Genomic DNA, 72,089 nt, shown 5'->3' on the forward strand with positions numbered 1-72,089 from the left:
AGGGGGTGAGGGAAAGATAGGTAAAATAATGAAATGTTGGTGGAGTAGTGAATTGGTCTAACAGTTATATAAGAATAATTTAGGACCATGTAAAAAGTACTATAGAACTATGTATATACCCTTTGACCCAGAAACACCACCACTAAGTCTGTATTCCAAAGAGATCAAAGAAAAAAAAAAGAGAACAGACATGTACAAAAATATTTGTAGCAACTCTTTGTGGTAGCAAAGAATTAGAAACTGAGGGGATGCTCATTAATCATGGAATGGTTAGACAAGTTGAAGCATGTGATAGAATACTATTGTGCTATGGAAAATGATGGGGGAGAAAAATATGGCAAACATATGTGAACTGCTATGAAGAGAAGAACCAGGAGATCATTGTGCATAGTGACAGCAATGCTATAATGATGATTAACTGTAAAGGACTTAAGTGGTAACTCTGATCAATACAGTGATTCAAAATAATCGCAAAGGACTCATGATGAAAAAAATACTATCCTACTCCATAGAAAGAACTGATGAATTCTAAGTACCAGTTGAAGTATAATTTTCTCACTTTATTTTTTTTGCTTTTAAAAAATATGATTAATATGTAACATGTATTGCATGATTTCACATGAATAATTGATATCATATTGCTTACCTTCTCAGTCAATTTGAGAAGAATGTGGGAGGGAGGAAGAGAATTTGGTACCAAAAATTTAAAAAGAAAAGAATGTTATAAATAAATACTATTTTTCAAAATACATATTAGAACCATTGTCATAATTTCTTAGATTTTTGTCTCCTAAATATTCCTATGCTTTCTGAATTCTATGCTTTCATTATACTTGCTCTGGCAAGTAATTTTAGTGGATATACTATTTTCTCCATTCCCCATTTTTTCAGTGTAATGCACCTTGGATTAGATTTTTCAAGACTGCAAAAAGCCATTCTTATCTGACTTTGCAGCAGTTATAACTAACAATCTGCTGAACATAAAAATACACTCCTGAGAGAAGTTGTAGGACACAAAATAGCATTCCCTAATACCTTCTGCTTCTACCTTACATCCTGCCTACTTTACCTTATTCCCTATAGACATCCCTTTCAGCTATTCACCTATTATACCAAATTTGGTTTACCAACTTTCACTTTAGCCCTTTATATAGAATGTGCCTGTAAATTTCCTTATGGCTTACGGCCTTGACCTAGAATTGTGTTTATATAGCACTAGTCGGATTACAGACTTTTCTCCCTAGGCATGTTTTCTCACTTAAGAAATTTTAATTGTTTTTAATCAGCATACCCATCCTCAGAGATTTAAGATTCTTTTTAAGTTCATTAGATTTGGATATTAGAAAATCTTCAATAAATTTGCAAAGAATTCTTTCATTGGAAGGTCTATGGGTAGAAACCAGAAAATAAGCTGTTGGTCATGACTAGACAATGAAGAAATTAAGGCAGTTAGGAAGTAGACTAGAAGGTCAAAAACCTGGCCCATAGTACTCTTATTGTGGCTTGAACCAGAATAAAATGTGATTGGAAAATATTTAACAAAATAAATTTTAAAAAGCCCCACTATTGTTGATATGTGGTTTTCTATGTCAATAAATGCGGCAAGGATGCTTGTATGCTTAGTGGCCCTGTTTCAGAGTTTGACATCACTGATATAGGTCACTTTAACAGGGTTCTTAAACATTTTAAAGTCATAGACCATTTTGCTAATCTAGTTGAAGCCTATGGACCCTTTCTTAGAATAATGTGTGTGTGTGTGTGTGTGTGTGTGTGTGAGAGAGAGAGAGAGAGAGAGAGAGAGAGAGAGACAGTGTGTGTGTTTGTGTGTGCATATACACACATATACACACAGGGCTATAAAAACAACCAATTATATTGAATTTTTTTAAAAGTTCAAACTCTTAGTTAAGAAACCCTGTTGTATAAATTTTACAATGAATAGGAGATAGGGCAATTGATGGGGGAGGGGGAAGCAGAGAAATGGGAGGAGTATCTTAACCTCTGAAACTGGATGGGTGAGAATACAGACTGGGAGAGAAAGATTAAGTGGTTGCATTAGGGTGTTGATCTAGTCAGTAAAGGAGGAGGTGAGATCATCTCCTTCATAATCTCTAACCTCATTAGTCTAGCTGAATCAGATGGAAAGGAAGATACTAACCTTTCTAAGAAAGTGAGAGATTAAATCCCCTTGGAAATACACAACAGTCTCCTGAAAGAGAAATTTTATTAAAGTTGGAGAGTATCAAGAGATACAATGAATGGAAAATTATGTAAAGGATTCCATATGAGTACTTCATCAAAAATAAATAAATCATAAATTTAAGAATGTAATGGGAGGAACTAGGGTCTTTTAAAAATGTCTTTTGAAAAATGTGCATGCCTCAAAAAATGACTAGCAATAGACATGTCATTTAATTATTTCATTTTCTTCAAAATCATCTTGCATTATCAAAGTTCATCAACATTTTCAAATCTTTTAGATACAGAAAAAATTAAAACTCCTGCCATAATCATGCCAATGTAAAATAATAATAGTTTTACTTCAAGGAATGTGGAAGGTAGTCAGCTCCTAAGAATGTTTTCTGAGCAGTGCTAATCCAATACTCTAAGAGCTGTGGTGATTAGCCATCATTAAATCAATGAAAAAATTGATAATATATTATTCTCTCCATTTAAGAGAAACTGGCAGAATTTTTGTACCTAGGAATGAGAGAAATTGACTTATGTACTGTGCTTGAAGAGATGCTTGAGAAAAACTGGCTTTTTTTTTTTGTAAATTACATTGATAATCCATTAAGGAATATGCTGAGAGCAGTAATGTCTCCTAACATGAAAAACAATGTATCATTAAATAGGCTTGCATTGTATAGTATTTAAAATAATCTTTTGTTGGATCTAGAGAACCTGTTACATAAATCACTTCTCTTGGAGAGGAAAAAAAAATGTAATACTTCAAAAAATCATGTTAAAAGATATCCAATGTGTAAATATTCTATTAGTAATACACTTTTGACACTGATTACAATAATAAGTGAGGTTAGGTAAATGTAATCATTCAACTGCTATTTTTTCACCTTTTGATAAAACCTCAACAGTATTCTTGAAATTAAGCTGAGAGTAGGGAATATCATTAATTAAAAACTTATACAGAACTTCAGAGTTATAAAGCAGCTCCATATTCACTACTTCATTTGATCCTATCAAGAATTTAATACTGTAAGAATAAGTAATACAATTTTCAGGGTGTTTTTTTTTTGATAGATGGGTCCCTGATCTTCCACAAGATTGTGACTTTCCCAAAATCATTTAAGTAGTGAACGGTGGGTCAAGAACTCAAATTTATAGCAAAAAGGAGAAAAAAAAAGTTAATCAAAATAGTTCATTTAGCTATTCATTCAGCCAATATTTAAAGCTCTTTGATAGATTCTGTGGTGTCCATAAAAACGAATAAGTGTAAAAATTTCCCTTGAATGAACTAAGGGGAACAGATCAAAAAAGATATTGAGCCATAAGGAAAGTTCTCAACATGAAACTCCAGCTATGTAGGCCCAAAACCTGAGGGGAGGCAGAATGATCTTTGATCAAGAAAACTGGAAACAAGGTAGAACCAAAGCAAGTCCCAAGCTGAGCACTTACATCCCAGTGAATCTCTCCTCCTCCCTCAGGATTCAATACAGTGCCTTCTAGACTCATAAGGCAATACTGTAGGTAGTTTTGTTTTGCTTTTTAATTATGTTTTCTTGATAATGAGGTGCTAAGTTCTGATGTTTCTATAGTCTTGAAAGACTGCAAATTCTGTCATCCCTAAGGTCACCCCATTCTAGTTTTATGTAAGTTCGTTTTGTTCATATATCTCCTATCTGATATTATGTACCATTGATAGCAGTAGTGGGTACATTGTAGAAATTAATTGTTATAAAATTTCTATTAAATTTAAGTTATATTTGCTTATGCAGATAATGTTATATCTGATCTTATGCCCAAAAAAATCTATCAAAATAGCTAGCATATAAACATGGTGTTTAGATTTTAAAATTCCAATCATGTAGATTGGTGCTTGCTTGAAAAATGACCTGTGAGTCTGTGAAGATGAAATGAAGTTGAAACAGTCTGTGCTACTCATAAACCTAATTCTTACAATTAGGTAGCTGGACACAGAATAATTTTGATAGATGGCCCTCATGGGAAACTTGGTTTCTTTAAAACTTTGATTATGGTCACACAATTCTTTGCCCAGTTAAATTAGATATGACAATAGGTGACTAATTTAAGAGTCTTGTCTCTCTTCCCTTCTCCTCTTCCTTCACTTCTTTCTCTTCTTCCTCCTGTCTCTCCTTTTCTTCTTCCTCCTCCTCTTTTTCCGGAAAGAATGTACACAAAGATTATGTGAACAGAGAACATGCATGGAAGTGCTACACACATAGGAAATAAGTGTGACAAGGGAATATGTTTACAATGAGACTCCCATCTAATCTTGAGTATTTCAGAACCACCAATATTCTCTGATGATATCTTTAGCCTATTATCTTCTGGATGTTTTCACGGAGTTGCTTCTCTCTGCTGCCACCTGCTGGCCAGCAGCCTATGACGGTGTTTCCCGCTACCATCTGGTCTTTCCTTCATGGAAAGGCCTTTTATGATGCAAATTCCAGCCAGCCACACCCAACCAAATAGATAAGTCTTTAGGAATTTTTAATTTATATATTGGACTGCTTTTTATTATGTTGTCACTCAGGCTTTTTCAATAAAACATAGTCCCAGTTAGGGTATGGACTTCCTTTTTAAATACTTAGATACCCCTAAATCACTATTCTGATTGCCCTTGAAGTAATCCCCTGTGGACACTACTTGGCCAGGTTTCAAAGCATCTGACTAGAGATAAAGATACTCACTTTTTACCTTCCATTATCTGCTTAATTATTATGTAAATAAACTTCAGTGCAAGAATGAAAAACTATGGGTAGAAATGCTGAAGCTAGAAACTTTGTCCTAATTTCACCAGGAAAATAAAATGATTGTATCCCTATCACAGGGAAAGATATTTTCATAAAAGCCAACTGAGAGTAGGAAAAAGAAACATACAAGACAAGATAAACTTCTAATTACATCTTTAGTTTGAACAGGAGAGGCAAAGACCAGTCCTTGTTTCATCATTTGCTCAATGAAAATCACCCCTATCAATGAATGTAAATCCCAATTATTGGAATAATATTGCTGTGAAACTGCCGAAGCAATAATAATAATACACACCAGGGGCAGCTAGGTGGCACAGTGGATAGAGCACCGGCCCTGAAGTCAGGACTACCTGAGTTCAAATCCGGCCTCAGACCAAACACTTGATACTTACTAGCTGTGTGACCCTGGGCAAGTCACTTAACCCCAACTGCCTGAAAAAAAATAATAATAATACACACCAGTCAATGTGAGTGGCACCTAATGCTGGAGCCAGTTTCCATAGACCAAATCTGAAGTCACTACTACCTCTACAAATGTTGCTTCACCTAGAGTCTCATAAAGTCTGTTGCTAATAATGTGTGATAGTTTAAGCAAAAAAGGGTAACTTTTAAAGTGTAACAAACAGGTGACAGATGAGGAATTTCCCCATAATGGGAAATCCTCACCCACTTATCAGGCCTTGGAAGGGAAAGTATCTCTAGGGGAACAACAACAGGTATAGTGGTAAAATAATGTAAAATATAATAGAAATATATAGTATAAAATAAAAAAGGGAGAATGTAATATAAAATTGTGTATAAAAGGGATGATAATTTAAAAGGGGATATAAAAGGGAGAAACAAAAGCTAAAAAATGTAAATCATTGCTTATATGAATAAGAGAAGCAGAGAAGAGAAGACAACAGAGAAAAAAGGAGAGAAAATAAATAGCTTTTTCAGGTTTCACAATGAGTAGGATTTTTCTCCTTTATCTTGCTCATTAAGTGATTATCTTATAATTTTGAGATTGCCTCCAAAATTTGTTTCAGCCCTTTAATAAACAGTATAGCCTTAAGTTGTGATAGAGATTCTACCAGCTAAGGATATATTGCTGTCGATATTCTTGGGAAAGGTGTTACTTAGACTTCCATCTGCTTTGTGGAGATTTCTGTGCAACACGCCAGAAAAGGAGAAGTTGGAAAGATTGGTGTTTGTCTCCTTCCTTTATGCCATGTGGAATCTCCAGAATGTAGCTCTTGGGACTCACTCAGAGTTTTAATTCCTCTGATCTCTGCAAAGACTTTGAACATTGATGTTGCTTATGTTGCTGTGATAGAAATAGACTGCTATGATGATTAGACCAGGTTTGGCAAGGTGACCCCAGTTTCCACTCAGAAAGTGTTCTCCCCCGCCCACTACAAGTTGGAGTAGGAAACAACAATCATTAATTGTCCCACTCAACTGGAGTCTTGTTTCAACATTTCTCCCTATAGAAGGAATAAGTGGTGGGAAAATTGATTCCTGCTACATGTAGGTGCACCTAGCACTAATTAATTTTAATCCACACACTGCCCCCTTCAACCACGACAGCTTGGTGCTTCTTTGCTACCATTTATTCACATCATTAAATACAGAAAATAGCAGCCTGTAAAGCTTTTATCAGTATTTAATTCTAGCCTCATTGCTATAGATTTGGGAGAGTAGGTAAGACTGGGTAGGAAAAGCTGAAGAAAGAGTGATTCCCCGTGGGAGAGACACAGAGGGAATCACAAACCTTTGGTGTCATTCTTCAATAGTACTCATTAGTCGTCTGGAATTTGATTTACAGGAGAAAGAATAAGCACAGAAAGATTAATAACCTAAAGTGAATGAAAAACCCCTAAACATAGGTGGCACAGTGGAACACTGGACCTGCAGTCAAGAAGATCTGAGTTCAAATCTAGCCTCAGACACTTACTAGCTTCATGACCCTGGACAAGTCACTTAACCCTGTTTGCCTCAGTTACTTCATTTGTAAAATGAGCTGGAGGAGCAAATGGCAGACCAACCTCAAATAACAACAACAAAAACAGAGAGAAGATAAACTCGGGCAAATCACAAGGGTAAGCCAGCCGAGGGCAGGAGAAAGAGGCCTGCCCTTTATCTGTACTGCTTATGTTCTCTCTCTTTTATATTCCCTTTTTAAATTACTATTCTCCCTTTTATACATAATTTTATATTATATTCTCCCTTTTCTTACTTTATATTATATATTTATATTATATGTTATATTATTTTACTACTATACCTGTTGTTGCTCCCCTAGAGATACTTTCCCTTCCAGGACCTGATAAATGGGTGAGGATTTCCCATTATAGGGAAATGCCTCATCTACCACCTGTTTGTTACCCTTTAAAATACTCAATATGCTATCTCCCGTGGAGTTTTATTATTCTGCTTAAGTGGAGGTATTATCCTATTACAATAACAAAATAATCTATTTCTTCCCAGCAGAAAAGGGCCCTTTACTGTTAATATACATGAAGAGTTTATCTTAGACTAGAGACCACCAGAAGTGTTTAAAAATCTCTAAGGGCAATTTCTTATCCTAGTTATTTGCTGAAGATAAGAAATAAAGATTTCTTTTCTGGTTGGCAAAAGCGGGTTAAGTTCTTCGTATAGGCATACCTCAGAGATAGTGTTGGTTTGGTTCCAGACCACAACAGTAAAGTGAATATCACAATAAAGGGAGTTACACGAATTTTTTGTTTCCCAAGTGCATTTAGATGTTATGTTTACACAATACTTAGCCTATTAAGTGAACAATGGTATTATGTCCAAAAAAATTGCACTTATTTTAATTTTTAAAAAAACTTTATTGCTGGAAAAAAAAATGACAACCATTATGGCAGCCTTCAGCAAACCATACAAAATCTTTTTTTTTTTTGGTGGAGGGTCTTGTCTCAATGTTAATGGATGCCAATTAATCAAGGTTGTGGTTGCTGAAGCAGGAGTGGTTGTAGCAACTTCTTAAAATAAGATAACAATTAATTTTGCCGCAAAGATTTATTCTTCCTTTCATGAAAGTTTTCTCTGTAGCATGCAGAGCTGTTTGATAGCATTTTACCCACAGTAGAATCTCTTTCCAAATTGGAGTCAGTCCTCTCAAACCTTGCTACTAATTTTATGTAATATTCTTCAATATTGTTGTATCTAAGGGAATAGGGAGGACCAAGGAAAAGGAGAGAGACAAGCAAATTACTGGTTGGTGGAACAGTCAAAACACAAACAACATTTATCAATTGTTGCTAATTTATATACGTTTGGTTACTGGTGCCACAAAATAATTACAATAGTAACATCAAAGATCATCAATCACAGATCACCATAACATATGTAATAATAATGAACATTTTGAAATGTTCCAAGAAGGGTTACCAAAATGTGACATGGAAGTACAATGTGAGCACATGCTAATGGACAAATTACATCAGAAACACAATAAAGCAAAGTACAATAAAACAATATCCCTTTATCAATCAAACAAACAATTCAAAAAAACACTTACATGAATAACCTAAAGGGATCTCTAAAGCTCTTATCTAATATTTGTTCATTTAGTGAAATCGTAGCCTTTGAGAATTTTTGAAAAAATGTAGTTAGACCTAGATCTCAGTGGAAATTGCCTCTATATAATATCACTGAAAATTAGTAAAAAAGAACTAAGACTTTAAAAAATTATAACATTTTTATTTAAAGTTTTGAGTTCCAAATTCTATCCCTTCCTTACTACCCCCTAACCCCCTTAGATGATAAGGAATCAGATAAAGGTTACGCATGTGCAATTGTGTAAAACATTTACATATTAGTAATTTTGTACCAGAAAATTAGAATAAAAGAAAAAAATTAAAAAAGTGGAAAATAGCATGCTTCAGTCTGTAATAAGTTCATTTCAGCTCTTTCTCTGGAGGTGGATAGTATGATTCATGATTAGCCCTTTGGGATTTTCTTGAATCATTGTACTGCTAAGAATAGCTAAGCCATTCATACTTCTTCATCGAAAAACGTTGCTGTAACTGTGTACAACGGTCTCCTGATTCTGTTCACTTCACTATGCATTAGTTCATATAAGTCCTTCTAGGTTTTTCTGAAATCATCCTGCTTGTCATTTCTTTCTTTTTTTTAACTTTTTAAAATTTTAACATGTGTTTTTAAAACTTTGGGTTTCAAATTTTCTCCCTTCCTCCCTCCCAACCCACCCTCACTGAAAAGGCAAGCATCTCAATACTGGCCATAGATGTGTAGTGACGCAAACACTTCTGTAGGAGTCATGTTGTGAAAAACTAAGCATATTTTCTTTCATCCTATCCTATCCTCCATTTATTCTATTCTTTCTTTGGACCCTGTCCCTCCTCGGAAGTGTTTGCTTCTGTTTATCCCTTCCCCAATCTGCCCTCCCTTCTATCAACCCCCTGCTCTCTTGTCCCCCTTTACCCCTTATTTTCCTGTAGAGTAAGATATATTTCCATACTCCATTGTGTATGTTATTCCCTCCTTAAGCCAAATCACATGAGAATAAGATTCACTCATTCCCTCTCACCTTCCCCCATTTCCCTTCCACTGTAAAAGCCTTTTCTTGTCTGTTTCATGTGAGATAATTTACCCCATTCTACTTCCCCCTTTCTCCTTCTCCAAGTATAATTCTCTCTCATCCCCTAATTTTATTTTCCAGATATCACCCCTTCATCTTCAACTCACCCTGTGCCCTCTATCTATCTATCTATCTATCTATCTACAAAAAAAATTATATGTATGTATACCTATCTATCTATAAAATATATGTATGTAGATAGAGGGCACAGGGTGAATTGAAGATGAAGGGATGATATCTGGAGAACAAAATTAAATGGTGAGAGAGGATTATACTGGGAGAAGGAGAAAGGGAGAGGTAGAGTGGGGTAAATTATCTCACAAAAAAACAGAAAAGAAAAGGCTCTTACAGTGGAAGGGAAATGGGGGAAGGTGAGAGGGAATGAGTGAATCTTATTCTTATCAGATTTGGCTTAAGGAGGGAATAATATACACACTCAATTGGGTATGGAAATCTACCTTACTCTACAGTAAAATAGGGGAAGAAAGGGACAAGAGAGCGGGGAGATGATAGAGGGGGAGGGCAGATTGGGAGAGGGAGTAATCAAAAGCAAACACTTCTAAGGAGGAACAGGATCAAAACAAAGAATAAAATAAATGGAGGGGCAGAATAGAATTAAGGGTAATAGCATTAGTTTTTCAAATCATGAGTACTATGGAAGTGTTTTGCATAAGTGCACACATATAACCTGTACTGAGTCTCTTGCCTTTTCAATAAGGGTGGGTGGAGAGGGAGGAAAGGAGAAAATTTGGAACTCAAAGTTTTAAAAACACACGTTTTAAAAAAATGTTTTCACATGCAACTGGGAAATAATATAGGAAATGGGGTACAGAAATCTATCCTGCCCTACAGGAAAATAGAAGGGGAAGAGGATAAGAGAAGTGGGGGGAAAGATAGAAGGGAGGGCAGACTAGGGGAAGGGGTATTCAGAATTCATGCCATCTAGGGGTGGGGGAGGGGTGAGATGGACTGAAAATTTGGAAATCTTGTAGAAGTGAATGTTGAAAGCTAAAAATTAAAAATTTTTAAAAATAAGGTAAAATACAACTTTAAAAAAAGAAAAGAAAACATTAGCGAATGAAAATTTGAAAAAAGAAACTTTGACACAATTCACTTGCAAATCAATGTGGTCTTGTGGATTTTTTTTCTGAGGAAGTTCACTGATGGCTTGTTCAATTTTCTTTTATAAAATTGGCTCAAGTATTTTTTTTCTTCTTCTGTTAATCTGGGTAATTTATATTTTCAGTATTTATTCATACATTTCATTTAGATTGTCAAATTTATTGGCATATAATTGGGCTAAATAGCTCCTAACAATTGTCTTAATTTCCACTTCATTGGTGATGAATTCTCCCCCTTTCATTTTTTACACAAGTAATTTGATTCTCTTCTTTCCTTTTTTAAATCAAATTAGCCAATGTTTTATCTATTATAGTTTTTTCATAAAACCAGCTTCTAACTTTATTTATTAGTTCAATGGTTTTCTTACTTTCAATTTTATTAATCTCTCCTTTGATTTTCAGGATTTCCAGTTTGTTGTTTAATTATGAATTTTTAATTTGTTCTTTCTCTAGCTTTTTTTTAGTTGCATGCCCAATTCATCGATCTGCTTTTTTTTCTCTATTTTATTGACACATGCAATTAGAGATATAATTTTTTCCTCAAGTACTACTTTTGCTGCATCCTATAAATTTTGGTATGTTGTCTCATTGTTGTCATTTTCTTTAGTGAAATTATCAATAGTTTCAATAATTTGTTCATTGACCTACTTATTTTTTCAGGATTGTATTATATTATTTCCAATTAATTTTTAATCTTTTTCTATTGTCCATTATTGAATGTAATTTTTATTGCATTATGACCTGAAAAGGATTCATTTACTCTTTCTACTTTTCTGCATTTGGTTATGAGGTTTTTATGTCCCAATAAATGGTCAAATTTTATGTAGGTGCCATCAACTGCTGAGGAAAAGGTATATCCCCTCTACTCCCATTCATTTTTCTCCAGAAATCTATCATATCTAACTTTTCCAGAATTTTATTCACCTCCACATCTTCTTTCTCATTTACTTTTTGGTTAGATTTATCTAGTTCTGAGAGGGCAAAGTTGATGTTCCACACTAGCATAGTTTTATTATCTATTTCCTCCTGTAATTCATTCAACTTCTTAAAAAATGTAGAAGCTATACAGCTTGGTACATGCATTCAGTATTGATATGACTTTATTGTCTGTTACCTTTCAGCAAGATATAGTTTCCTTCTTTATCTCTTTCAATTTGTTCTATTTTTGCTTTTGCTTTGTCTGAAATCATGATTGTTACCCTTGCTTTCTTTGCTTCAGCTGAAGCTCTAGTCCCTTACCTTTACCCTGTGTGTATCTCTCTGTTTCAAATGTGTTTCTAATAAACAGCACATTGTAGGATTCTGGTTTTTAATCCATTTTGCTATCAGGTTACATTTTTTTCAGTGAGTTCATCCTGTTCACACTGATTAATAGTTACGAAAACTAACTGTGTATTTCCCTCAATACTATTTTTCATTTATTTAGCCCCCTCACTCTCTTATCCCCCACCCCTTCCCTCCTCACAAGTGTTTTATTTCTGATCATCGACTTCCCCAATATGCCTTCCCTTTTATCATTTCACCTTCTACCTTCTATTATTTCCTTTCCTTTTTATTTCTTTATAGGGTGAGATAGATTTCTACATTCAATTGAGTGTGCATGTTATTCCGTCCCAGAGCTAATTTTAAGAGGGTAAGTTTTAAGCTTTGCCAGCCATACACCCTCATCTTCCCCTCCCTTATAATATCTTTTTCATGCTTCTTTTATGTGAGATAATTTACTCCATTCAATCCTCCCCCTCCTTCTTTCAGTGCAATTTTCTTTTTCAACCCTTTATTGTCTTGTTTTTAGTGTGTCATCCAATCAAAGTCACCTTATATCCACACCTTCTGTCTACATGTACTCCTCCTAATTGCTCTAATAGTAGTAAAGTTGTTGAAGTTATAAATATTATCTTGCCATGTAGAAATATTAATAATTTAGTAGTGAATTTCTTTTGTTTTCTCTTTCTTGTTTAATTTTTTTTTATGCTTCCCTTGAGTCTTGTATTTAGAGGTCATTTTTTTTTAAATTCAGTTCTGGTTTTTTAATTAAAAATACTTGAAAGTCCTCTCTTTTGTTGAAGTCTATTTTTCCCCTGAAAGACTACATTCAATTTTGCTAGGTCGGTAATTCTTGGTTGTAATCCTAACTCCTTTGCCTTTTGATATGTCTTATTCCAAGCCCTCTGATTCTTTAATATGAAAGCTTTCAAATCCTGTGTAATCCTCTCTGCAGCTCCATGATATTTGAATTGTTTCTTTTGGGCTGCTTGCAATACTTTTTCTTTGATCTCTGAGCTCTGGAATGTGACTACATTGTTTCTAAGAGTGTCCATTTTGGGATGTCTTTCAGATGGTGATCAGTGGATTCTTTCAACTTCTATTTTGCCTTCTGGTTCTAATGTATCAGGAAAGTTTGATAATTTCTTGATTTCTTCAAAGAACTTGTCCAGCCTTTTTTTTTTTAATCATGGCTTTCAGGTAGTGCAATAATTCTTATATTTGATCTCCTGAATCTATTTTCTAGGTCAATTGTTTTACCAATGACAAATTTCACATTTTCTTCTATATTTTTACTTTTTTAAAAAATTTTGTTTCATCGTATCTTGATGTCTCATAGAGTCATTCGTTTCTACTTGTTCAATTCTAATTTTCAAGGAATTATTATTTTAGTGAGCTCTTGTACTTCCTTATCCATTTGGCTAATTCTTTTTTTTTTAGAGAGCTATTTTCCTTGGTAAATTTGTGTATATCTTTTTCCATGCTATTGACTTTTTTCCCATGATTCTTCTCTTCCAAATTTTTCTTCTACTTCTCTAATTTGCATTTAAAATCCTTATTAAGCTCTTCCAGTAAATCTCTTTGGGCCTAAGACCAAATTACATTTTTCTTTGAGGTTTCACATGTACCTATTTTGACACTAATTTTGACTCTTCTAAGTTTATGCCTTCATCTTCCCTATCACCATAGTAACTTCATAGTGTCAGGCTTTTTTTTTTAATTGCTTACTTTTTTTTCTGCTTTTTTTATGACAGTACTTTTATGTGACAGTTGTGCTCTGGTCCTGCACTGTCCCAGGCTTTTTGTCCTGGGGCTCTGGGTCCTACTGATGGCTTTAACTAAGCTTCAGGGCTTAGCTGTTTGCTTTCTCTGGTGGGTAGATTTCCCTTCTGGCTTGTACTAGGGGGTGGGGCTTCCCTGTTGGCCTCCTCTGGGTGTGTGGTTTAGCTGCTGGCCTGCTCCAGAGTTGGGGTCTTGTTTTTGGGTCGCTATGGTAAGGGAGTCTTTCTGGTAGCTGGCCCTGAAGGAGGAATCTTATAGTTCATCTGCCCCAGGGGTAGGGTTCTGCTGCTGTATTGCTCTGAAAACAGGGCATCTCTGGTGGTAGACTCCAGAGTTGGGTCCCCCTGTCATTGAGACCCAGGGTGGGTCTTCACTACTGTTCAGAAACTAGGTCAATGCCTCTCTGGTAGCTTGTGCTGGGGGTGGGGTCCCTGGGGTAAGGGCTTGAAGCACAGACTGCTCATTTACCTAGGGGGCTGCTGGTTTACAGAAAATTGAGGGCTTAATGATGGATTGCCCCAAGTTTGGAGCCTTTCTGTAGGCCCTCTGCTGTGAGATTGGATGCTGCTGCTGCTGCTGCTGCTGTTAGACCTAGCTTCCCTCCCACCCCAGTGAGACAGACCTTTTTTGCTGTGCTGGTAAGCTGTTTCTGCACTCCTCAGTCAATTCTGAAGTGGTGTTTTAGTTGTTTGGAGGGGAATTTCAGAGGCCTTTAGAGGGTTGCTTCTTTACTATGCCATCTTGGCACCAGAATTCTGGAACAATGAGGTTAAGGCAGCCAATTATGTTCTGACTTTCTGCAAACATTAATTTTTTTTTTCAAACAGGTCTGCCTTAACTTTCAATCATTGCTCATAGTTCTGTTCTCTCAGACTAAGCAGAAGAGCCTCATTCTTCCACATGAAAGCCCTTCAAAGATGATTTTCATTCTTTTCTAACAAACTAAACATCCACATTTCCTTCAACTATCTCTCATAGGACAGTAAAGGATTTTATTTACTAACCTAGCCACCATTCCCTGGATACCCTTTGCCTTGTTAATGTTCTTCCTAATATCTGTAATTCAGAGCTGAGCACAATATTTCAGATGTAATCTAATGAAGGCAGTGAATAATCATATTATGACACAATTTTTGTTTATAAAAAACTTCATCTGTGGCTTTCCTACAGACCCATTTTATAGATATAAGATTTGGTACATGATGTAAATAACAAAAGGCTCTAACTAAATAGTATCAATTTACCATACCCCTAGTATGCTTTCGACCAGGAGTGGGGAACCTGTAGGCCTTGAGGCCACATGTGGCTTTTTAGATCCTTGATTGTAGCTTTTTTTACTGAGTCCAAGTTTTACAGAACAAATCCTTTCATTAAGGGGATTTGTTCTGTGAAGTTTGAATTCAAAGGGCCACACTTGAGGACCTAGAGGGCCACATGTTCCCCACCCTTTCTTTAGACTATGAAGAATGGCTCAAAATATTTGAGTTAAGTAAAAAATTCAGCCATAGAAAAATTAATTGTACTTTATTCTTTGTTTGCCATGATCAATCAATATATACATACATATTTATTAAGCACCAACTATGTGTCAGGCACTGTGCTAAGTTCTAAGGTGTCAACCAGATGGAATGGGCCTCTAACTTTTGGTGGCCAGAGCCACACAAAGCAGGCTAGAAATAAGAGTCAGGAATCAAACAGAAGTTTAATTTCAAAGTGAGAGGAATAGCTTGCAAGTAAGGACACATGTACCAGAGCCCTGCCCTTAGTGGAGGGGTACCACCGTAGCATGGGAAGAACTCAATACTATTACCAAAGGCTGTGTAGTGAGCTGTAGCCCTGGCACTGAAAGGTAATAGCAATAATATGACAACTTTGATTCATAGCAAGGTTTCATGACCAGAAACAATTCTGGGATTTTGCTTGACTGAGATTATCCGGAGGGTGAGCACAAAGGATTGTCATTATGCCAAGCTTAAGGCACAGCTTGTTTGCTGGGCTTTAGCTCTTAAAAACAAGATATCACCTAATACCTTGACAAGGGTTACAAAGAGTCAAAACACAGTACCTGACCTCAAGGAGCTTATGATCTAATTGGGAAGACAGCAAGCAAACAAATGTATAGAAAACAACTTATATGCAGGATAAATTAGAAATAAGTAGCAGAGGGAAGGCACTAGAATTAAGAAGGAATTGAGACTGAAATTGAGAGAAGCTATCTGTAAATTTTTTTTAAAAAAGGATTTAAGTTAAAATTTAAAGGAAGCCAGGGAAGTCAACAGGTGAAATGGGGTTAGGAGAACATTCCAGATTTGAGGTACAACCTGTGGAACAGCCAGAAAGCCAGTTATAATGGATTAAGAATACATGGTGGGGAGTAAGGCATAAGAAAACTGGAAAGGTAGGAGGTGGCTAGGTTATGAAGGAATTTGAATGCCAAACAAAGCATTTCGTATTTAATCCTGGAGGTGAAAGGAAGCCACTGGAATTTTTTGAGTAGGAGGGTGACATGACTGGATTTGTCCTTTGGGAAAATCATTTTTATGGCTTAACGGAGGATGAATCAAAATGGAGAGAGATTTGAGGGAGGCAAACTCACCAGCAGGCTATTGAAATAATAAAGGCATAAGGCCATGAGGGCCTGCACTAGGTTGTTAACAGTGTCAGAGGAAATAAGGGGACATATTGAAGAGATGTTGCAAATGTGAAATTGACAGACCTTGGTAACAGACAGGATGTGGGGAGGATGGGTGAGAAATCGTGAAGAGTCTGGTATGACTCCAAAGTTATAAGCCTGATGGTCTAAAAGGATGGTGGCTGATCAGCCCAATAATCCATGTGAACATTTGGGATGAATTATCTAAATATGTACATCTTACTTTTCTTTTAATCTACATCAATTCTGCCTTGCTTGTAGAGAACAGCACCTTTTCTAATGAGAGCACACCATGCTGGGGGTCCTGTGCCAGTGTCTCCCATGTCGTGCAATCAATACCAAAGTCCTTAAGAGAGACCTTGAAAGTATCTTTGTATGGCTTCTTCTGACCACTGTGTAAGTACTTGCCCTGTGTGAGTTCCCTACAAAATAGGCTAGCCATGTTGTTTGAAGGTCAAACATAAACTTGCCTAAAAGAAAATAGGGAAGGCAGGAGAGGATGAAAGAAGATAAGGATTTCTGCTTTGAAGATGCCAGAAAGGGAGTTGGAGATATTGGGGTAGGATAACTAGTATGGAGATGGAGATTTCAGTATAGAAATGTTAATTAAATCATGGGAACTGAATCACAAAGCGAAGTAGTATATGGGGAGAAGTGAAGAGAAGAGATAAGACCACTTTCCGCTCCTATAAACTAATGACTCTCCACGTAAAGTTGTGGGAACCGGGCTCTGGGAAACTTAAAAAAAAAATAATGTTCACAATGCCCAAAGTAAGTACTGGGGTGAGACACATGCACTTCTGTCTTTCCTTTTCTTTCTCCTTCATCTTTTGAAGTAATTGTTATTGTGAAAATTCCCAAAGTATATATCCAATAACCAGAAGCTACAGATAACACCTTACTTCCCTCCACTTATTACTGCCTTAGAACACTTGAGAACAAGAGAACCTGATGAAACACCACTGACATGCTTTAAAGGAAGAATCTTTCCAGTGCAAAAAGAGAAGGCTTCTTTATTCTCAAACTTCTAAACACTTATATCATCTCATACCTACTGATCTATTCAGATCTCACTTCTACAAAAAATATACTTCAAATAATCACACTTGGATATGTAGGATTTCTGTGTCTCTCTTTTCCCTTTCCTAGAATGGATGAGGATTTATCACAAACATAACTCATTTAGAAAGGAATTTTACATTGAATATAGGAATTAAGTTTGATGGAAGAACTTGATTAATTCTTTTTTTCCGATTTATGAAAAATCTTATAAACCTAGAGAGCAACACTAATTTGTACTTTAAAATCATGCCTATTAACTAATAAATGACAAGCTGTAGGCCCCTAAATCCTTCAAGTCTTTTATCAACTGAGTAAAAGTAATTCTTAGACATTCCTTTTTCATCCTATAATTATTCAGTTGAATTTGAAAAAATTAAATTGTAGGTCTTTAAATTGTTCTTTACTAATCATTTTTATCTTATTAAATTAGGTCTATCTCTACTCTACTGAATTGGGAGGGGGAAGGATCTCAATTCTGTTATGTAAAATATTAACTTGTAATATTTGATCTATCGATATTTGATCTATAAACTGATTAAATTATTCTAGTCTCTCTATTAAATGTTAGGAATGCCAAAAAAAAAAGGCAAAAAGATGGTTTCTGCCCTCAAGGAGCTCATATTCTAATGAAGACAACAAACAACTATCTATGTATCTATCTATCTATCTATCTATGTATCTATTTATTTACCTATCTATCCACACACAAGTTATATTCAATAAATATGGAAGGTACTTTCATAGGGAAGGTACTAACAAGAAAGACTAGGAAGCATCTTTATGACAGTGGTATTTGAACTAAGTTTTAAAGGAAGCCAGGTATAAGATGAGGAAGAAACATCTTATAGGTATGAAGGTGCACCAATGAAAAGGCAAGAAGTCTGGAGATGCAGTGTCATGAGAAAGAACATCAAGAAAGCCAGGTTTGTTGGATTATAGAGTACACAGAGAGGAGTGAAATGTGGGAGATTGGAAATATAAGAAGAAGCTAGTATATAAATGGGCTTTAATTGAATCCATAGGAGCTTATGAGATCATATTAGATTTCCCATTAGATTATGAGCTCCTTGAGGGCAAGGACTGTGTTTCTTTTTATTAATTGTATCCTCAGCAGTTAGCACAGTGCCTAAAACATGTTTAATAAATGTTTATTGGGTTGTATTGAATCACCAAATGAGATAGTAAAGATCTGCAGAGGTTCCCAAAGTGAGCAACACAGTCCCCTGGGGAACACTGGAATGATGCATAGGGGAGGTAGTAGCCTCAGGCGCAATTGGTGGGTGTCATACAAAAATAAGTGGGTGGTGGAAAGATAAAGGAAAGAAGAGAAGATAAGGAAATTAGGAAAAAAATGTTCGTATGTGTTTCATCTGCTGTGTAAGAGTTAAAGTCTTACTGATTACATTGTTTTTCCAAATAAACTCACAAAATGCAAGTTATAACCAATCAGTAGTCAAATCCACTGGCAAGTCTTAACAAACAAGTGTTGGCAGGCAGTCATGCCTTGAATTATTGGGAAGTCCAGCATGCATCTGAAGGAATATGTGCATGTAATGACTGACTTACAGTACTATACTATACAGTTGTATCATGCTATACTACACCATAAAGTCATACTACACAATATTGTGTCATCAAAATTTCAATGCAGGAAAATATCCACAAATTTACAATAAATTTTTAAACTTAAGATGTGTCATTTTTTAAATAAATATTTTATATTTTTTGAAATGAGACAAATTTCAAAAAAGCAGTGGTAAGTGGTTAAAGAAAGTAGATTTCCAAGGGAGTGCTAAGTAATTTTTTTTAAAGGGGACGAAAGGACAAATGAGTTTGGGAATCTCTGATATAGAGGAAGAAAAGGACACATACTCTTGGACATGTGGGGACAAGAGGCAGGAGCTGGCAATTCCAGGTACATCTAGTAGAAATGGTGCTAGATGGTCTAGAACTGTGTCTAGCAAAGGGTTCAGACTGCGAGCGATATCTCAGAGTGAAAAGGACAGAGGGATGGTGATGTCATGGCCCTGGGGCTGAGAGGCCTAGAAGCAGGAGACTGGATTCAGGATTAACAATCCTTCAGGACTCCCTTGGAAGGCTTTGGAGCAAAGAGACCAGGCAGAAGCATGTCGCATCTTGGGCTAACATGAGACTCCCTGAAAAGACTCTGGGGTCATGAGATCAGAAAAGAATCAGGACTTACACACTGGCTCTGAGACTTACACAGAAACTGGAACATTTCTAGTTGTAAACATGACTTTTATGCCTTTATCCAAGTCATTGATTAAAATGTAGGCCCCAGGACAGAGCCTTATGGTACTCAACTGGAGACCACTTTCCAGGTTGATGATCCAAAAATCAAAACTCTTCAGGTTTCCAAGTTCCAAATTCACTTAATGCTGCTATAATTTATTAGCCTTTAAGCATTTCAAGAACAGGAATTATGATTTATTTATCATTTTATCATCTCTAGTACTGGGCTTCTAGTATACAAATAGTACTTACAAGTTGTAAGCTAGCCATGCCTTAACATTCTGTGTGGTTTTGTTTTGTTTTCTCATATTCTCCCATTAATTCTCATAAATTCTTAATATAGGATCTACCTAATATTTAGGGAAAGAAGCCATAATGTTTTTAAGAACTATATTTCTGTTATGCTCTCTATTGTATCATTTCATTTAATTTTGAAAGTAGTTTGCAATAAATATAGATAGAATAGTGTCAAGCAAGAAAACTATGGATTTACCCTTGCTTATCCCATATTTCTCTCTGATATTGCTTATCATATAATTAAAGAATCATAGCATTGTAAGGGACTTCAGAGGTTACCTAGACTCACTACCATCTGAAACACATATCACCTCTAAAGAATCCTAAAAATTAAAGCATTGAGAATGCTGAGTATTAGAATCAGAGCCTACCTAGATAGTGTTATTTTCAATTCTGTTTAACTATAAAGCTGCTAATGACAGATATGTACAAGGAAGAAACTTAAATGTAGTCCATGGTACTAGAACCATTGCTGATAAGGCAGGTTCTTTAAACTCAGTTGGCAAAATAATTTGAAAAGTCTCAAACCAGACATTCATATATTTATCCTGGGATTTTCTTTAAAAGGAAAGAGCTTAATTCAATGTTGTAACTTCTAGATTTTCTTCCATGTACTATAAGCCAACACCATTTCTGGAATTAAAAGATGCCCATAATACAAAGTGGTCTGTGGTAAATGTAATTTCAGAATCTACAAAAATAGTGGAAATGCTGAACCAAAATTAGCAGGGCCTAAATATTTAGAAGAATTAGCTGATTAAGTAGATGTTTATACAAATGAAAATTTCAAAATTTTTTCTCGAGTAAGATAGGTTGAGTAAATAGATCTGTCAATCTCTAGATTAGTGGATGAAATGATAATTAACTCTTTCCCCTCAATTCTCAATCTTTAAAATATGTTTTAACTCCAGAAACTATAAATAAGCAATACCCTTGATGATAAGAAGACATATTCCTCTTGGATTACTTGCAAACATAAAGTTTCAAACTTGTATGAAGAAAAAAAGTTTAAAAAAACAAGCTTTTCATAGCCCATGAGATTATAGAAGAGAGTAACTATCATTGCCTATCTAGGTTTATCATCTTGTTCAAAGTCTGTCTATTTTATCTATCCAATTATTGAGCAGAGATAGAGGTTAAATAGGGAAAGAAAAGTCCTCCTTCTATCATATAACTATTAATTGAATAACCACATTTAGAGAAACAAAGTCCTTAGAAAAAGAAGGTCTGAGGTGGGTCTCACTGTTGTTTCAAAACATTGTGCAATTTCTTCTTAAATAAGCTCATCTCTATAAAAAGTTTTAATATCCTGTGGCACTACTGTCAGTTAAGATAAATTTGAACTAAAATTGTTGGCGGCATTTTAAGGAAGTAGGACTATTTTTTTTTTGCAAAATCTTCATACCTTTTTGAGGAATCACAGTATATTAACATCTATATCTTCAGTATATTTATGTGTGTTTTAACTGAAGCCAGGGAGATTTTAAAACAGCCACATTTGTACTGTTAACAAATTATATTAAATTATTTCAATAATAATTTGCAAATGAGAAATAGTATAAAAGACATCCAGAACTTTTATGACCAGATATGGCAGGAACTCACTGCACTAGAACATAATACATGCACACACACACACACACACACACACACACACACACACACACAAACAGACTGTAACTGAACAAGAAGACACCTTCTAATATGCTGGAAACTCTATGTTTTATTGGAGGGGAAAATGAGCAAGAATCAGAAAGGAAGAGAAACTTAGAAAGATCACACTATTCATTACCGTAATTTTGTCTAAACTTTCTATAGCAAGACTACCATTTTAACAATATCTAGGAGATAGTGGACTAGAGAAGCACTCACCTGAGTTCTCCCAAATTTTCCTCTATACAGCTCTAAAATAATGCCTCAAATGGAATTCTGGAATGCCAGAACCAACAAAAGGTTGGTTGAAACAATTTTCAAGCCCAAAATAACTCAGGAGGTCAATGGGAAAGGTCTATCTCACTGGAGTGGTCAGGCTTGGAGCATAGCACAGAGTGTGCAGGGCAGAAGACTGCATTAATAGAAGCAGCAGTTTCAGGAGCTCTCAGCCCATGATTGGGGATGAGGGGAGGGAGATCAGACAGCTGGTTGGAAGGATATTGCAAAGGACCCTTTGCTGTTGCTGAGTGCAGGACACTTTTATATTGTCCATGCACAGTTCCCAGGCTCAATCAGTCTCAGTCATAAGGCCCAAAGCAGCAAGAGGCACAGACAAGCAGAGGCCGTAGTCCAGTTGCAGGGTAGAGAAGAGTGCTTGGACACTCAGTGGGGCCTAGTGAACATGGTCTCAATTCCAAGACAGAGGGGAGCCCTAACGACTGCAGCTACAGGAGAGTGGTACCTAGTCAAAGTACTAGGGCCATTAGAAGTGCTAGCTTTGGTGGTTACAGGGAAACAAGTTCCCTACCTGAGTAAATACCAGTGCACAGGCCAGGAGAGCAGGGACCACACCTTTCATTAAATCATGTCACCTTAGAAGGAATAAAAACCTACAGAACCCCCAGAGCTAGCTCTGAAAACTACAGCATGAAAGATATGAAGTTTGGGCAGTAATCCCTATGTTTCTGGATTGAAGCCCAACTTAACATAAAATTAAAAGTCAAGAAATGAACTAGAAAATTAATATACAAAAAAAAAGAAACTGAACATAACAAGTTATTAATGACAAGGAAGATTAAGACACAAACCCAGAAGAAGACAATGATGTCAAAGTCATTACAAGCAAAACCAAAAAGGAAAAAAAAAATTGATACAAGACCAAAAGGCATTCTAGGAAGAGCTCAAAAAGAATTTTAAAAATCAAATAAGAGAGGAAGAGGAAAAAATGAGAGGGATGCTAAAAAAGCCTATGAAAAGACAGTCAACAGCTTGTAAAAGAGGCATCAAAAAAACACTGAAAAAAATAACACCTTAAAAAATGGCAAAATGATAAAAGATGCACAGAAATCCGTTGGAGAGAAAAAAGGCTTAAAAAGCAGAATTGGCCAAGTGGAAAAAAGAGGTACAAAATCCATTGAAGAAAAGAACTTCTTAAAAAGTTGAATTGGAGAAATGGAAAAAGAAGTAAAAAAAACTTAATAATGACAATAATTCCTTAAAAATTACAGTTGGGCAAATCAAAGCTAATAATTCCATAGGACACCAAGAAACAATAAAACAAAATCAAAAAATGGAAGAAAATGTGGGATGTATCATTGGGAAAAAAAACTGACCTGGAAAATAGATTGCAGAGAGATTATTTAAGAATAATTAGAATAACTGAAAGCCATCATCATTTAAAAAAAAAAGAACCTAGACATCATATTTCAAGAACTTATAAAAGAAAACTGCCCTGATATTCTAAAACCAGAGGGTAAAATAAAAATTGAAACAACCTACTTATCAAGTTCTGAAGGAGTTCTTAAAATGAAAACTCTCCAGAACATTAGAGCAAAATTCCAGAGCAGCCAGGTGAAGGGGAAAAAATTGCAACTGGGTAGAAACAAAAAAAAATCAAATATCGTGGTGCCACAGTGAGGATCACACAAGATCTGGCAGCTTGAATATTGAAGGATTGAGAGGGGAGATACGTTTGGAATATGATATTCTTGAAAGAAAATGAGCTAGGATTGCAACCAAGAATAATCTATACAGCAAAAATGATTATAATCTTTCAGGAGAAAAATGGATATTTAATAAAATAGTGGATTTTCAAGTATTTCTGAGAAGAAAACCAAAGCTAAATAGAAAATTTGACTTTCAAGCGCAACACTCAAAAGAAGTAAAAAAATATGAAAAAGAAATCACAAGAGAATTAATAATGTTAAAATGTTTAGAAGATGATAGTGGTAATTTCTAAGAATTTCATAATTATTATGACAATTAAAGGAGTATACATAGAGGACATGTTTGTGAGTTGACTATGATGGATGATGTAAAAAAAATAATGTGTAAGGAAGTGGGATATGGTGGGAGAAGGAGGAAGGAAAAGAAAGAATGGGAAAAGTATCTCACATAAAAGAGGTACAAAAGGAGCTTTTATGTTGGAGGGGAAGATTGTGCAGTGGTGGCAACACTTGAACCTTACTCACATTGGAATTGGATCAAAGAGGGAATAGTAAAATACCCACTCACTTGGGTATACAAATCTATTTTAACCCTTAGAGAAGTAGGTGGGGAAGAAGATAAGGGAATGGAGGATGGAGAGAAAAGAGGGATGGAAAGAAAGGAAGGCTGATTAATGGAGGCAGTAGTGAGAAGCAAAATATACTTTTGTAGGGGGATAGGGTAAAAAGAAAGAGAAAGAGGGAATGATAAACAGGAAAAAAGTAGGATGGAGGGAAATACAGTTAGTAATCATAACTATGAATATGAATGGGATAAACATCCATAAAACAGAAGCAAATATCAAAATGGATGAAAAAACAAATTCAATAATATATTGTTTACAAAAAACACACTTAAACATAGAGGCACACACAAAGTAAAAATAACGGGCTAGAGCAAGATTTATTATGCTTCAGCTGAGGTTAAAAAAAAGCAAGGGTAGGAATTATGATTTCAAACAAAGCAATGCAAAAACAGACCTAATTAAAAGACAATCAGGGAAACTATATTTTGCTAAAAGGTACCATAAACAACAAAGTAATATCAATAGTATACATATATACACCAAATGGCATAGCATCCAAATTCTTGAAAGAAAGTTAAATGAGTTACAGAAGAACTAAGTCAAATTTACAAAAATACAAGTTATTCCCCAAGTGATAAATGGTCAAAGGATATGAACAGGCAATTTTCAGAAGAAGAAATCAAAGCTATCTATAATCACATAAAAAAATGCTCTATATCACCATTGATTAGAGAAATGCAACTTAAAACAACTCTCATGTACCATCTGACACCCATTAGATTGACTAATATAACAAAAAACAAAAAAGGCAAATGTTGGGGGGCATGTGGAAAAATAAGGACACTAATATATTGTTGATGGAGTTGTAAAGTGATCCAACTATTCTAGATAGCAATTTGAAACTATGTCCAAGGGGTCATAAAATGTTGAATACTCTTAGACCTATTAATACTACTACTAGGTCTGTACCCAAAAGAGATTTTTTTTTGTCTAGGCAATGGAGTTAAGTGACTTGTTCAGGGTCACACAGCTAGTGAATGTTTTGTGTCTGAGGCTGGATTTGAACTCAAGTCCTCCTGACTCCAGGGCCAGGATTCCATCCACTGTGCCACTTAGCTGTCCCAAGATTTTTTTGAAAAGGCAATATGTGTGTATACATTTTGTATATATGTACAAATATGAACAAAAATCTTTGTAACAGCTCTTTTTGATGTGGCAATGAATTAGAAATTGAGGGATGCTCATCAATGGGGGAATGGCTGAATAAATTGTGGTATATGATTGTAATGGAATACTATTATGCTACAAGAAATGATGAGCAAAATGATTTCAGGAAAACCTGGGAAGAGCTAGATGAACTGCTGCAAAATGAAGTGAGCATAATCAAGACAACGCTGCACACAGTAACAACAATGTAGGATGATCAACTATGAATAACTTCGCTATTCTCAGAAATACAATGATTTAAGATAATTCCGAAGGACATTTGATGAAAAAATTCTGTCCACCTCAAAAGAAACAAATAATGGAGTCTGAATGGAGATTGAAGCATACTTTTAAAAAAAATTATTTTTCTTGTTCCTTTTTTTTTGTCTGTTTTCTTTTGCAACATGGTTAATACGGAAATGTTTTGGATAACTGGAAATGTATAATCTATATCAAATTGCTTTCCTTCTTGAGGAAGCAGGAGGGAGAAAGGGAGAGAGAGAATTTGGAACTCTAAATTTTTAAAAATGTTAAAAAAATTTTTGTTTACATATATTAGAGAATAAAACATAAATTAAATATAAAAAAGCAAAATTATGATAAACAACAATTGTTGTATTTTACATGTTTTTCATCAAATTCTGCAAATTCTTTTCTTAGTTTGCCTTATGTTAAAATAATCTTAGTCACTAGATTAAAATCTAGTATTTTCCTGTAGTGACCATGTAATCTATTAACAGAGTTCCCTGAAGAATATCCATCCTACTTGCTTAAAATGGAGGGACCACGTAGTGTTTTCTGTTAATAGACCATCATTAATTGAACCCAAAGGCAGAATTGAATAAACATTCTAGCTCTGTTTTTCACATTTTCATCCCCAAAGGGGTTACCTTATCTTAGTTACTAGTACCTACCATTTACCCAGCACTGGGTGCAGGGGAGGATACAAAATATCAATGGCATTGTTCACTGCTCTTAATAAGCTTATAATACTATTAGGGAAATTAAATAGACTAGTCTTCAATTAGAAGTTAAACATCCACTTTTGAAAATTTTGTAGAGAGAATTCTAGTGTAGATATGAGTTGGAGTAGAAGGCCTTTCAGGTATCTTACTGGCAAGTCACTTAACCTCTCAGTGTACCTAATTAACTCTCTTAAGACAGTAAGTTGTTCCTTTCCCCAAAAATGGTGCCAAAGGTAAAGAAGGAAGTGGTTATCCCTCCCAAGATAGAAGCCAAGTCCAAGGCCTTGAAGGCCAAGATAGCAGTGTTGAATACAAACAGCAGTTTGTTCTTAGCCACAAAAACAAGAAAATCTGAACTCCTCCACCTTCTGGCAACCTAAGACACTAAGACTTCAATGGCAGCCTGAATATTTTCTGGAAAGTGTCCCTTGGAGAAACAAGCTTGATCACTATGCCATCATCAAGTTTCCCTTGACCACTGAATCTGCTGTGAAAAAGACTGAGGACAACATCCTCATCTTCATTGTGGATGTCAAGGACAACAAGCATCAGATCAAGCAGGCAGTAAAGAAGGTATATGACATCAATGTGGTCAAGATCAACCCCATTGATCCAGCATAATGGAGAGAAGAAGGCCTATGTCTGATTTGCTCCAGACTATGATGCTTTCGATATTGCCAACAAAATTGGAATCATCTAAACTGTGTCCAGCCATCCCACTCCACCTACATTATAAAGCTCTCCAGTATTAAAAAAAAAAAGTTGCAGAGCAAGTGTAGACTTGTATCACTAGAAATTTTCTCATATGGAATTCTATTTATAAATTAGTTCACAGGTTCATTCACATTAGAGGATTTTTTTTTCTTTTCATTACTTGAACTCTTGCCTAATAACATCATTGTCCTAATTGCCAATATTACTTCTTCCCTCTAACATTTAAGAAAACTAAGGCTGAGAGAGGATAAACACCTTACCTGAGCCCTCAAAGATTGTTTCTGAGGTAGAACTCAAAGGCCTCTCTGCTTACAGGTCCAATAGTCTATCTACTATGCACTATCTGCTACCTGCCTAGGAGCTTTTATCAGAAACATATTCTCTGTAGTATATATAATATCACTGGGATCCCTGGGGTTCCTTAAGGGATAATTTCACTACATATACATGCTGCAGAGAACCAAAGCTTTACTGCAGATGTAAATTATCTATACATTCTATTAGTAATCTAATCCAATCTAATCCAGTAGGGTCTGTACCAAATTTGAACCTAAGGAAATTTCTAGTGTAATAGAAATCTTTCAAGTCAAATTTATAAAAGGGATGGAAAAATGTTTTTTGCTCAAGAGCCTATGAGATCACAGAACACTATCATGGAGCACTTAGGGTCTCTATGTACTACAGAACTGATAATGCCCTAGGCTATTTGTTTTTGATGTGTACTGTTTACAAGGAATGATGGCTAGAATTCTCTGAGCGAGCATGGCTTGAACTCCATCCCCAGTTATAGTGTGGAGCTCCCTGGCTTAAAGTTCAAGCCTCTCTTGCATAACTAATCTATATCTGTACATGAATTTCCACTGGAAGAGGGATGAAAGGAGTTTGATTGGCCCTTACGGAGTTTCAATTATAAAGAATTATCCCCTTTATTTCCCCCCCAAAATCTGGCATCAACTCTCCAATTAGTCTCAAGGCACCAGACAGTTACAGGGCACAGTGTTATATTATTGTTTAATAATAAACTAATGCCATTTTTAGATTTATAAAATATTTTATTATATCTCATTTCATCTTCAAAACAAACCTAGGAGTAGATAATATGAATATTGTTATCTCCATTTTGTAGAAAATATACTAATTTTACATATGCAGAAATAAGCTGTGGGTATGGGTCAAGTGAAATACCTACAATCACAAACCCAGTAAGGTTTGGAGCCATGATTCAAACTCAGGTTTCTCCTGACTTCTATATCTGCCACATATTCTAGTAACCTACACTGTATGGGGTCTCAGATAGGTATGATAAAAATTCATTTGGGAATTCTTTTTAAACCTACAGGTAGTAACATTTCCAAATAGATGTAACAAGTGATGATTTTGACAGTTTGTTGTATCTTTGGATTTAGATGTTTGCTATAAATAAAGGATGGGATGAATTGATTCAACATAACTTCTAAGAAGTCCATGAAAATCAGATGAGTTCACAAAATCTATCACATTTTAAAAGTTTTCATCAGAGAATCTATGCAATTATCCTTTACTTCTATTTATATTGTTCTTTTGATTCCATTATTCTACTTATTCTGTTCCATTTTTCCTTCCATTTTCTAGGCTGATTACATTTGTTAGGTCTCTCTAATTACCTATCTTTTTTTTTTCTTTTAAGAGCCAAATACTGATGCAGTTTTATTATTTTTTTAGTCATTATGGAAGTTAGAAATAGATAGACTAATGAGAGGAGAAAGAACTTGAGTTAACTGTGTTTGCCTTTTTGTCATTTTAGTTTGGTAATTATTCATTTTGGTATGTGCCATATATTAAACTATTTTATGGTGCAGTGGATATAGTACTGGTCTTGGAATGAGGAACTCTCATTTTCATGAGTTTACTCTGGCCTTGGACATTTACTAGCTATGTGAACCTGGGCAAGTCAGTTAACCCTGTTGGCCTCAGTTCCTCATCTGTTAAAAGAGCTGGAGAAAGAAATGTCAACCACTCCAGTGTCTTTGCCAAGAAAGCCCCAGATGGGGTCCCAAAGAGTCAGACATGACTAAAACAACTCAACAACAAAAACACCTCATTGGATTTTAAAGTCTTAATCTGTGTATATGACACACATTCAGTAAGGAGGTCCTGCAAACTTTTTTTTGATACACTATTTCATTTTCAGCTTTAAGGATATAAAACATAATGACATATGCTGCGCTTCTTTTATAAAGACAACACAATTGACCCAATTGCAATAGTGTGATGCAGTAGAAAGAAGGTTTCCTTTTTAGTCTGGGGCTACATTGGAAAAAGTAACTGGATTGTACAGTGGATAGAGTTGCAGAGATCTGAGTCAGGACTATGGGAGTTGAAATCTGGCCTCCAGTACTTACTAGTTATGTGACCCTGGGCAAGACACTTAACCTGGGTTTACCTACCTCTGTTTACTTCCTTTTCTAATCTCTATAAAGAGCATAATAATGGAAGCTACCTCCAGGGTTGTTGGGAGGATCAAATGAGATACTTATAAAGCACTTAGCTCAGTTTCTGGCACATAGCTATTGTTATTATTATCTCCTACTCTTCTACTCATTTATCTTTATGACCTTGGGCAAGTCATTTAAACACTTTGAGCCACAGTTTCCTGATCTGTAAAGGGAAAGGGATGTATTGGTGACCTCTAATGTCCTTAATAGCCCCAAATGCATGATCTCATATGCTTTACATTTCCCCCCATTAACAGAAATAGTTTGGTACTGAACAACCCATAGTCTTTTGCCTTGTCCTTTTGTAACACAGCTAAAAATAGGTTTTTGTCATTCAAAGCTATAGAGCAAGGAGTATGGTATGATTGGGGGGTGGAGGTGGGGACAAACTATAAAACCCTTGACCTTGGATTTGAATATAGATTCTGCCTTAATTATCTAGATAACTAAATCACTTAACCTATTTAAGAATTTAAAGTCTCAGTTGTAAAATGGAAATATTAAACACAATATTGCCTTGATCAATAAACTTTCATAGGGATCAAATGAGATGTCTAAAATATTTGTCACATAATTATAAGGTATTATTATTGTGGAATACAAGAAACAAACAAGTTCATTTAAGGGGAGAATCCATGACTTCATCCACATTAATATGATGCACTAATCAAATGAACATCATTAGCCATAGATAGAATGGGAAGGGCAGATAAATGTAACAGAATCCACAGTCGTTTTCTGCCCAAGAGAAGCATCCAATGAAAAAATAGTCTCTTTGAATCATATTTTTTGATATTCTATTTCTTATTCTTAGGTAGGAAAATACACAGAAACTAATTTAACACAATTTAATTTGGTTCTCACTAGGTAATGATATATAAACCAAATATAATGTTATTGTTAATGATTACACCCCACATTGTCTCACTTGTCTTAAAAATAAATGCTGTATGATTTTGAATTTTGAAATTTATGCATTCAGATTAAAAAAAAGAAGCCAATAATTTTAAGAGATGGTATGTGAAATATTATCAGGTCAGCCCAGTTTTCCTCCTGTGACTTCAGCAAGGATATGAAATGTTGCCTGGTTTTCTGAATATAGCCTTTGCAACCAAAGATTGCAAATATAATATAACTGGACATATCTTCTTTCTTACATTCTCTTATATCCCTTGACTGGAGGGAAGAATCCCAGGGTAGCTAAAATATACTTGTAGAATAGTATGTTTTTCATCTCCATGTTGAGAATTCATGCCGAATGCATTCATGAATATTAATAGAATAGACCTGGATGGATAATAAATAAATGTATATGTGCATATAGACACACACACATATGTACATATATGTGCATATGTATAGAGAAACATATATTTTTAATCATGCTAGAAAATTCTACAGTTAAGTGTTGAAATTATCCTTCAGTAAGATTAAAAAGGACTAAACAATCCATTGTCTTATCCACAAGGTACAACTTATAGATCCCTCTTTACGATTTAAGAGAATTCTTCTGGCCAGCCTTTAAACAGGTGTTGTTATTGATTATGATCCAGGTATTGGCTCAACATTTTTGGCTAAAACAAAAAATTCATACAGCAGTGAAGCCCAACCCCCTCTGTGTACTCTTATTCCCGTGTGCTCTGCACATAACAGCAATGCCAACTGACTTCACACATGTTTTTCTATTTTCATCAAGTGTGTTGTTTGCTACATTTGAAGGGGTTAGTATGTGTTGAAAATATTTTTTGCAAAAATGTACAAAGTATTTGCTAGCAAGGGATATACAATGAGCACAAGACCCTACTCAGACTGAGTACTCCACAGAATGCCATTATTTACCAATCATTCTTTTAAAGGTCCTTTCTATAAAGAAGCTGTTAAGTGCAATAAGAGATGTTTTAAGTGATGCTTCAAAGTTATTTATGTGTTTTTTAATGAAAAAAAAACCTCCTTTTATAAGATGAGATTTACAGATACCAAATGCCAAAATTGCCCAGGTGCAGCAAGAACACAATTACTTTGTACCTTAGGTACACACCATCTATCATAGTCAATCTCTTGAATGGTTGATTCATAGTCAGAACAGGCTGAGGAACATGGGTGCCATATGCTGTTCAACAGGAGAGATGGCTATTTCAGGCTAGTAGAAAATTGAATAAAACATTGTGCAAAAAATTAGAAACAGGAAGCCTCTAACGTGTTAGAGGAGGATCTGCTTTGTAATTTTTAAGAGTGAGAAACGTTTAAACAAGCATGGGACAGAAGGGTCCACTGGGGTCTTTCTCCAGTAGTGCTTGAATATAAAGCATGTGTGTTTCTGCTCATTGAAATTCTCTGAGAAAAGATCAGGGAAATGCATAAATAGTTATGTTTACACATTTGAATGTGTAAAGTAGTTTAAAAAAGCTAAGGTTTTTTTTTTCATTTTTTTGTTTTTATGCTTCCAAATTCAAAAAAGGAACAGAGGCTCTAATTTTATGGTACCTCTATAAGTAAAAAGTGTGTGTGTGTGTGTGTGTGTGTGTGTGTGTGTGTGTGTGTGTGTCCCTATTAGCCTAAATTTAAGCTTTTGTCCACCATTTACTATTTTAAAATGAATTCCCCCGGGGCTACTCTCCCCAGCAATGCTCTTAGCCATAAAACCTGGTGGGAGATGTGGATCATTAAGCAGATACTGAGGAAGTTGATTTTTGTGGGTCTCTAAGCATTGCCAAGGCTAGTAATGATGCCTAGGTCTGATTAAGGAAATTTTTTAAAAAATGAAATTGAAATCTACTCAAATCATAAAACTCAAAATAATCTTTCTTTGATGTTCTATCTTTAGCTATGTTCATATTAGTGTAAGGCAGATGTTCCCAAACTTTTTGATTTGAGGATCTCTTTACAATCTTAAGGATTATGAAGAAACTCTCAGTGTTTGTTCATGTGGCTTATCTCTGTAAATATTTGCTATATTAGAATTTAAGATGATGATATTATTATGAAAATAGTTTTGACTTTGTGAACCCTCTTAAAGAAGCACACTTTAAGACTATTGAGGGATTGTCAGTGAGGACACTCCTTCTACCAATGAAGATCTGAAATTGTAGAGAATTACCGGGGGGCTGAGAACTTAAGTGACTCCCTACACACTACCATTTATCAGAGGTATATTTGAAACCTAAGTATTCTGGATTCAGAGGCCAGCAGTCTATCCATGAAGTCCAGTTACTATTTATCTGGCTTCATTATTTAATGATTAGTTGCATGAAGTTGTAGGTAGTTGATTTATCCAATATAATTTGGTTAAATCCTAGGAAGAGAGAGGATATTTTTTGTATCTACCTAGTGAGAGGATAATGAGATTTTATAATCATCCAATTTGTTATTGAACTGAAACCTTAAAATATCCAAAACTATGAAGTCAAATCAAAAGGTGGGGAGAATTGTTATTTTCCATAAATACTTGTCTCTGATTGGTAACCTCTCTGTACTAACCTGTTCTCTGTAGGGATATATAATTTTATGACAATTTTATTGTGCAAGGCATTATTTCCCAGATGACAGCCAAGAAACAACTCAGTTTTCAGGCATATACTCTAGATGGAATGATACTTCCTAACCTGGGTACATAAGTCATTAATAAATAATATGATGATGAGGATAGGATCAGGATGATTAGGTTGGTAATGATAATGATGATGAAGACAATAACATCACCACCAATAACAGTAGCTATTTAGCATACCTATCAAGGAAGTAGTATATTAAACCTAAAGCCTAATATATACCCACATGTGTCACATTTTAAAGTTAGATTATGCTACAGATAGGTAAAATGTAGACATTTTCTTGTGAGGACTGTTCTGCCTTCAAGAAATTTCTCAGCAGCTCAAGGAGTGGAGTACAGGTATTAACTGGAATGAAAAATTGGAACAAAGGTAAACAGCTGTAAGAAGGAGAAAATGTGTAATTATAAGGAAATTAGATCATTTGGTAGTTTACATTTTATGTATTCTCAAGAGAATCACTAGAACCAAAGTAAATATGTATCCAGAAGTTCTTCACATCTCAGTAAACTGGATTACTGATGTCATTAATATAATAATTTGTTAAGTTTTTCCTCAAAGGCTTATGAGATATAAAACACATATATTAGTTGTCTATTTTCTAGATGAGAAAACTGAGGCTGAGGATTTGTTCCTAGTCCAACAATTCTCTGTTCTGGTTTTCTCCTTATCAATATAACTGACTTCTCTTTTACTAAACTATCTCTTTTGTCAGATCATTATCAATGTCCCACTCATTATCTGTGGGTAAACCCAGGGCTCTGCCAAAGGCCATTTTCTCTCCTCCCTTAATATTACCTCTTGCTGATCTAATCAGTCCTGGTGGGTTTTACTATTATTGTCATGCAAATGATTCCGAGTTCTATGTTTCCAGCCAGTGTTTCTCTTTAGACCCTCATCATCCAATGCATTGCACATTTCAACCTGGATATCACATATCTCAAACAAAAAAGAACACTATTTTTTTCCCCAAAAAACCTATCCTGTCTTATTTATTTCTATCTAGGGCACCACCATTCTTCAAGTTCCCTAGTTTTAAAACTTTAGAGCATTTACCTTAGTCTTCCTCGTATCTAATCAGTTTCCAAGTCTTATTGGTTTTAGCTTCATAACGTCTCACACATTTATCCTTTTCTCTCCATATACATGGCCAGCAACCTATTGGGACCCTTATCAGCTTTTACCTGGACTATTCCAGTAGTTGATTAATTAGGCTACCTGGACCAATCTATTTTTCGCACTGCGGCCACAGTGACATGCCTAAAGCCCACTATTCCAAAAGCTCCAGGGGCTTCCTATTTTTTCTTGGCTCAAATAGAAACTCCTCCATTTGTTATATACAATTCTTCACCACAGGGCTTCAATCTACCTTTCCTATTATACATCACCAACTTTCACATACTCTATGGCATTGCCAAATTGACCTTCTATAACAAGGGTCAGCAAACTACTCTCCAGGGCCAAATCACTGGATAGGGGTAGGCAAATTATGCCTACTTTGGACCCATAAGACCCAGCAAACAATGATTTTTTTTCATTTTTAAATACAACGAAACTTAATTTGAACATGTTAAAAAGTCATTCTTAGCTCATAGGCCCATACGAAAAAACAAGCAATCCAATGATTTGGCCCTTAGGTAATAATGTGCTGTCTCCCGTTCTAGAATATTTCATCCATTTGTACAGGAGGTCTCCCTGCCTAAAGTGTACTTCTTCCTAATCTGTACCTTTTGCAAATTATAGACTTCTTCAAAGCTCACAGCTCGTATTCCCTCTTAAGACTTTACCAGATTCATTCAGCTGCTGAAGTTTCCTCTGCAAAATAATTTTGTATATATTTCACATTTGTTTATATTTGTTCATGTTGTTTTCCTCTATTAAAATGTAAGTTCCTTGAGGGTGGAAAATGTATTATTTTTGTATTAGTATGTCCCCATTATCCAGCAATAAATTTAAGAATGGTTTACATTTAGCTATGACACATGGTATGCACTCAATAATTTGAGAAATCACTTAATAAAATAATTGATTCTTTAAAACAATTTTGCCTAAGTCACTCTTAATGCACTACAGTGGATCCCTATTATATCTAGAATTAAGTATAAACTTCTTTGTTTGGTGTCTAAATTTTTAAATGTGGACCCCATTTTACCTTACTATTCTTATTACATATTGTATTCCCACCAGAATCACCATGAACTCCATGTTTGAGGCCAGCTGGCCTTCTTGCTGTTCCTTATTCATAAGGCTCCATCTCCTATATCTATAATTTTGTACTGGCTTTCTCCATTTACATAATATACTTTCTCCTATTCTCATTCTCTTGGAATCACTGGTTTCTTTCAAGATAGCTTAAGGACAACTTTCTTCATGAGATCCTTTCTGTTCTCCTTGTACTGTTCCCCCAATTATCATATACCTGTTTTGTATGTGTTTTTTACACACCTTTATATGTTGCCTCCCCTGCTAAAATGTAAGCTCTTTGAGGGTGGGAACTCTATTGTTTTTGCCTTTGTATCTCAAGTACTTAAATGCTTTTTGACCAATTGAACTAGTTCCCTACTATTTTGTGATATAAATTGAAAGACAAAAAAAAAAAGAGAAAACTTGAGGATAACATAGAGTGGGAAATTTGGACTAATAAGTATTCAAAACTGACTAGACTAAAGAACTAAAGCCATAAGGGATCTCAGAGGCCATCAAGTCTAAATGTCTTATTTTATAGCCGAGGAAACTAAGGCATAGAGAGGCTATGTAACCTATCCATAGTCAAATAGATGGTAAGCCATAAGAGTTGTATTTAGACCCAGGTCCTCTGACTCTAGAACAAATGCTTACTCTCTCCTGTTCTTTCTCCTCACTCTAAGAACTACAGCCATCAGAGATCCCTTAGGTCATCCATGCAGCTGAGTCAAAGGTTTTTGCTGCTCATTTCCACCTTCAGAGCCTTAGCTAGGATCATGTGTGTGTTTCTGCTTCCAGATTAAGTGGGCAACACTACATTATTAATTTTTTGGAGGGTGAGGGGTCCAAGAGTTTTATTTCTCATCATTCTGTGGTTGTGTACAAAAAACTGCAGCGGAGCAAGGAAATTAAAGGGTTAGGAAACATCATTTATGTCTGACAGTATTCTACTGCACTTTCTCCATCATAGCTTCTGCATAACTGTTCTTGCTGAAGGAAGGGCTCTTGGGCTCCCAGGAAGCCTCGCAGCCTCAGGCCTCCCTACTGACACTAGACAAACCCTTTCAGATCTTCCAGAAAGTTGATCTAAGGCTGTGCTGAGCTCCATCAATTCATCTGTAAATGCACCATCCAGCCTTCGGTCAGCCAGGAAGTCCATCAAGTGGTCGTTCAGGGCCCAGTCCAGGGAATCCGTGTTGAGCATGTAGTTTGCATCCTTCCAGTCAGATTCGCTGGTGGCCTGAAAGCTAGCTAGCTTCCCAATGGAGAACGTGTCACTCTGGTCTTCTTCTTCCTGTCCAACCTCGCCCTCTGCATAGTGGCAGTCCAGCACAAGGGCTTCCTTGGTGTCCTCCTTCACAGCCTCCACCACCAAGTGGGGTTCCTGCTGTTCTTGGCCTGCTGTCCCTCTGGTGACTCATCGTCAGACGTCGGTGGGACACTGTTGTTGAGACTGAATGTGACCGTGATCCTCTCTCCAGCTAACCTCCGGACTAACTTGGCTTCTGTCCGTTGCACACCCGGTTCTTAATCCCCCAACATCTTGGGGAGGGATTTTTGTTTCTGGATTTCCCTCTCCTCTTTAATTTCATCTGTCAGAAATTCGGCAAAGGCCTTGTCCCCCTTGGTGTGGAGACCCCGCCCTGCACCTGCAAGAGCACAGGATGGGCGCTCTCTGGGGAGGCTTCAGGAGGCGGGGGCGTGCATGTGCCCAGGACATTGGGGCAGCAGCAGCAGGGCTATGATGGAGATATGTGGATGGGGGGGGCGACGACGAAGGCCAGAAGGACCTACATTATTAAATATTTTGAGTCCTTGCAAAAAGGTCTACCTTTGGACTTCCCAGATAAATTCCAGCAATAACCATCTCTGCCCTTTAACATAGAGACATATTGCACTGAACAACTGTAGAAGAGGCAGTCCATAAGAAAACAAAGGGATCATACTGAAAGATTGAGTGAGCAGTGAAAAACTACAATGGTAATAGATTTCTTGTTAAATAGATCAATTGTATATTTGAACAAATCATAGTTGATCTAAAAAATAATTGCATACATCACTACATCTATAATTTGAAGGTGAATATTTTATAACTTTCAAAATTTACTTCATGTTTGAAACAAATAGCATATCAAAACAAATATATTTTGTGGAATTATTAGAGTTATTTAATAGACTTCCATTTCTGAAAATATTCCTCCTTTCTATTGAACCAACCAATAAATGAAAACCTTCACACAGACCTTTCTTTATATAGTGTATTGGTATAAACTAAAGTCCTACTCAAATGCTTAATTATGACTTGGAGGTAGATCTTTGTTCTTGAAGAGTGTTCCAGTGAGAAACAAACTTTAGCAGGTCCTGGTAAGGTAGAAAAGTTTCTGGAAGTCTGCTGGTACCATTCTCTGAATCTATCATCTGAAAATTAGTGAGGTTCAAAGAAGTTCAGCATCAGAAGACTGGCTACCAGTTGATGACATTTTTATATTTATTTATTTGTTTAACTATCCAAATTTAGAAAAAAAAATATTCTGGCATGAATGGAGTTATTATCTGTGTCTGTGGATGAAATAAGATCTAATAAAATCACAGATCCTAAAATTATTAATATGTGTGTGTGAGTGTGTTTGAGGCACATTTCCTTGCCCATGGTAGGAGTTCAATAAATGTTTGTAGAAAATGTTTATATTGAGTGCCCATTGGGTGCACAACATTGTTGTGGTAGAAGCAATATCCTAATCCCTTCCTGTGTAAGTTGAGCAATTTTGTTTTTCCCTGAAAGGATATGAATCTGTCCCCAGGACTTTATTGGTCCAGGGGGCAAAGGCTCAAACTGTGCCTACCTTGACACTGATTTCAGGTAGCCTCTTGCTAATTCTTGTAGAGCTGGGGCACTTCAGAGTTGGCAGATGTCCAAAGACCACGAGTCATCACACCCTACCCTGCTAAACAGATGTTTCCATATGGAGACATGAGTGAGAGGGTCATGGTACAGCTACTGAAGCTAAGTGCTTAAGCATCCTTGTTCAATATCCTTTTTATGAAATAACTAAATAAAACATCTTTGTTTTTGTTAACTCTTCAGTGACCTAATCATCTTCATTCCTTGTTCCAGCTTCATCTTGTTCCAATGTTGAACCTGAACTAACATGGTCTTGACTTGAGTCAGACCCACTCATAACAACAGATCTAGGTGCCATGTGCATTGTTTTGTATGATAGTTTTTAGACTTAAATTTCAGATCTACATGCTTATAGGTAATTTTAAGCTAATATAATATAAATGCAAATAAGTAGACACATAATTTAATAGTTCATTCATAATACAGAAAACTCCTGTCAATATATAGACTGGGTACATCAGATTGCAAATTTAAGGAACTTTTATCACCTCAAGAACTTATAAATTTGATTATGATGAGTATATAGATATGCTCAACCAAGGAGGTTAAAGTTATCCTTTCACAATAATAGTAAGAAAATTCCCAAAGAGATATATATGGGTGATACCTAGGCCCTCGTTTCTATAATACATTACAAAAGTGTGGTGCTGCTCTGCCTTTGAAAATCAGGTAATGAATATGTATTATTTTTAATATAGATCACAATATCTATGCATTTAAAATAGGTTAGAAGCTATGAATCATTTCTTATGTGTGCACTATATTCATGGCATGGTCTTGAAAGAAATGGTAATGTAATATTTGTAAGAATATTAAAAAGATCATACCAGATTAGACTAATGGTCAATGTAGCTGAGTTTCCCAAAATGCTACAAAAGAAAAATTTGTTGTTGTCCTTTGTGATGTAAACTTCAAAAAATTTGAAATTGTAATCCAAAAATAATTAGCTTTTTTGTCCTAGCACATTTATATATCTACTAGTCATTAATATATCTACAACCTTTTGAAACCTAATTCTTTCTTTAATATGACAGCCTCTTAAGATGATGAATAATGTAAGAATACTACCTACTGTGTAAAGTAGTAGTTATCTTAGTTTGTCATCAAACAATACCCTTTCAAGCACTGTGGGGTGCTGTGTCCCAGTAGTCCAAGTACTTATTAACAAGTCTATGCTCACCCCATCTTTACTTTTCATGATTTCTATAAAATTTGATCGATTCAACTTTTGTCTTTCTGAAATGAAGGCTTATTTAAAAAAAGCATCTTCATAAAGAAACACATTAATTCATCTACCAATATATTTTAGTTACCCTCTTCTAGTCCTTCTGCAGACTATTACACATGTGTGTTTACATTTGTTTATTTATTTATCCTGAGATGCAACATATTGAATTACAAGCAGCCATTCCAAAAGGAAATAAGTCCTGGTTTTGAAGTCAATAAATCAACAGGTATTTATGAAGAACCTATTATTTGCTAGCATAGTTCTAAGTTCTTCTTTTTGATTATATTAGTTCAGATGGTACTCAATGCTTTACTTATCTTATGAGTTTCAACATGCCATTATTTTCTTGTGTGTTTAGGAAGGATAGTTTCCCATTATGGAAAATGCTTCCTTTCTTCCTGTTGTTAGGTCATTCAGTCACATCCAACTCTTCAAGACCCCATGGACCATAAAAAACTAATAATGTGCGTGAGGTTTTCTTAGCAAAGATACTGGGCTGCTTTCTTTCCTTCTTTAGTGGATTAAGGTAAACACAGGATAAGTGACTTGTTTAGGGTCACAGAGGTAGTAGGTGTCTGAGGTGGGATTTGAACTCATGTCTTCCCAGACTCAAGGCCCTGAGGGTCTATCCACTGAGCCATCTAGCTGCCTTCTCTTTTTCCTAGCAACTCTCAAAAAACGCAAAGAGTATAACCTTTTTCAGCAGTTAAGTCTCAAAAAAAAAGCTGTTAGGTTACAGAGCATTTGTTACCTACATCAATGGAAAAGGTTCCTACTTCCATGAAATAACAATCCCTTGAAGTATTGGTATATTCTAATCAAAATGTAGGTGTCATATATCACAGACTCTTTGAAGAAAGCTCCAGTACTTAGGATTATTAATTCCTAGTACAATCTGCTGTTTTCTGGTTTCATAGAAGTATAAAGATGCATGAATCTATGTGTATGTCTGACTGTATGCATATAATATACATACCTACTTATATTTTATCCTTTATATTTGAAGATAATGAATTAATAATGTTGTTTCTAATGTAATGTGCTGTTTTGTTTTTTAGTTTTTTCAAAAGGACTGCCTTGTACTTTGTATCTTTCATTCTAAATAGCTGATGTCTAGTGGAGCTCAAAGCTATAAGACTGTCTTGATTTGTATGTGCCACTCCAGCTGATACATTTTTAGAATACAAAATATCGCTGTATATAAATAAGATCGGACTACATGGCTGAATCAAAATCAGACCAGAACAAAAGATCCCTGAGTACAAATGTACAGAGATATTAAAGATTGCTATTGTGTTTTCCTCCCTTAAATAAAACTTTCCTCTATAATACTGTGAACTGGAAGATTGAACATGCAGAGAGTCAGTCTCAGTGTACTAGGTGGAAGAGGTGGTAAGGGGGGATAAAATTTTCCCATAGAAAACTATGGCACTGACACAAAGGTTGTCTTGTGTCATGCATCATCATTATTACTAAGGTTCTCATAGGGTATATGTTTTGATACCTTAACCAGATTATAAACTCTTTGAGACTATGGCTATCTCTTTCAAATATTTCAACAACTGCTAATAGCTCCTAGTTCTCTGAAGCTACAGGGTATCAACCCACATTAACCAAATGATAGAATATTCAAAGAATTATTAAAATTGTAATCTCTGAACATTCTCTTGTTTTATCAGCACATGAATATCTCTTATTTTTCTTTTATTCATTATTATTTAATGAAGGATTAGAAGAAAGAAACCAAAAGAGTTGTATGTGTGTGTGTGTGTGTGTGTGTGTGTGTGTGTGTGTGTGTATATATATACCTATAGGTAGCATTATCACCCACATTTACATATGGGTAAACTCAGGCTAAGAGAGGTTAAATAAGTTGCCCAGTGTGAAACAGCTAGCAAGTGTCTAAAGGTCAGATTTTTCTGACTTCAAGTCTATCAGTCCATTACTCCATCAACTAGTACAGCTAAATGCTATCAATAGTGATGCATACTGATTATTTAAGAATGACAACTATGTGTTAGAAATTTCTAAAGATTTTATGAAGACAAAAAAGCTCATGTGTAATTCAATTTTAAAGTTAAAGGGGCAGCATTGTGAATGAGGTACTAAGGAGCTGAGGTGAATAAGAAGGAATATGAAGAGCTGAGGAAACTTGCAAATGTTTTCCCAAGAGCAGTTGGAGGAATTTAATAATATGTTTGAAGAATTAGAAAATTAATAATAGCAGTCTTCAATATGTTAAAGCATGGTCTACCTTTCCTCGTTAGGGAACACTAGGAGAAATAGATATATTCTAGGGAAACATGTTTTGGCTCAATTTAAGAATGGCTTACAGTCCAAGATGTGTCCTTCCATTTTCACACTTTGGTCACATGAAGTGGGCCTATTCCTGTAAGCTGAAATTCCAGAAGGTAATTACCCCTTTTTTGATACATTAACCCTACTCAGGTTATACTCACGCTCAAATTACTCTAAAGGTCCATATTTCCTATGGAGGTATTCATTATACTAAATGTATACCAAATATGGGACAGCCTTTACTTCAAACCATAGAAAAAAGAACAAAATCCATGGAGTTAGAACATTTTTCTCCATGTTGATTCATTTCTTTAAAAACAAAACTTTATTATAAGGAAAGGTTCTTTTGAAAGGTGTAGGGGAGGGATATAGTAGTATATGTAGGATATGTAAACACAAAGGAAATTAGTAATTTTTTTTAAAGAAAATCACTAAGATCCAAAGAGTTCACAGAAGTACACAGATATAGAAATACATTAAACAGTCAAATAGTCCTTTGCCATTTTCTAGAAGGAAAATGAATTTGGGATTGCCATCAAGGCAACACTCTGACATTCAGTTGAAATTCCTTTCTCCTGTAGTGTCATACATAATTCCTCAAAGATAGTAGTCCCAACATGTAATTTAGATTCCCCCCAAGAAAGTCAATATCTTTTAGGGGCTTCTGAAAACACCTCTCTTCTGATTATATGTGTTTAAGTAACACAAAGATTATATGGCCTATCCTCTTGGGTTACTGTTTATTTTTCAAATGAGATACTGGCAAATTGTTTTGCAAAGTGCTTGGCACATATTAGGTGCTATATAAATGTGTATAACCTTCTGTTTCCACTTCTCTAGAAAGCATAGCTCATTAGGAAATCATCTCCTGACTCCCTCATTCTCAGGAACTCTAGAGTTCAGGGTTATGCCAAAAGCAATTTCCAAAGCTGCCAGGCTCTTCTTGGGCTGAGTGAGCATACACTCACCTGCTTCTTCTATTTACTTGAACAAGAAACTTATATCTTCCAATTAATAACATTAGTCTGGGAAAGCCCATTCTCAAGGTCTTTCTTCTCAAGCTGTATGTAAACAAAAATGTTCCTACTACCAAATGTCACAAGTCACTGTGAGCTGCTCCTTGGGAGTGGTAGGGGGGAAGAGAAAAGGAAAAATCCCTCTTCCTTTCCCCTACCTAATGGAAGATAACATGAAGGGAAAGGCAAAGAGGATATTCTAAAAAGTGAAAGAAGCTAACCAGTTCTTTCTTAGAATTCACAGGGAATGACAAATGATTCTCCTTTAGCAAATCATCCAAAAATACTAATTTTCTCTGAAATTCATTCAGCACAGTATGAGTGGGCATGCTTACATTCCATTAGCATATGCCTTAAAGGTGCCTCAGAACACTGGCCCATACCCTGTAATTTCATATGTTTGATTGGGAAACTCTTCAAATTGATCATTTACTCCCCTGATCACCCTCATTAAAAAGAAAATCTTAGAAATTCAAGCTGCCCAAGAAATAGAATGGAGCAAAATCTTAATAGTGACTTCCTTATCTTCAAAGTCTTCATGAAGAAGTTAGGTGATCATTTGCTGGGGATGTTTAAAACAAGATTCATGGTTTAGGTAATGCTTTCCTAGATGATCTCTTTAATTTTTTTTCAATTCTACAATACTATTATGTAATGTAAATATTAGGGGGAGGGATGGGAGCAATAGAAAAGTGAAGACATACTGCAATAAGCAAAATATTTAGTGAGAAAAGATTTCAAAGACAAATGAATCTATATATGAAATAATGGTAACTTTAGACTATATCATATAAAAAAAATAAAATATTTCCACTTACATATTTTTACCATATTTAAACAATTCCTGCAGTGTAACTTGTTAAAGATTTTATACACTTTGTTACCTACATTGAAAATGGTTTGTGCAGAAAGTTTCACTCTGCTTTTGAAATACTATTTCAAGGATTAATGTCCAAAATAGATGTTGAGTACTTTCATCAAGGGTCCTGAATCAGGAAAATGTTATCTGGCTGGTTGATGGATAAAAACTGTCAGGTTGCTGGTTAGGGGAATTAAGGTGCTATCACTCAGGCACTAAAAAATCATATTGGGGAAGCCACCTGGAAGCAATTTCCATGTGTTATGTTGCCAAAAAGCTTATACAATTCCCAAAGCCAGAACATCTTCAGCAATAGTAAAAATGCATCTATAGATTCATCAGTCCAACATGAGTAGATCAAGATGTCAATTTAATGGAATGGGTGGATACTAGAGTCTTTCTTGTAAAGAAAAAAAAAGACTTACCACAAAATCCAAAGCTAGTGATTTAATTTTAGAAAGATGGAATACTACTGTAGAAGAAACAGTACTGTACAAGGACTCAGAAAAATGTGAAGGAGGTTAAGATATAGGTGGGGTAGGGGAGAAAAATGGAAAGGAAAGAGAGGGGAAAGGGAAATCTTTTTTTTCCTGCTTCCTTTACTAACTGCTTATGAAATGGGTGTCAGAATGTCTAGTAAGAGAAAAAGAGAAAAAAAATAGAGAGGAAAAATATATTAAAACCTAGTACTATAACATTTTGTTATTTGTGAGATGATCAAAGATCTTTCTAGCCTCAAATATCTTCATACTCACAGGAGGCATAGCAGCCAAAATTTCATTCCCCAAAATTAATTCCTTACTTTAAATTCAGATATATAACCTAGACTAGTAGCACATTTGTGCACTAGTTACCCAGAGAAAATGACTTAAGGAGGAAGGATTTAGCATTTACTAAGCACCTACTTTGTGCCAGGGACTGTGCTAAATCCGAAAATGTTTAATCTTAATCAGATTGTTTCCCTCTGTAACAAGAGGGAAAAGGAGCAGCCTCGCCACACTGTGAGAGTGGGGTGTGAGATGTATCAGATGGATGGGAAAGAGTACATTGAGGACAGGTGCCAACAACATACTTTGCTTACTTCACAATTTTGCCCAGGGCTAGTTCTGTCAGTATTAATTTGGTGAAATTGTTAAACAGGAAATCTATCCAGTGTGTTATTGAAGCCTATGTGTTGAAAATACATTTCAATTGCTGAAGACTGAGTGAAGCACTGTGGGTTGCTGCAACCACCTGGGCATCAGGAAGTTTTGAAACTATGGGTTAGAGCAGTCACTTTCATTCCATAAAATTGGCACTTCCATTAAAATGGAAAGACAGGTGCTGAATTACAAAAACTCCAGTTACAAACCTATCTTGCTTCCAGACCAGCCAGGTACTCAACTCTCCCTTGAAGTAAATGGAGAAGTATACCTTCCTTCTCTGGAGAACTATGTGCTAGACATCTCTAATATACATATTCTATTTATTTTGTATTCTAGTTATCTGATTATTGTTTATAATTCCTTCCCAAGATGTAAACCAAATGAGGACAAAGCTAAATTTTACATACTCCCTAGTGTCTACCACAATGCTCAAACCTAAATTATTACTTATTAAGTATTTTTGGAAAATAATTTTTTTCAAAAATTGAATAGCCAATGGCACAATGATAACCTTGCTCTTTCCTCTTCTTCTCCCCACCTCTACCAACATTCCTTTTCATTCCCTACGTCTCTCCTATCCTGGCTGCAAAATATTCTCTAGAATGAAAATTATTACAGTTGGAATCTCCATGCTGCCACAAAAAATCTCTATTCATTGTATCTTTGCCCCCTTGTCATCAGAGCATCAAAGATTCTCAGAAGCCTCTGAAAAGCCCTGAATATAGTGTGACCATTGATAGAATGTGTTCTGAATTCCCTACCCTGGCTTTACTTGCTCAGTCTTTTAACCAAACTTCTTAAAGGTCCTCGTTTAACTACTGCACAAAATTTCTGAGGTTCTATTGATCATGGTCATCAACAGGCAGAGGAAGAATGAGTAAAGGATCCATTCCTCTACCTCTAATTTGGAATATGACATTCCCTCTTACTGCTGGGCTTTGGGGAACAGAGGGAAGATTTGGAAAAAAGAAAAATTCCCTTGCACTCTTCAGTGACCTTTGCGGAATGTCAGAGAAGCAAAAGGAGGACAGCAAGAATTCCATCTGCAAAAGATGTGAGGATTGTGTCCAATTTTAGCCAGAACAGCCCCAGATCAAAAAAGAAGGGAATTCAGCTGGAAGAATCTTGTGGACTGGAGCTGAATTGTGGTGGATGAGGAATGTAGAATGATATTGGGAGACTGAAATGAAAGGTGTGTTTAGGATTAAGCACAAGCAGAAAATTTGCAAGGTTTAATTATTCATACTCATCATTAATTCATCATGAAGATGACAAGCTGAGGTATAGTCAGGAAAAGGGATCAAGACAGGCCAAAGATTAGTTAATGAAAAGAGTCAGGGTCAGAAAAGAGGAGAAGGTTAAAACTAAGACCAGTATGTGACAGTTTCAGAATGAGTCATCAGTGGGTTCTTAGAATGTTTCCTTTTACCAGTGATGATTCAGGTCTTCTCCAATCATCCCTGCCCCTGGAGTGATTTTTCTAGTCCTTAAAGAGTCTTATTTCATTGGGGGTAACCCCAGATCCTGCAAGTTGAAGTCTACACATTAGATAAAACCTTTCCTCTAGATAAATTAAGGGTTCAACAGAAGAATTTATTTGTCTGTGTTCTGTGTGAAGGCTTCACTCTCATGAGTTCCTAGGCCTCTCTTTACAGAAATTTTTCATCAGGAAAAGGGCCAAGGCACTGCAAGCTGAGGTTTTTTTTTTTCCTTTTTCTAGAAACTTGAAGGGTGTTGTTCAAATCATGTCTGGAAGATAGAAGGGAGGTGAAGATGGAAAAGGAGGGATCTTTCCTTTTCATTAGGACAGAAATCATGACAAAGAAGAAGAATCCAGTCTTATTTTACGAGAGGGAAAGAAATCTATTTTAATTGAAATAATGGGAAAATACCTCTTATTTAGCTACTTATAAATAAATTTACATCCATCTCACAATCATGGAAACTATCTTTACTTGAAAATATCACAATGCCTTCTTCATTCCTTTTCATCCTATGAAATTATTTTCCTTACCTTTGCATATGTCCTCAAAAGATTAATACAATGCATTGGAGGCTTTCTGCTGATTCTTCTAAAATTTGAAGAATACCGATGTAATACTTAGTCTGACCATCCTTGTCTTTCATTCACATAACATTCCACTGTCTTGCACCATTTTGCAGTTTATACATGCCTTTGATGATACTCATTTCCCATAGCTAATGATGTAAAGCATAATTAAGTTTTGCTCAATCTAATTTCAACAATCCTGCTTGATATCCTGGACAATATTTTTTCTGAGGCTTGTTCAAAGACATAAGATTGATGTTTATCATATTTATTCTTGGCACAAACTGGAATGGATTGCAGATAAGTTGGATGATACAATTAGAATCCAAAATAATTCTAATAAAGTGGGAGAAAAAATGTGAAAAGGATAAATATATAGTACAGCACTTACTTTTTTATCTGAATTGGAGTGACAATTTTTACATAACTTTTTAAGGTTTAAAACAAGTTTTCTTCATAACCATCCTGTGAAGGAAGTATTTCAAGTATTATTGTCCTTACTTTTTAGGTGACAATGTGGAAGTTTGAAAAATTTCTCACTTTCACATAGGTGATAAAATTCAGAAGTGAGACTTGAACCCAGGTTTCCTCACTCCCAGTTCAGTGGTAATTCCAGTATACAATAAGTCTTCTTTCTCGATGGATGGCAATTCATGTGACAAACAAAAGAATGTTAGTTGAACTTCCAAGCAATATTACTAAACACTGCCTTAGTGCTATGCCTTAAATGTTCTCTGTTACATAGCCACTAGATCAATTAAATGCTCCACCTGAACCAGAAGATAACTTGAAGTAAAGCCAAGCTATGTATAGCTCTCAGAGAGTGGACCTCTTCTCTTCTAAGTTGCCTGACATTTAAAGGACAACACAAGTGTCATTAATGGATGTTTAAATTGATGCGCTTCATTCAAACAGACTTTAGTTCACCCACCACCACGGCAATTAACTATACCATCTCTTCCAAGCTGTGCTGCATTTCAGTGGAGTTTGAAAACATAGATATGGTAAAATGGAATATTCTCTTTAACCAAATACATTAAACAATTAGTGTGGATTAAGCACTCAGAGCTCAACCTAAGCCAGGCAACAAATAAAAACTCAGGAGCTCAAATAAACATAAGTTACCTCCCTTTTTTTATGTGTACATCTAAAGCTCAGAAAAACATAATTTGGATGTTTCATTTCAAACTTCTTTCTCTTCAGGCAAAGCAAAAAATTCAGGAGTTCAAAGAAACATAGGTCAGATCCTCAGATTCAGACAGATTCAGATCTGTCTAGTCAGATATCCTTCAAGGATAGCTCAAGGCCCTGACTATGCTAGCAATGGGTGATTCCTCCTCTGGATGATTTGATAAAGTTGCTCCTGTGGGCCAGGCTTTGGCCATACCTTTAGATTCTTTGTATTGCTCGCATCGACTATTATCCTGTAAGCCTGTGCCTCTACCCCCAGGCCCCTACCCAACCTAGCCGGGGGAAGATAACCTTGTTATTAATCTCTTATGATATAGCTTTAGGGCCAGAAATATGCTAATTCTACAGAGGTGGACCCTTTACCTTACTTCACTTCTCATAGCCTATGTTTTCTCATCTGTTAAATGAAGTAATAGCATCTACCTCTCAGAGTTGTTAATGAGGATAAAATGAAAGAGAATATTTATAAAAGGCTTTAGGAAACTTAAAGAAATTGTAGTAGCAGTCCTGGTAATAACAGTAGCAGCAGCAGCAGCAGCAGCAGCAGCAACAGCAGCAGTAGTAGTGGTATTTTATATACCTTCTCTTTCATCCCTGCAAAGTTCTTCTGCTAATTTCAGCCTATACCAACAACCAAATCTAATACCTCCATCAACAAGCAACAAGCACTTATTAAGGGATTATTATGAGCCACTATGCTCTCCAAAGTTTCTGTAATCTTGCACCTTGATGGGCAGGTCATTAGGATGGTTCTGGTGGACTCACTTCCTTTCTGTCTCATTGAAGGATCTTGCCTCATTAGAAAGAGTGCTGGATTTAGAGTCAAAGAGACCAAGTTTGAATCTTGCCTGTAGTAAGTACTGTGTAAGTAACTTCAGAGAAGTCATTTAAATACTCTAAGCTACTTTTTTCTAATCTATTAAATAAGGAAATTGAATGAAAGGGTCTCTAAGGTTCCTTTTAGTTCTAAATCCAGGATCAGCCTCCTCCTGCTACTGTAGAAGGGAGGAGGTGAGGAAGATCAAGAGTTTTCCAAGATAATATAAGCCTAATTGGAATTAATAATGCAGTTATCCCTTTCACATTGCAATCTGGAAAGTCCATGTAAATTTTTTTTGTCCTTCTTCATCTGAGAGAAGTCTGAATAATTATGGCATTAAAAGATGAAATATAATGATAATATATAATACCATACATACATTTCATGCATTTCTGAGTTTTTAAACTTTTTTCTGCATCATTCCACAAAACTCCCCAAAAATTCCCATTTAATTTATTATGTTGACCTGTGATATAGCAAAACAGCAATGGGGAAAGTTGGAATGTTGGAGGGATAACTGTATGATATGTGTATATAACTGTATGATATATATCTCCTCAACAACTAATGCATTAATGGAAATAAAATGTCCCTATCAAGGGAGGTAATAGTGCAATTGTATTTTAGATTTATATATATAATTTCTAGACGGCATGTTTTAGAAATTTGCTAACTAGAGGGTGTCCAGAGAAGAAAGAAAATAAGCATTTATTAAACATCTACTATGTGCCAAACACTTTGCTAAGTGTTTTATAAATATTGTCTCATTTTATCTTCACAATAACTTTGCAAAATAGGTGCTTTTATCATCCCCATTTTACAGTTGAGTAAAGTAAGGCAGACAGATCATATAACTCATAAGTGTCCAAAGCCAGACTTGAACTTAAGTCTCCTTGACTCCAGCCCCAATTCTCTATCCACTGCATGGCCAAAGTATACAAAAATAGACAACATCAATGGTTAAAACATATCATATGAAGAATAGGTGAATGAGTTATCCTGAAGGAGAGAAAACTCAAGAGGATTATGATAGACATCTTCAAATATGTATTGTCATATGGAAGAAAGTTAGTGCCATTTTGTGTGGCTCCTGAAGAGATAATTAGAACCAATGGGTGAAATTTATAGAGAAGCAGATTTGATCTCACTTTAAGAAAGGAATATATAACAATTAGAGTTATCCAGGAAGAATATGAAATGCCTTGAATGGCAGTACAGTGTAATGTAAAGAATTTTGACCTTAGAATCAGGAGATCTAGGTTTTTGTTGTTGTGCTTTGTTTTTTTTTAATCCAAAACTTAGTATTTACCAGCTGGGAATCCACAATAAGTCATTGTTCCCTTCTGAGGCTTTCTAAACTTAACTAGCCTGGTCATCAAACCACACTGAACCTATACTGAAACTCTTTCCAGCTTAGTAGGGTTTACACTCCATTAGCATAACCTTCAAAAACTCTTGGTGACCTCCATGCCATGATGTAGGAATCAGAATAATTATGTCCTATTTTGGACAAAATAGTGCACATAAATTCTCGAATTGATAAAAGATAATGAATCTGCAAAAATGTAACATCATCTCTGTACCCTCTTGAAATCTCTATTACATCCAAGTTCTTAGAGAATTATAGGATTCCTTCCCATTATTAGAAATTCAAAATTATTTGAAAAAAAAGATTCCCTGAGACACCCATGTATCAGTGCCAGGAAAAAAATAATTCTATATTACTAAGGCATTATTGTAGCTTTTAATATAAGAAAAACGTGGAGAGTACTATCAAATCTCCATGCTATACATTAGTAATTCTATATTAGAATTCTCTTTAAATTTTAGTATAAAACTTGCCAATTGTGAAGTGTCAGGATTATCTGTTATTATAATGTGATGAAAAAATGTTATAATATTTACCACTTAGGAAATGCAAAAAACAAGCAATGAAAAGTATTTAATTGTTGACAACAATTTTAATGAATTTGATCATCATTTTCAATGCCTCCCAGACTTCAGTACCCATTAATTGAATTTGCTTGACCAATTCATGAGACTATTTCACAATGGAGTGGTTAATGGAATGGCTCTGTTGGTGTAGATGGCATTTTGTCTGTTCCATTTCCCATCACTAATGGTGTAAAGTAGGTTTGCATAATGGCTCTAGTTTTGTTCAATCTATTTTACACAGCCATGCTTGATGAGACAGCAAGACACCCATCAGCATTTGGATGTTTGCAATCTTTGTAATGCTTTCAAAGAGCCATTCATTTAGGAAGTTCTCTGTCTTGATGACAATATCTCTCAAATTCACAGAAAACAAATGTAACAGAGTAGTCACTTTTCAATATATTCAATGGACAGTACACAGTTTTTCATCACTAAATATTAGATAGACTACCTTACCCTCATCTTTCTGAGAAACAAATGCTCACTTATTCATACCTAGTTTTCAGTTATGTGCAATGCACTATATAATATTGAATGGGGGGCATAAAATGATAAATATACAATTTCTACCTTCAAGGGATGTAACATCTAGTATAGTTAATTTAAAATGTACAAAGATTAGTATAATAAAAACAACATTCATATACTGTTTAAGTCCGAAAATCTTTTATGAGAAAGACATCATTTCCCTAGGAAATTTGGTAATAGTTGTGCTAGGCTTTGTATTATCCAACAATCCATAATTGAGAATAGGTAATTATCTGACCCAAACTTATTGTATTTTCTCTTTTGTATATGTCATATCTTTGTTACAAGCCCAATATTGTTTCCTCTTAAGGTCAGCATACGTTTTTCCAAATTATGATATACAAAATAGATAATAACTACTATTATAGAGTTTTGTACAAACCAGCCAAATTGTCTAATTAGAGTTAACCCTATTGCCATATTTATGCGGAGAAATATTTGTTTTAATTTATCAAGACTATAGTGGTTGTAGTTCTTAATTGGATAATTATGACTATAGAATAGAGTAAGTATTATTTCACTAGAGTTCATTAGAAAATCATGTTAATTCCTACTTAATTACAATATAAATACAGTACTGTCATTTATTATTGCCAATTCCTGCTTAGTTTTTTAAAGGTATTATAAAATAATTATAACTCAATTCAAGTTCAATAAGAAATAATTTCTGAATGTATAATAGTGTTTATAAATATTTGAAAATATATTCCACTATAGTTTTAAAAAGTATTCCTTTTAAAACTTTCTGACAACTTGTGCATTTCCATGTTTCTATACAATGAGCTAATAGAGAAAGTACTAGAATGGTATTCATGTGAGGTGTGTTCTTGTTGCAACCCTACCAAAGATAGCTAGGTGGCATGGTAAATAGAATTCTGGGCCTAGAGTCAGGAAGGCTTGAATACAAATCTTTCCTTAGGTACTAACTAGCTATGTGACTCTGGGCAAGTCACTTAAACTCTGCCTGCATCAGTTTCCCCAACTGTAAAATGGGAACAATAATAGCACCTACCTACCAGTGTTTTTTTGAGTATGAAATAAAGCAATATCTATAAAGAGCTTAGCATAGTCCCTGGAATATAGTAGGTGCTTAATATACACACACACGCACAGACACACACATACAAACACATACGTATATACATACATACATATACATATATGTATATTGTGTGTTCATACACATAAACGCATATATATACACATGTACCCACATAGACCCACATATATATGCTATACACACACATATGTATATGTATACATATATATATATATATGTATGTATGTATGTATGTATGTATGTATGTATGTATGTATAGTTCCCTGATAGCTTATATGACCTTATAGAAGCTGCTGAATCTCTATGGGTCTCAGTTTCCTCATTTAAAACATAAGAGGGATGGACTAGATAATCAATAAAATTACTTATCTAACTTGTAACATTCTGTGATTATAATCTTCAGTGTTTGAGTTTAAAATTAATGTTAAGAATTTAAACTCTGCCAAGATAGATTGTATAGGGGATAAAGGATTTCCACTCAAACCAAAAAGAACTGATTTCAAGTCCTATTTCCAACTCTTCCTATATGTGTAACCAAAGGAAGACAATTTCACCTTCAGTGCCCCTAAAACTTTAAGCTTCAGGCAGGTGCAAGTCTGCCTACATATAGGTAATTTACTTACTAAAAGCTCACTGTATTAATGAAATCATAAGAACTGACCTAGCACCCCATCCTCCTAACAAGCACTCTTGCACTTTCACAAGCACACTAATGTGGCCAAAGGAAAAATGAGGCTAAGGAAATATTTCCTTTTGGTAGACTGTCAAGATTAACATTCAAAATAATAATGGGTTTTTATCTTGTCATATGAACTGACATTTACGAGTCTTATCAAGAGCTTCTAAATCAAAGTCTAATGACCTGCCTACGATTGTATTTAACACAAAAAGTAGAAATTACAAAGTCATGAGAAAAAGAATAAACAATGTTTATTATATCCCTAAAATCAATAGGGAATCACTGGAGTTTCTGCAGTGGGGAGAATCTTGAGTCAGGGACACCAACTGGGAGGCCATTGCATTAGTCTGGTTCACAGGTGATGTCAACCTGAATTAGGCAGTGACTATGTGAGCAGATGAATGGAAATAGATCCTAGAGATGTTGTGAAAGTAGAATAAGAAAAAGATTACTTGGCTTGTTTTATTTTTTTTTTTGGGGGGGAGATGTTATAATGTGATCCCTGCATTTCACTATGTCAGACTCACTCTGTCCCACTAAAAATGAAAAGGAGAGTAAGGGAGTACAGATTCTCCTTTGAGATGATCTGGGAGACTAGATAAGTTTATTCCAGTACGGGAGGAGAATTTTGTCATTATAGGTGCTAATGTGGGTGCTTGGGTTGCAGTTAGGTTGTAACCATCTTGAGAAACTGATGCCTACTGCTGAAGAGAGATTGGGAATTTGTACAACCATGGGAGGTTGAGAGTACATGGCAGAGTGGTTAGGTCACTGGAATTGGAATCAGAATAAAATAGAATCAGACCTGGATTCAATCTCCACCTGAGAAACTGAGTATCTATGTGACCCTAGCTAAGTCTCTTAAACTCTCTTCTTCTCAATGTTTTTCACCTGTAAAGAAAGAGGTTGGAATTCAGGTCTCTAAGGCCCCTTATACTTCTAAATCTATGATATTATGATCATTCCTTTTTTTTTTTAAGAGACTTCAGTGAAATTACAAGAAATCAGATACACTGCTATTACAAAAAGGAAGAGAGGACATAGATTAAATACCTAAGAACATGAAAGGAAGATGATTGACTGCAAAATATGTTACTAAGCACCAGTTTATTTAAGCTATCAGGATTTCATATCTCTTAAATGTTGTATGAGGACATTTTCTTTTTCCCCCTTTTGGGAGAAGGCTTTTGGGTTCCTTATTTCATTTATTTGTCAATTCATCCATCCATTTATTTTTATTCATCTATGTATCTATGTATCTATCTGTCCATCCCTATCTCATGGGGACCAGAAACTAGGAAATCTTCCCTTGACTAAGATTAAACAAAATACATGTTGAATGAGGTAAATGTTTACAAAGTCACTTCCTTTAGAAAATGATTTTCAGGAATTTACAAAACCTCTCTTTAACATTCCATAGATTTGGTAATTTGTGCAAATAAACAATTGATCATGGTTTTTTCTGTTTTTTTTCCCCCTAATACTAATACTTGGTAATGATTCTCTCTTGTCATGACTGAAAAGGTAATGGTAATCTATTCTTCCTTTATTCATTGTTGCTACTTCCCTCAATATTTTCTCCATTATTAAAACCAAAATTAAAATCATTTGCAGGAATATTTTCAATGGCCTCAAATACTTCATCCAAATCCTTTCTTAAATACGGAGCATTTCTTTCTAGTCCTCATGTACTAGTAATATTTACAAATATACATATATATGTATACACACACACACACACACACACACACATATATATATTTTATATACTGATATACAGCTATATTATATCTGCAAGAATTTTCTCTCTTTTGGAATGAAGTCAAGCCACTCTTATGCCTTTTAACTGTAAGAAATATCTTTTCATTCTCAGAGTTTTTGTCTATTTTGCAGTTTCTTAGGTTTATTCTTAACAATTTTTCATGATTTCTAATGTCTAATATTTTCCCCTCTTTTTTCTCCTTTCAGCTTTTCCTTAATGTAAATGACCATTTACTATATGCTAGCATGAATACTTTTGCACTTAATACTATCACTTGGAAAAGTGTATTTGCTTGTTTGCTTTGGTAACCACTCTTCCTTTTTGCTGAGTTCATAGAAATTTCTTTAGTGCATAATAATAGCTTGTGATATAATGCTCATCGCAATCAATTTATCCCATTACATATGGAATTCTGACCTTATAGTAGCCTTATTTATGTTGCTCTTAGGCTACTTGTTAAAGCAGATAATGAATTTGGTATTTGGAACCCCAAGATTTGTAACTATAGAATATCAAAATTTTATTTTATATCATTTTCATATTAAATTCCACGAAATAGATTGAGCATGATAAATGCTTGGTACTTCACAATAGGAAATATCCTTCCTTCCCCTAATCCTCCAGGACTTAAGGGTACACTTCAAAGTTGAAAAATTCACTCCTACCTAGTCAGCAATGTTCTAAAATGGTACTCTGTGTAATTCAACTTCACTTAACCAAAAAGTTACAAAGGACATGTACCTAAATTTTCCAAATGTGATGCAATTTTATGGCTAACCATGTATGCAGATAAAGTAAGAAGCAGCCTGATTGATAAGACATTTTCAATTCAAATTAATAAACATTTATTAGGTATCTTTTATGTATATTCCAGGACTATATTAAGCCTTGGGTATACCACCAAAAAAAAAAAAAAGACAATTCTTGCCCTCAAAATGCTAACAATCTAATGGGGGAAGATAAAACACAAAAGGAAGTTTTAAAAAGAGAGGAGGGAAAATGACACACCAGAGGAACATCAGAGGTCATGTTGTTCCATAGAAATGAAACTAAATGGAGCTGTAGGTTGAGGACCTGGAAGTCCAGTTCCTGCCCTCTATAAAGGAATATTTTCTATGTTCAGAAAAAAAAAAATTTCAACTAAATCTCCAAATAAACTGATGATTCAGAATTTGATTGTAGCATCCTGGAAGAAATTCTCTGCAAGAGAGGTCTCATTTTCATTTCACAATGAAAAATTAATTACTTTTCATTACGACATATTTTGTTTTCAGGTAAACATGCAAATACATCTCGGGGAAGGTGTTATCAAATCAGTGATGTAATTTCAGCCCAAATAAGTTGGAAGGAAATAGGAAAAAGATTATCAGGTTCCTAGGTCCCTGAGTAGGAAAAGGGATGGCACCTAAGCAAAAGATGTTTGGGGAGCATCTTGATAGTTTAAAAAAAAATGAAAGCTGACTGTTGAAGATGAATGCTATTTCACAACTTTACCTCAAGCCATTCTTATTTCATTGTAATTTTTGTAACTCTTTCCTAGGGCTATATTTATCATGTGAATATGGATGTACTTTCAAATTGCTTCAATTATTTCAGCAGCATTCCTCAGCCCATAAAAGATATCACTATCAGACATATGTCTCTCATTTTTTATCAGTTTTATTTTTTACTATTTCTATCCAAATATGGCTTGTATCTCCCTATTTTTCTTCCAATTTTCTCCATTTCTTTTATACTAGCATATTGGGATTTTATTCATCTTTAAAAAAACTATTTGATTTTTATTATAGCATGCCTCTGAATATCATAATTCCTTTGTTGTTCATTTTGTTGGCCTATATCATGACAGTCTTTAACAATAGCAAATTTATCAATCTAATATACATTTCTTTTTTTGGTCTTTTAATTTCACTTTTCCTTCTCAGGCCTCTCACTCTCTTATTTGATTCTCACAGTAACTCTGGGAAGTAGGTGTTATTATTATCTCCACTTTACAGATGAGGAAAATGGAGCTGAGATGTTATGGCATTTGCCTAGGATCACTCAGTTAATGTGTCCGAGGCAGGATTTGATCTCAGATCTTCCAGACTGGAAGTCCAGCTCTCGGGCATTTGATTGGATCCACATGATTTCACTGATATAGGGACTCAAATGAGGAACACATGAACCAGTGCAAGTCTGTACCTCCTCTGCCATTTATATAGTCTTAAAGATTTGCCTGAAACGTGGAGAAGAAAGTGGCTTTCACAAGTTACACAGACTTAATTGAGCTAAGTCTTCTGAATCTGAAGCAGGCATTCTTTTGTCGTTTCCCACAGTTTTGTTGATATAAGATTTCAGTGAGAAATCCTGGAAACATTATTTATTGTTATTATTTTGGAGGCAATCAGGATTAAATGACTTGACCAGCGTTACACAGCTAATAGTGTCTGAGGTCGAATTTGAACTCATGTACTACTGACTCCATGTCAGGTGTTCTATCCAATGCACCACCTAGCTACCCTTGCTGGGAGCACTGAGGTGTGTTTGGGTAGCTGGCAAGTCTCTTTCTAATTAGTGACTAGAAAAGAATAAAGCAGGTCTGCTAGGTGGTGCAGTGGATAGAGTACCAGCCCTGAAGTCAGGAGGACCCGGGTTTGAATCTGGCCCCAGACCAAACACTTGACACTTACTAGCTGTGTGACCCTGGGTAAGTCGCTAAACCCCAATTGCTGAAAAGAATAAAATATATTATTTATTCTAGATAATGCTGGTATAGATTTTTTGTTAAAACTAAGTCTCTTTAAAGAAGGCTTTTTTTTTGTTAATCTTTTTTTTTGTGTATGTCAGGGATGTCTTTGACAGTCTGGTGTTAAAACAGTAAAAAGTTTTACAGACCCCAGGTTAAGAACTGCATTTATAAAGAGAGAACTTTGTTTTTCTTTTTTATCAATTGGGTACATAAGTCCAGCAAAAATATTTTTAAAAATCTTATCTATACTTTCTCTAAATAGCCCCTAAGCTTCTGAATACTACCATTGCTTCTATTTCCTGAAATTCTGTTACCTAGATAACTCTTTGGAAATATGTACATAGATTAGTGTCAGTCTTTGAATGTTATACTTGTTAATCTTTAATTGCTTCATTGATTCTTGTGAAATCTTTATTCATGTTTTGGCACTTTTTATTGGTTTGTTGCAACTGGTTGTTCAGCTATGTTTTCATTATTAATAATTACTTTACGATCTTAGCTTATACTATGGTGATTGAATTATTAGCAAATAGCTCTAATTTAGGATGGGCCTAACCATGCTCAAAATTTTATGATGATGCTTCTATTTGGATTAAATTAAAGAGATAGCTCTTTTAAGTTTCATGTCATCTTCCATAGTGTCAGACGTGGCTTTATTGTTTTTTATGGTTTGGTAGACATTATTCTCTAGAACTTTAATGGACTACACAGTGGATATTACCTACCTACCTACATACATACATACATACATAGCAGGACATTATGATTATCATTCTACTGATATAGTAATTGGAAGTTTTATTAATATACTATTCTATGATAGTATTTTAAGGTGAATGGATTAAGAAATCTAAAATGATAACCAAGATGCTGTAACCTTGAATAAAGACTATTACATGAGTATCATGAGAATAACGATGAGATTGTGGCCTGTCCAGCAGCCACCACAGGTGCAGTTAAACTTGGGGCATGATTCCATTGACCCTGAGGTCACCACTGTCCATCATCCTTGCCAACCATCTATAACTGCACCTGTGTCCACTGCCCCCCTGCCAACAATACAGACACAGCTGCTCTTATTATGGGGTGCAAGAGACATAGAGATAGGGAGACAAAGAGAAGAAATAGGGGCATGGGTCCCCTGTCATGCCATGGGCACAGGAATGAGTTGCCTTGGCCTATACATATATATATACATATATATGCAAATATATATGTATATATATATATATATATATATATATACATATATATACATATATACACACACACACACACATGCATCTATATATTTACACATACACATATGTATATTTATATTTAATGATTCAGAGATTATCATGTTTCAAGTAATGGAATTGTTTTAGAAAGATGCCGATTCAGAATTGGTATTCTACTAGTTTGCATGGTTTCAGTGCCCACAATCACACTAGATTAAATATATATTTAATTAGTGCAAAAATGCCTCCCATTATTTAAGATATATGCATAAAAACAGAATTATATTTCATGGACTTTTAAATCTTTTCTATCACCCCAATTTCCTCAACACAGTCAGCATGCTGTTTCACTACAATATACATCCACAAATACAGCATAATTAAGGAAAACACTGCCTTCTACTCAGTAGTTTTAGTTAACAGCCAGGCTAAGTAATCATTGAAGGAATGGAATTAAGGACAACTAAAAAGAAAGGAACATCCATTGAAAAGTTCAATTAGAAGGTGAACACTATGTGGGAAAGCACTAAGCTATGGATTTAGTTTGCTTCTTAGTGAAGTTGACTATTAACTTTTGAATCTTATGTGTAAAATCATACAAAGTTGATTAATTAATGCAGACATTTTAAACAAACTAACAGCAGATATATACAGACAGTTCCATAATAATCACTACTATTCACCCTCTTGGAAGAACTTGCTTTCAGGTTAATTTATATAGTCAAACCTATTGTAGTGTAATCTTTCACACTACTTTAAAGATTGAGTTATGCCTTCGCTGAAACTGTTTTGTTTTGTTTTGTTTTGGGTTGTTTATTTCTTTTGTTTTTATGAGTGCTGGAAACAATTCACATTGACTGACTCAGAATTCAATGAAAATTATAAATTGGGTCTTGATTTATTATTTTTTCATTGTCTAGACCACAAACTGAAAGCAAAAATATTATGAATGCAAATTACATTTAAGATTTTCATGCTATTTTGGAGATCTGGTTGTTAAATATTTACCAGCAACCACATACAGTTAGATAAGCACACATACTCTTTATCATCCTTTCGCTCTTCCCTCCATGTAATGAAAAATAAATACTGCAGTAAAAAGAACACTGAGCTAGAAAGCAAAGAAATGAACTCTGCTACTAATTATTCCTATGACTTTGAATGTCACTTAATCTTTATGGAAACCAGTTCCTTCAACTCTAGGGGTCAGAGGAGATGATCTCTAAGATTCTTTCTAGTAATAAAAGTCTTTGATTTTGTGACATATAGTAAACACCTTCTACCAATCAGGCCAGTCCAGATCTTATGTGGAATATATAACAGCTAATAGAATCTGATTGGCTATACTTTAAAAGTTTCCACTTGTGCCTAAATATCTTCCCTATTGCCTTTCACAGTGTCTGAAATACCTACTATTAGGGCCAGCCTTTTTAGGTAAAGCATTTCTCCAGAGGCTTTTGTTTAAATTACACTTATGCTGAGACATATTACATGTTGACCAAATTTTGTTAGATTTGCTAGTTGATCCACATGAAGCAAATCTTAGTTATGGTGGAATTTATCATAATATACTATCTCATTTAAAATGTCAATATTTCATTTCAGTGATGATTGCTGTTTTTTCATGCATGCAAGAAGAAAATTATCTTCTTCAAATTAGCATCTGGATATTGCAAACACAAAGTGTCAACATTTGGTATCATTCAAATAATTACTATTTTAGACATATCAATTATTAGACTATAATAAATTACATTGGTTATATTTAGACATATAATAAATGACAATTGATATATCATTTTAAAGATAATATAGTTAACAGTTTTCTTTAGGGACTCATTTAAAAATAAACCACAGAACTCTTTTGGAGGAACTAGATACCTACTTGGTGCATTTCATTATGGGAAAAAGTTTGGAGTCAGGCTTAGAATATAGGAAGCGTACAGGGGGAAACAAACTTGGAAATATAAAGTAAAAGTTACCCACTTCAAAAAGCTGAGTGTTCCAGTTGCCTGGAGGAAATTATGATAAGAAAGAAGGTTGCTAAAAGGTGAGGTGAAAGAGTAGATGGAATAAAATTTATGTTGTCTCAACTAGATACATGGAAGAGAAAAAAAATGGGAAATTCAATAGTAGATGGAAAGATGGAGTAGATTGAATAAAATTCAAGTTGTGGAACATGAGATATGGAAGAGAAAAACACTGAATTTGAAGTTACAGAATGTTAGTGCTGAAAGGGATCATGACATCCTCTAGCCTTACACACCTCTGAACTAAAATACCCTCTATGTCACACATGCTTAGCTCTCTTCCAGCCTTTATTTCAACACATTTCTTGAGGGGAAATTCAATACCTACTGAGGCAACACATTCTCTTTTTGCAGGAATCTAGTTATTATAAAGTTTTCTTTATTTCAAAACTGAATTTGTATTTTATGCTTTCTACCAATTGCTCTTATTCTGTCCTCTGGGATCAAACAGAACAATTCTCACATGCTGTTGCTCTTCAAATACTTGAAGATCACTTTTATTTTTCCCTCTAAGTCTACTTTCCTAGGCTTAACATTCTTTAGTCTTTTATCAGATTTTCTTATGGCAAGAACTTAACATTTGCCCTCCAAAAATGATCTCCACCTTTTTAATGCCCTTTCTCCAATATGTTATAAGTTTAAATCACAACTTTAGTTTTTACTCTTTGTGGAACCATGTTCAAGAAATTTAAACTCTCTGAGGCTCATATTCCTCCTCTGTAAACTGGATGTAATAATGCTTACATCACAACATTTCTATAAGGGAAGCCCTTTATAAAGCCTTAAGTTACCATATAAATGTGAATTGTTATCCCTTCACAGTTTTGCCCAAGGATATTTTTATTAAACAAATTCTTAGAAGCTATCAGAATGGATGTTCAGCATCTTTGGCTTTATAAAATTGTAAAGTTTCTAGACACATTTGTGAAGGTGCCATTCATATTCCTCATTTTGATCCCCAGCAGAGGCCTATGTGACAGTGTTTACATTAGTCTACTGTACAGCTCTGTGGGGTCATTGTGTTGGTGTTCTAGCCAGATAGATTTGGCTGGAGAGATTGGTAGCCCACAACTTAAATCTTGTGGCAAATAACTACTACCCTTTTAAGCAATAATTTAGTCAATATTCATTCTGTGCAACGCCCTGCATTAGGAAAAAAAAAAGTAATATAGAAATGAGCATGAGACATAGCCCTTATCCTTAGGGAATTTATAATCTAGTGGGATAAATAATCCTTTAGATATTAGATAGAGATTAAATGAAAGGATACATAATTGCATATTATAAACATCTAAAAAAATTGAGAGAAATCTCTCTAACCTGAGATGGTCAAGGAAAACAGAAGGGTTTTTTTTTTAATGTAACGTACTCAAAGCCATAATTAAGAATTGATGGGGACCAGTACCACATACTGTCCTTAGGGAAAATATCACTAAGAGGACATTCTATTAAAAATGATAGGGTGGGGCAGGGAAGTTTACCAGCCCTGTATAAGGTCATTAGTCAGGAGTAGAAAGAAGGGTTGAGGAACTTACCAAACCCACCATTGGATAGATTCCCACTTAAACTAAACAATTTTCCTAACAAGGTTGTTAGCCTACCAAAGAATATCAGATGGCCCCTCAAAACTCTGTGCCCTGGGGGGCAAAACCTCATGCACCACACACTACTTGTGGTTTCCAAAGAAAAGAATTTTTTGGAAGAACCTGTGATTATTTGATTGATGTCACCAAATACAATGCATATTTTTTCTCTTCTTGTGGTTCTAAAACACAAATGATGTCTATATCCCAATAAAAGTTTCACACAATGGCTACAAATTAAAGTGAATAAAGCCCAGTCTTTATTTGCACAGAAAAGATCTAAGCTGATAGCATTTCACAGGCCTTGGTGCAATGAATTACAATGAAGTCTTGAAGTGTTTATATACTTTGGAATTATGAATGATTTTCCATTTACAGCACTATAGCTTCATTCCAAAGAATTTTTATCTTTGTTCACCGAGCCAAAAGTGTCTTAAATTGTGCTACAGCTCCTTACCTCAGCTCTGATATCATTGACTTTCTAAAGCTGTTTGGCGTGGATATTCAAAGAAATTGCCTATGCATTAAGTTTAAATTAGCTGTCATTATTATTCACAAAATAATGAGAATGAAAGAAAATCATGTCATTAGGAATAGCTTCTGCATCAATATCACATTTTCTCCTCTGTTTACTGCTAAATGTGGAGTTTACCTAAAAAGGGAGTAAAGAAGAGCAGTGATACAGGAATTGAATGAACATCTAGAATTCCATTCTTCTGATGTAGAGATGCTAAGTAAGGAACTTAAGTATACCTAATTACAGACATGAAATGTGTATCTTTTGAAAGGAGGGTGAAGAGAGGACATATATGCAAGCACATAGACGCATGTCCTTGTATAGAAAAGAACTATCCATATTTCAGAGAAATACAACTGTAGCTTGTAATACCATATTTTAATTGCTATACAAGCACAATAGTTTTGCTAAGGGACACAATGGTGCAATCAAATGAAATTGTTCCTTACCATTTTGTAACCTTTTGAGCTAATGAAGTGATAGGTTGTTATGTGATTTTAACATAAGTTATCACAGTCAGGAATGAGTCCCCATCTAGTCAGCCATTGATATCAAGATCAGCACCCATGCTGGTGATGAGAATGGATCTTTGTGAAAGCTACACCTTCTTTCATAGGATAAGCTCATCACTTTGGACCTCATGGCCATACTGCTAGCTTAAGCCTGGATTGACACCACCTCCCACAGTCTCCTCTTCTCTCTGATTAGAGGGCTAGGGTATAGAGCACCAGCCTTCTCCACAAACTTCCTTTAAAGAGGGCAGAAAATGGGGCAGCTAGGTGGCGCAGTGGATAGAGCACAGGCTCTGAAGTCAGGAGGACCTGAGTTCAAATCGAGCCTTAGGCCAAACACTTGACACTTACTAGCTGTGTGACCCTGGGTAAGTCACTTAACTCCAATTGCCTAAAAAAATAAAACAAACAAGCAAACAAACAATAAAGAGGGCAGAAACTGCACTGAGCTCACTCCACTTTGCATCAGCTGCTCTTTCCAGTTTCAATTCCACAGAACAAGATTCTGCCATTCAAAGTACCTCTGGGTGACCCACACACACACTTTCTTGCATCCTTTCATGAATTATCTCCTCTTTTGGATTGTAAGCTCCTTGAGGACAGGGATTGTCTTTCTTTTTATTAATTGTATCCCAAGCACTTAGCACAGGACCTGGCACATAATAGGCACTTAATAAATGTTTATTGGATTGGACTGGAATCTGAGTAGATTCTGTGCTTAAAAGCGATTGCTTTGTCAAGATTGTTTTTAGAAAGGGGATCTGCTACAGTTACATAATTGATCATTAGTCTTTTCCAACAACTAGCTAAAACAAATTGTATTGATCCATAATCGGATTGTACTGATCCATTATCAGGTTATATTGGTCAGGGTTAGAGTAAAATTCAGAAAAATTGTAGCATAGTACAGGTATACCTCATTTTATCGAGCTTTGTAGATAATCGCATTTTTTTTAAACAAATTGAACGTTTGTGACAGCCCTGCATTTCCTTTATTTTGGTGGTCTGGAATTGAACCCAATTCTCTCAATTATGTCTGTAGACAGAGGGCTGTTCTTAGAGCCAATAATAGTAATTAGAATAATGCTTAGCATTTATGAAATAATGCTTTAAAGTTTGTCTGTTAAGTACTTAACAAACATTTCATTTTATTGTCACAGCAGCCCTGAGAGCTGGGTGTTACTATTATTGTTGGTGGTGGTGGTGGTGGTCCATTTTAGATCAATGACATCATTAATGAGTGATGTCTTGACTTGCCCATGAATTGGATTTGAATGAGGAAAAGGTGTACAAAGTCACCAACTTCACTCTCTCTTCCAGAGTCATTGAAGTCCAGTGGAAAGACAGAAGAAAGGACAACCAGCAATGGCCTGAGATTCAATGGGTAGTGTTGGCATCTTTGACGTTTGACCAACTTCTCATTGCTCCACAATGCTTGCTTTAGCCAACTTCATGGACAGTGGAACAAATTGTTTTCAACTTCCTATTCTGCTGGGAGAAATCACATGCTTTGGGCAGGCATCCCTCTACAAAACCGAGGTTTTTAAACTCAGTCAGTTTACTGGGTTGCGGCTGTTGCACATGCTACAGCTTCTTGGAACCACAAATGAGAGTTGGATGATAGGTAGACTCCAAAAGTGGGTAAGCAGCCCTGAAAAGGGTTCAGCAAGCCTTATCACCAGAGGTGCCAGTCTTCCCTGAACACCCCATACACTCAATTTTACGGATGAGGGAACTGAAGTAGACAGAGCTTAAATATATTGCCAAAGGTCACACAGCTAGTACCTTAGGCTGAATTTGAACTCATGTCTGAGTTTGAACTCTAGGTTGAATTTCAAGTCTAGGATGAATTTTTTATGCATTTTCCAACCTAGTGGCCCCATAGTAAATAAGAACTGACTTGAAGTCTTATTTATGTATGGTACATACCAATGGTGTGCTTCTGAAAAATCATCAGACCTTTTAGTGCCTCGGACAAGTCTTCGAACTAAGAAGTCTGCATCTGTGGGGCCAGATTACACACTAAGAAGCTTTACATAAATGAAAAAAATAATAATTATATATAAATAATATATATATGTCATATATATATAATATTATATATAACATTATATATAATATATTAGGTAACATATCATACAATATATAATAAGTTATATATAACATTATATAACAACATATTTTATATAATATTACATAATATATATTATATAATAATAATAAATTTTGATTACCTAGTTATGTTTGATTACACTAGTTATATTTATTGTCATTTGGGGGGGGGGAAACTATAACCTAAACCCTGTAGCTATTTTGTTATGAGCTTCAACAATGATGTTTCTATTACATTCATTCATAAATGCTTAAATCATTGTTCATAGAATCTTATGGTCATAGATTTAGAACTAGAAATGACTTTAAGGTCACTGAGTCCAATTGCCACATTTTAGAGAGGCAGCTAGATAGCTCAGTGTACAGACTGATAGATTTGTAGTCAGGAAGACATGTTTAAATCCTCCCCTAGATACTTACTACCTATGTGACCCTGGGAAAGTAATTAAAGTTTTCTGAGCCCCAGTTTCTTCATCTACAAAATAAAGGTAATCATAGCATCTACCACACAATGTTATTATAAGGACAAAATTAAATAAGATAGGCAAAGCCTTTTACAAATCTTGAAGTGTTATATAAAGAATAGCTGTTATTATTATTATTGTATTTATATAAAGAAACTGAAGCTCATAAAGATTAAGTGACTTGATTAAGGTCACACAAGTTAAATAGAAAAAAGCAAAAATTATTCATGCTCAATAAAACAAATTCTCTGAGTTGTAATGAAAGCTTGGACTTTGTTAGCCATGGGTATAGAGGATAGAGGAGAAATAATGAGACATAGTTGAGGTGTTTATGCAACTTGAAGTGAGAGCATTTGGTAAGCATTTGAATATGAGAGATGAAGGAAAGAAATAAAAATAGCATGAAGAATTCTGCTGTATGATACCCTAGAGAACAGCTTTTTCAATGGTAAAAATACTTATATATACAAATGCTCATTTAATAAATGTATATTATATAAATGTGTCTCTATACATACATGTTTATATTTGTACATGTATACATTTGTGTATGTGTTGTTGGTGTTCAGTCATTTCAGTCCTATCTGATTCTTTATGACCCTATTTGGGGTTTTCTTGTTAAAGATACTGAAGTGGTTTGCTATTTCCTTCTCCATTTCCAGCTCATTTTTATGGATGAGGAGCCGAGGCAAACAGAATAAAGTGACTTGGCCAGTGTCTCACAGTGACTTGGCCAGGGTCTCACAGCTAGTAAGTGTCTGAGGTCTGATTTGAATTCAGGAAGAATCATCGTCCTTACTTCAGGCCCACCACTCTATCTGCTTCAACACCTAGATGCCCAGTGTGTGTGTGTGTGTGTGTGTGTGTGTGTGTGTGTGTGTGTGTGTGTGTGTGTGTAATTGCCTATTTGGAGTACATTGATTTTTTTTTTCAATCAGTGAGCCTAGGTCTTGGATTTTTTTTATTTGGAAACAGGGGCCTCAACAGAAGCTTATTGCACTCCTGAGAAGGGGTTACAATAAAGTTATGATAAAGTTAAAATAATTTTAATTTATTATAATTATGACCCCATGAAAATATTATCAACAAAACAATAATAGAAATAGCTAATGTTTGTATAAGGCTTACTATGTGCTGTACAAATATCATCTTATTTGATCCCAACAACAAACCTAAGAAATAGGTGCTGTTATTTTACCCATTTTACAAATGAGAAAACAGAAGAAGCACTCAAGCATCTAACAGTGTTTTACTGAAGTCAAGGTGTTACAATATTTACTAAATCAACAATAAAATAAAAATTAGTTATTTGGACTATTTAGTAGTAGTGGTGGTGATGGTGTCAGTAGCTAGTGGTAGTAATAGCAATCGAAGTAGCAGTAACCGTAGCAGCAGCAGCAGGAGTAGGAATGGGAGTAATGGCAGGAAAAAAAAAAAAAGCAAGCCTTAATCTGCTCTCCAAATCCATCACCTCTCTGTTATGTTTTATCATGAATCCTCTGTAATTGCGGCTGCTCGTAGTACTGATCAGAGTTCTTAAATCCTTCAAAGTCCTTTACAATATTGTTGTTGAGTAAATGTTTCTCCTGTTTCTGATCACTTTGCATCATTTCATAGAAGTCTTCTCAGATTTCTCGGAACCCATCTCCATCATTTCTTGTATTCTATCATATTAATATGCCATCAGTTCTTAAGCCATTCCCTACTTGATGGACACTACCTCAGCTTTCAGTTCACTGTCATCACAAAAAAGGTTTTTTATTTTTTTTTCCTCTTCAAAGTTTTTGGAATATAATCCAGGTAAAATATCCCTAAGTCAAAGGATAGGTGCAGTTTGATAACTTTGAAGGCAAATGTCCAAATTGTCTTCCAGAATGACCGGACTAGGAGGGCAGCTAGATGGCGCAGTAGATAGAGCACTGGCCCTGGATTCAGGAGAACCTGAGTTCAAATCCAGCCTCAGGCACATCCACTTACTAGCTGTGTGACCCTGGGCAAGTCACTTAACCCCCATTGCCAAACCAAAAACAAACAAAAACAGAATGACTGGACTAGTTCATAGTTCTATCAATATTACATTGCTGTACCTTTTCCCCATATTCCTTTTACCATTTTTCATTTTCTGATGGGTGTTAAGTAGTACCTTAGAGTTGTTTTCATTTGTATTTCCCTAATTATCAGTTATTTAAAACATTTTTTTCAGATGGTTGTTGATAACTTGAATTTCTTCCTCTGAAAATAGTCTGTTCATATTCCTTGACTATTTATAAATTGAGGAATGGTTCATATTCTTATACATTTGAATCAGTTCCCCATATATCTTAGAAATGAGATCTTTACCAAAGAAAACTAGATGCAAAGATTTCCCCCTCCCCCCAATTCTTGGTTCTTTTTAAATGTTAACTGATTTTTTTTCTTGTGCACAAACTTTTAAAGTTTACATCATCAAAAATGCACACTTTACCTCCTGTGAACATCCCTATGTTTTGTCAAGTGATAACGTTTTCCACTGTCCATAGATCTGACAGATAATTTTTTTTCCCATGTTTCTCTAATTTGTTTATGTTGTCATCCTTTCTGTCTAAATCACATAATAATTTGGAGCTTATATTTGTGTAAGATATTGGTTTATACCTAGTCTCTGCCAGATTGCTTTCCAGTTTCCTGTTTGGTTCAATATTTGTGACTCTTGGATTTATCACACACTAAGTCACTGTGCTCATTTATTTCTGTATACTGTGTTTCTAATCTATTTCACTTATTTTACCCTAAGCCAAATTGTTTTGATGATTAGCTAGCTAGGTGGCATAGTAGGCAGAGTGCTGGACTTGGAATCAAGAAGATCTGAGTTCAAATCCAGCCTTAGACACTTACTAGTTTGTGACCCTGGGCAAGTCATTTAACATTTATTTGCTTCAGTTTCCTCATTTGTAATATGGAGATAATAATATCACCTGCTTCCCAGGGCTGTTGTGTCTATCAAGTGGGATTAAACTCGTAAAGGACTTAGGACAGTGTCTTTCACATGGTAGACGTTATATAGATATTAAGTAGTTAGTAGTAATGGTGGTGGTGGTAGCAGTAGTAGTTAAAAAACAAGTGTCTAGTCACTAGACACTTGCAACATTCACTCAGTTAATTTTGCCAGGGGAAGTGCATAGCAAACAGTAGCAGTCAGAGTGTGGGACATGGGGCCAGGAAGAATTGCCATTGCTATTTCCCTACCTGTATGGCCATGGGCAACTTACTCAACCATTTTGAGACACTGGAAAATTTCAGAGAGATTCTTATCCTCACTGTGCTTCAAGTAAATCTCTCAGATTAGAAATTCATGACAGGATTTGTATTGGCATAAGGAGTTCACACACTGACAAAAATCACAGATCTTTTAGGTATTAACATCCTTGTAGCTAATGAGCTGGACTACTTGTATAGTGCTAAGGTGATATTTTCTTGTCACTCCAAGTGAACAGTTGATAAGTACTTAAAAAATATTCATATCCAGTACGTTCAGTCAATAAAATCTTAAGTGTTCTATGTGCCATTTGAGGTCAGGACTGAGGTGGAGTCGAGACACACGCTTTTGCCAAAGGACCTGCCAGACCATAGTGCTAGGAGAAAACAAAAGGTGTAATTGGGCAATTACCAGCTGAGCCTCTGAACCAAAGAGTAAATGGTGGCATGAGCCAGAAATCAAAGCATAGATGATTACAGAGAGATTACATAACCAGGTAAAAAGCAAAAGAACTATACCAGATTTCTAAGCCTAATTAGGATAGATGGGAGACATACCACAGCAGGATAGGACTTGAGGCAGGTGTGGGTGAGGCAAAAGAAAAAGCAGTGACTGCCAAGGAAACAGTTTGCTTTGTCCTTGTCTCTGCATCTTCCTAATGTCAAAGATTTTTTCTGTTGTTGTTACTTATTGGCTAAATCTACTCCTTAAGTGATTAGCAAGTATAAGCCACAGGATCCATGGCAATAATCCACCTTTTAGATCTTCCCAGGTCCTTGAGGCTTCAGTATAGTGTAACTTTGTTAGTGGCAACTTTTTTTTTGGCTCCAGGATACACATGTTTTGGGTAGACTCCCAGGATCTTTCCTCAGGCTCCTATCTCTCCCAATTTAAAAAATACTCAAGATGACTTTGATGATTTTGATAGCCCAAGACTACTTTTTACCTACACATCGTCCTATCTATTTAAAGTCATCAGGAAGAGAATGGGAGTTGAATTCCCAAAATAAAAGTAAATAGGTTATGGTGTGCTGGTAAATGTTTGCCACCAGTTTCCCTGAAAAAAAAAATGTATGTGTGTATACACATATATATGTATATGTATACACACATACTATTTTTGGTGAGTTTACCTTCCAAAGAGTGCCTTTATTTCAGATATATATATATATATATATATATATAATATATATATATTTATATATATATATATTATATATATATATATTATATATATATATATATATGTATGTATATGTATATGTGTGTGTGTGTGTATGTGTATGTGTGTGTATATATGAACATACACTTTTAAAATTAATCCATATTAGTAATGTTTTCTCAAGGTTAGACAATCAACACCTATTTTTGTAGCAACTACCCATGTCTGAAGTGTAAATTCTCACACTGAAAACATAACAATTGGTATCTATTTAGATCTGGCTCTATCAGACCTCTGTACAGGGATCCATGGAAAACTGGGTGCATCTATACCAAAACTAAAAATTTTTACTAAGTGGCCATAGACCTCATCACCTTATAACTGGGACCAATCCTACCACTCATTCAAATGGTTTTTTATAGCTTTGATCCATCTAAAGGTCTCTGCGTCAAGTTAAACCTGATCCCTGATGTGTAATACCTCTCAGGTCATTTGGTAACATCCACTCATTGCTCTTCTATGGCTTTGGATCTTCACAATGTGAGTCTGTCAAGCAAAGTAGCTTGTAGGATTATCTTGTTGGTAGGTAGTGTGTTTAGCACTTCTGATTCTATTCCAGGGTGTGGTAACCAAGTTTTATTTGGATAGAACAGTGAATTACCAGAAAGACTTCAGGAAGCTCTTCATTGCCTTGTTACTTCAAATATCAGAGAGTAGTAGGAAGAGAAATGGACTGAGTTAGAAGGTGCGTGTTAGTGACATTGTCCAGCGGACTTGCTCTGTAATTTTGTTTCCTTTTCTATAAAATGGGAATAAAAAACTTACTTCTCTAGCATAATTATTGTGAAGATAACATGAAATAATAAATGTGAAGGCATCTGGTAAGCTGCAAAGTCCCATAGAAACGTGTCATTGTTAATTCATATGATATGAACCACATGGGAATATATGACAAAAATAACAAAAAAGAATCCACTTTACATGAAAGTGTGATTGCAAATAGTTCTATTGCATAGTGAGAGTTATAGTATCCCATTTCAGGCAATTATTTTCTTCAGCCATAACTATAAGGTGGATTACTGATTTAATGAGCCATTTCTTTCTTCCATATAACATTACTACAATATTTCCTCAAAGGCAAGAGTAACACAACCCAATGTATAGTACGTATCACTGTATCTTAATTAAAATGCAGCATATAAGAAAATTTATCAATTTGGCACTTAAAGCCCCCCCCAATTTAAACTTTCTTGACTTATTTCACATATGGATTTCACCTTATGCATTCTATTATTTAGCCAAATTGGTTTGTTTGCTATTCTCTGCATACAACTTTCTATGTGTCTTATACATATATTAATAGAGGCTGTCCCTATGTCTAGAATGCTCTCCTTCCTAAAGCTCTTCCTGTTAGAAATCATAGTGCTATTCCTGATTTAACTCAGGTGCCACTTCCTTCATAAGACATTTCATGTTTCATCCAGTAAATGCTCCCTACACACAACCAAATTTATTTTGTATTTACTTTTTTGTGAAAATAATCAGTTAACAGAAGGCTTAAAGGTTTCAATCGTGAGGTTTGGGAACATTCCAAAGTGTCCTTGTATCCTTAGCACATAGAACAGGATCTTAAACAAAGTGGGTGTTTAATAAAGTACTTGTTTAATTTAACCAAATTAAATTGAATTACCCAGATAAAGTAGGTAAAAAATCCATCAAAAATGATTTTTAATAATTCAGGGAAACATAATTTGGGTATAAATTATTAAGTAATCAAAATCTTCCAATTTACTGTATAT

At 35.2% G+C, this 72,089-nt stretch overlaps 1 pseudogene; it reads right to left on the bottom strand.

The window, feature by feature from the left end:
- Positions 1-36,301: 36,301 nt before the first annotated feature.
- LOC110212468 (complement component 1 Q subcomponent-binding protein, mitochondrial pseudogene) lies at positions 36,302-41,736 on the bottom strand (annotated as a pseudogene).
- Positions 41,737-72,089: the final 30,353 nt, after the last annotated feature.

This window comes from Phascolarctos cinereus, unplaced genomic scaffold (assembly GCF_003287225.1).
Source record: "Phascolarctos cinereus isolate Bilbo 61053 unplaced genomic scaffold, phaCin_HiC Scaffold_7;HRSCAF=346, whole genome shotgun sequence".
In the NCBI taxonomy this organism is placed as follows: Eukaryota; Metazoa; Chordata; class Mammalia; order Diprotodontia; family Phascolarctidae; genus Phascolarctos; species Phascolarctos cinereus.